General features: G+C 33.6%; 4 protein-coding genes, 3 long non-coding RNA genes and 5 other non-coding genes across 12 annotated transcripts; 2 read left to right on the top strand and 10 right to left on the bottom strand.

Moving 5' to 3' along the window:
* Positions 1 to 127: 127 nt before the first annotated feature.
* LOC110614044 (aquaporin PIP2-1) lies at positions 128 to 1,836 on the bottom strand. The gene is made up of 4 exons (XM_021755494.2): positions 1,446 to 1,836; positions 1,064 to 1,359; positions 585 to 725; positions 128 to 473 (listed from the first exon to the last, which is right to left on the bottom strand). Exons 1-4 carry the CDS (start codon positions 1,753 to 1,755, stop codon positions 360 to 362), a joined length of 861 nt encoding a protein of 286 aa, XP_021611186.1. The 5' UTR covers positions 1,756 to 1,836; the 3' UTR covers positions 128 to 359.
* Positions 1,837 to 8,653: 6,817 nt separating this feature from the next.
* On the bottom strand, positions 8,654 to 10,915 carry LOC110612828 (60S ribosomal protein L12). Its single transcript, XM_021753645.2, has 2 exons — positions 10,338 to 10,915; positions 8,654 to 8,931 (listed from the first exon to the last, which is right to left on the bottom strand). Exon 1 carries the CDS (start codon positions 10,852 to 10,854, stop codon positions 10,354 to 10,356), a length of 501 nt encoding a protein of 166 aa, XP_021609337.1. The 5' UTR covers positions 10,855 to 10,915; the 3' UTR covers positions 8,654 to 8,931; positions 10,338 to 10,353.
* A 6,194-nt stretch (positions 10,916 to 17,109) lies between these two features.
* On the top strand, positions 17,110 to 20,897 carry LOC122723548. The gene is made up of 2 exons (XM_043956052.1): positions 17,110 to 17,973; positions 20,799 to 20,897. Exons 1-2 carry the CDS (start codon positions 17,110 to 17,112, stop codon positions 20,895 to 20,897), a joined length of 963 nt encoding a protein of 320 aa, XP_043811987.1.
* Positions 20,898 to 35,258: 14,361 nt separating this feature from the next.
* LOC110612931 lies at positions 35,259 to 36,255 on the top strand. The gene has a single exon (XM_021753792.2). The coding sequence runs from the start codon at positions 35,414 to 35,416 to the stop codon at positions 35,954 to 35,956; it is 543 nt and encodes a 180-aa protein (XP_021609484.1). The 5' UTR covers positions 35,259 to 35,413; the 3' UTR covers positions 35,957 to 36,255.
* Positions 36,256 to 43,111: 6,856 nt separating this feature from the next.
* LOC122723584 lies at positions 43,112 to 43,214 on the bottom strand. The gene has a single exon (XR_006350571.1). It is a non-coding gene; the product is annotated as a U6 spliceosomal RNA (small nuclear RNA).
* LOC122723539 lies at positions 43,112 to 45,914 on the bottom strand. The gene is made up of 2 exons (XR_006350475.1): positions 44,968 to 45,914; positions 43,112 to 44,128 (listed from the first exon to the last, which is right to left on the bottom strand). It is a non-coding gene; the product is annotated as an uncharacterized LOC122723539 (long non-coding RNA).
* On the bottom strand, positions 45,097 to 45,199 carry LOC122723583. Its single transcript, XR_006350570.1, has one exon. It is a non-coding gene; the product is annotated as a U6 spliceosomal RNA (small nuclear RNA).
* Positions 45,915 to 51,709: 5,795 nt separating the features above from the next.
* Positions 51,710 to 51,812, bottom strand: LOC122723585. The gene has a single exon (XR_006350572.1). It is a non-coding gene; the product is annotated as a U6 spliceosomal RNA (small nuclear RNA).
* Positions 51,813 to 51,881: 69 nt separating this feature from the next.
* Positions 51,882 to 54,535, bottom strand: LOC110614046. The gene is made up of 2 exons (XR_002487700.2): positions 53,709 to 54,535; positions 51,882 to 52,223 (listed from the first exon to the last, which is right to left on the bottom strand). It is a non-coding gene; the product is annotated as an uncharacterized LOC110614046 (long non-coding RNA).
* LOC122723582 lies at positions 53,840 to 53,942 on the bottom strand. The gene has a single exon (XR_006350569.1). It is a non-coding gene; the product is annotated as a U6 spliceosomal RNA (small nuclear RNA).
* A 1,066-nt stretch (positions 54,536 to 55,601) lies between the features above and the next one.
* LOC122723538 lies at positions 55,602 to 59,605 on the bottom strand. Its single transcript, XR_006350474.1, has 2 exons — positions 59,294 to 59,605; positions 55,602 to 58,377 (listed from the first exon to the last, which is right to left on the bottom strand). It is a non-coding gene; the product is annotated as an uncharacterized LOC122723538 (long non-coding RNA).
* LOC122723581 lies at positions 59,428 to 59,530 on the bottom strand. The gene has a single exon (XR_006350568.1). It is a non-coding gene; the product is annotated as a U6 spliceosomal RNA (small nuclear RNA).
* Positions 59,606 to 71,270: the final 11,665 nt, after the last annotated feature.

Here is a 71,270-nt window from a genome sequence, read left to right as displayed (position 1 = left end):
AACTCAAATTACTAATTATGCTTAAACAAGTACACCCAAAAGATAAAAGATTAAAAAAAACCATAAACATAAACATAAGATAAGGATCAAAGGATAGACATCAGTGACATAATTAAAACAACAAGGATTGAAAAGACACCCTTGACCATTAATCCTTATTATTTACAATTCCAAGGGCTTTTCCAAATTTCTTCCTAAAATCCCTTGAAAGGGAATGAGAAAGAAATTACTGAAAGGACCCCTTAAAAAGACACAAACTTCACCACTCATCCTCCTCCATTGTTATTCTTCTTAAGCATCATCACCCTCTTTCTTCAAATTTCATCAAATAAAATTAAATAAAAAAAAAACTTAATTAATTAAGCATTGCTCCTGAAGGATCCTAGAGCTTTAATGGCTGCTGCTCTAAGAATGTATTGGTGGTAGAAAGCAGCAATTGCAGCTCCAATGAAAGGTCCAACCCAGAAGATCCACTGTAAAAAAATATAATAATAAAATAAATCATTATTTTTTCTTAATTATATGATAAGAAGCATAATTTTGATTTAAAAAAAAATAAATGTGAAAATTGGTTGATTTTGTACTTGATCATCCCAGGCCTTGTCTTTATTGTAAATAACAGCAGCTCCAAAACTCCTTGCAGGGTTGATGCCAGTGCCAGTAATTGGAATAGTGGCCAAGTGAACCATGAACACAGCAAATCCAATGGGGAGAGGTGCCAATACCTTAAATATATTGGAAAAAAAAAATATAAAATTAATATGCACTTCATAAATGATGGGTTTTTTTTTTAAAAAAAAGAAAAGAAAATAGTGACTTGTGCTTGCTGTCCAAATCAAAAACCTAACAAAATTCGTATTAGAAAAATGTAATAGCAGTAGTGTGGAGCAAGCAAAGATCCCAGAAATCAAGATTTTGAGATGAGAAAAACCAGCCAAGTCAGCAAGAAAATGACCCATATCCCAACAAAATAAAATTTTAGTAGTGAAATTTTATCACTTCTCTAAAATTTCTGTCACTAAAAGCTTAATTTGATGTAGTGATGAGAGAGTCAGATACTTACAGGAACATGGGAGTCTCTTGCATTTCTTTTAGGATCAGTGGCAGCAAAAACAGTGTAGACAAGAACAAAAGTACCAATAATCTCAGCACCCAATCCAGTTCCCTTACTGTACCCAGATGACAGTTCATTGGCCCCACCTCCATACCTGTTGTAATAAGCCTTTTGAAAAGCCTTCACTAAACCACACCCACAGATTGCACCCAAGCACTGAGCCACCATGTACAAAAGGGCCCTGATCAGCGACACTTTCCGGGCCAAGAACAGCCCAAAGGTCACAGCTGGGTTTATGTGTCCTCCTGTGTATACCAAGAACAAGTGTTCATGGGAAAAAGCTTTCTTGGGAACCAAACAAAGAAAGAAAGAAAAAGAAGAAGAAACGTACCAGAGATACCAGCAGTGCAGTAAACGAGAATAAAGATCATACCACCAAAAGCCCAAGCAATACCAAGAATACCAACACCACCACAGGCATCAGAGTTCTTAGCAGGATCAGTTTGGCTCTTGTAGCCAATCACAGTCAATACTGTGATATAAAGAAAGAGAAGTGTGGCTATGAACTCTGCAATAAGAGCTCTGTAAAAAGACCATTTACCAAGCTCCTCCACATCGATCAGCGGTGCAGGTGGTGGGTCATGGTAGTCCTTGCCTGAGAACTCGCCGGGATTCTCTGCAACTTCAACGTCCTTCGCCATGGGAGAATTACAAAGCTTTTCTTGATTTGCTGCTGAGCTGAGAGAGAGAGAGAGTGGAGAATGTGTGGTGAAGAGATGTACAGAGTGGGGGTATTTATGGGAGAGAGGAAGGAAAGTATTTGGTTTAACAATGATTAACAGAGTATGCATTTCTTTTTGTGACATCATTAACTTAAAATTTTAATTAACCGACCAAATACCTTTTTAATTTTTTGTTTTATCACTTTGCTTGAATGACCCCACAATTAGCTTGCAACGGCTCTTCTAAAATAATTTATTATTTTTTTTTTAATTATACCTACTTTAAAAATATTAAATTCTATTAAATATTAAAAAATATTTTCTAAAACTAAATTTATATATCTATAAAAGGTTACGCTCACATATTTAATCTCACCGTAAATATATCTTAATAAATATGAAAATTCTGTATTCTAATTCTTCAATTCTCGATTTTAATTTTAAAAAAAAAAATTAATTTTTGAAAGAGTGGTTTGCAATAACTTAAGCTTATACTATACAACGGTCATTTTTAAGGACCAAAAGAGATACTACTTACTAGCGAAGCCAAGCAAAGCAAAGCAACGGTCTAAAATTATTATATAGTAAAATAATAAATTAATAATAATTAAATATATATAGAAATAGTTTCCTAAAATTATAATTATTATATATTTAAAAAATTTTAATAACTAAAATGCCTACATAGATCATTATTGGCTTATCAATGGGGTGATCAGTTTTTGGTTCAAATTGAAAAAATCGATTGAATTGAACCGATTTAAAATTTTGGTTTGATTTTTTATATATTTCGGTTTGGTTTGATTTTTAATTTTAAAAATTTTAATTATTTCAATTCGGTTCAGTTTTGATCAGAAAAAAAATCGGTTCGGTTTGGTTTTTATAAACACTAAAATTTTAATTTTCAGTTTATTCGATTCGATTCGATTTTAAACCGAACCCACCGAATGCTCACCCCTACTAAAACATAATTTTACCTTTAGTCGGTAATTAGACTACTATCACGCAATAAAATTTGTGTTTTAATTTAAAAAATTATTTAGTATTTCAAAGAAATCGTGAAAAAATAAAAAAAAATATCAAAGGAGTTTAGTTCATATAATTGAGCCATTTTCTAAAAGAATAAAAAAATACATTAAATTACCAATTATAACATAATGTTATTTTTTAACATATTAAATAATTAATATTTAATTATTATCTAGAATTTGAATTTTATTTAAGTTGATTAAATATCATATTTTGTATTTCGTCAATTTAATAATTTGAGTCAAGATTAAAAACCTTACTTTCAACCTTGAACATCTTCTAAGTTTAAAGTCTTCAACTGTGTGCAGTCATCAATATTATTTTGAAAAAAAAAGTAAATTTCATATTTGAATTATGAATTTTAGGGTTCCATTAATTGCTTATAATTTTTTTTCTCCCTTTCTTTCTATTAAATAATAATTTCTAATTTAATTGCAACCACAAATTATTTTATTTTATTTTATTTTATGTCTTGTATATGTCAATGAGGTAGATCACTTCCTTCCATTCAACCCAACCTTTCTGGCTAAATTTTATTGGAAAGAAATTAAGGCAGATATCAGCTCAGCTGTTTCTTTGCTTTGCAGGATCAAGAACCCTTTTGCTTAAAAAATAAAATAAAAATTTAAATTCTCCAATTTTTCTTTAAAAAAGCAGTACATAAAAATATTATAATAAAAATATTAATTAAAAATTATTAAAAACAAATTTCAAAAATATTTAATATAGAAAAAGGGAAAAAAAGGCATTATTAATTTAAGTTATCCAAGAAAATAATATTATATTTTGATTCCATAAATCATTAACAAGATTATAATATTGGATTACAATGTTGTCATTATGGTGGCTGATGAGTGATGATGGTTTTGCTTGATGAACTTATCTGTACTGTGCAAACCTAAAACCTAATTATTAATATTTAAATAATTTTTCAATATTAAAAAAATACATATAAATGGTAGTTACCCTTATCAAAATCATAATTCAAATCACAGCTAATAAATGTAAGATTTCAACCTTTTCATATACTTTATTTTAAAGTTGTCCTACAAATATTAGCATTTTCCAGGCTTCCAAACAGGATATGCATGTGGGAAAATTGCAAAGTATTGATCTTCTGACCTGTACAAACTAAGCAATCAGCTCTTAGGTTTTCCATTATTCAATCATGGAACTTTTTGATTTATTGGGGAGTGGTTATGAAATTATTGAATAAAAAGGAAAATTCTTGCACATATATTCAAATATATACATCCAATTAATAGAAAATAAATTTATATGATCACTGTCATAATTCTAAATAACGTAATATTTATGATATAATAACAAAACCTAAGGTTTCTGACAAGTTTTCCCTCTAATATTTTTCATATTTTAGAGTATATTCTTATTGGTTAAAATCTAATGAGCGCTGAGTCACTGACACTCGGACCATAGTCGAATCTTTATAGAAAAATTAGACTCAAAATCCATTAGAACTCTCTATGCAAACTGGTCCATTAGCGTATAATTCAGACTATATCGAGCAGGCCAGACTCATCGGGGCTCAATCTCATCAAAAAAGTATTCAGCTCACTTGATGTGATGGGTCAATAGGGAAAGGTCTCAGCTATACCATGACCCTATCAGCATAAGTATCGGAGAAGAATTAATTAGAGTATATTTTTATTGGTTAAAATCTAATGAGCGCTGAGTCACTGACACTCGGACCATAGTCGAATCTTTATAGAAAAATTAGACTCAAAATCCATTAGAACTCTCTATGCAAACTGGTCCATTAGCGTATAATTCAGACTATATCGAGCAAGCCAGACTCATCGGGGCTCAATTTCATCAGAAAAGTATTCAGCTCACTTGATGTGATGGGTCAATAGAGAAAGGTCTCAGCTACACCATGACCCTATCAGCATAAGTATCGGAGGAGAATTAAATAGCTGTCTGATGATAAAGAAAAAAGGAGTACGTATGTACAGTCCTATATAATAGCAATATGTGGCACTATAGGTAGGGGTGGCGGTGAATAAGGATAAAAGAAATAAAAGAAGGATGGTGGTTATACATTACTAGAGAATAAGGAAAAAAAGAGTAAAAGAGAAAGGCGTGAATCATTCAGACTAAATTCACTCACACATATTAAAACTTTACCTTTTTTTAGATCTTAAATTATCAAAATCTAAAAATATATACAACATATTTTGGCAACTTACTTGTCTCTCAACTTATTGTATCTTTCATATTATGAGAAAAAAAAGGTAGTATATATCACAAATCATGATTACAAAACCAAATTAATCAAGAAAAAACAAAAGCTGACAAATTGCCACAACTTAAAAACCATTAATTATGAAAGAATATTGATTTATTACAAAGTTGTACTAGAAAAGATATCACCATGTAGACTTAACTAGAAGCTTATAGAAGGCCTAGCTAGCTATATCATTATTGAGTGATTGAAATTGTTGTTTCGTCTATTTTGCTCGGTTGGTGCTAGAATTGAAATTGACATGTACTTGAAGGATCTCTATCCATAAACAGGAAATATGATCAAATCCACCCACAAATACCAACACCTAGACAAAACCTAAACCTCAGGTGTTTCTATAATTACTCTATGTTGAGGCTATGGCATCAACTAGAAGACCAAAACTTGAATATAATCCGATTGTCGAGGAAAAATCATTTTATATACAACCATATAATATTATAGTGAAATTTATATGAAATTTATATCATAATTAATAGTTATATATAATAATTGTATAGTAAAATTTTTTCTTTTCATATATTAAAGCATTAAATTCTTTTATATAAATTTGACTGCTCGATATTATTAATAGTATAATGATAATTGTGTATATAATAATTATATCGTAAAATTTTTCTATTTATATCGGTATCAATTTCGCTGTTCGACTCATTAATAGCATAATAATAATTATACAATACGTATATCATAAAATTTCTCCTTTCTATGTTTTTTCAAAAGCCTTTTTATATTTTCATAACAATCTTTTTGCAATTCCATAAGAGTATTTCTTTCCTATGAAAAAAAAAATCAGAAAATACTTAGAAATTAACTTAAAAATCTAAACTATATATGATTGATCCAATCCAAATCCAAATGTCTCTAAACTCATCCCACCTTATTTTCATTATCAAAATAATTAACTCTATATTAAAAAAAATTAATAGGTAAAAGTTTAATTTCTGTCTTAAATTAAAAATATAAAAAAAATTCTATTTAATTGTTATAGTATAAAAAAATTAATTAATTTCTATAATTTTAAAAAGCCCATTAAAAATTTTTCTATTAATTTTAACTATTTAAAAAATATTAAAAGTAATTTTAAAATAAATTTTTCTCTAGAATAATGACAACAGCCTTTTGTCATTTTACATTCCCATTATTTTTCATCATCCTTTTATCATTTCCAATTTCCACTTTTTGTTCTTTGCAAGTAAGTCCATTGATTTGCTTTCTTTTATTTCATTCTTTATTTGTGGCTGCAACATGCTCCACGTGTCTGAAAATAATTGAACATTCCATTGAATTTATTTATTTTTTCAATTTTTGAGTAAGCTTTTGTAAGGTTAATACTGACGCTTAATTTGTCGGTTGTAGTATTTCATAGTTTTTTCAAAGGCTAAATTAGGAGAAGATCTTATTACTTAAAAGATTTGCTTTTCTAATAGCGACTCTCATTACCATCGGATTTTGTCCACGTTTTCACGGCGGCCGCCATCCCACAAACTATTCAGAATTTTCTGTTTTTTCAAAGATAAAATTCATTAAAAAGAGTCACAAAGTTCAAGAAGAGGCCCATAAACATAAAGCTGCCCAATACAGAAAAAAAGATAGAAGACACAAACTCTAGATTCATAAGAGACAACCCTGACCTGATAGAAAGACGAAACCGTACCGCCAGACGTTTTGAGCCTCCAATCGTCGTCGTTGGTTGCACATCGGAAAAAATAAGGTACTCTTTCGATCGTGGCCAAAGTCATATACACCAAACTGAAACCCGAAGAAGAGCACCACCATTGTTGCAACACATAAACAGAAAATTGTTCAACAATGAAAACAAGCAACGCGAAACAATGAAGAAGCAACATGGACCACCAGATTAATTGTTAATTAGTTAAACTGATGCACCAAGTGTATTGGATAATTTTTTATTTAAAATTAAAAATGTACGAAAAAAAAATTGAGACGCGCAAGTAACAAACTAAAGCATTATTTGGTTTAAATTGTTTACTTTTTGAAAAATAAATTTTTCAGAAAATAACTTGTAATTTACTTTTCGTCTATTAAGTAATAAATTAAGTAAAAATCTCAATCAAATAGATATAATTTTAAGAGTACTTGAAATTTTTTAATTAAATTATCTCCAACCTAATATCGCGTAAGAATGAAGTAATGTAAGAACTAAACGTTAATAATCAACCAATGATGGAAAACAAAGTGGGAGAAGGATACGGATAAAGCGCAGAGGCAAGGTGGAGAAAGGGATGGGATAGAGGCGACACAAGAGGAAGTATTATGGTTAAAATGGAAAAAAAAAATAATAATAAATAAATCGATTTAGTTAGATTTCCTTTTCATTGATCAGTCCAATTTTGATTATTACTTTTAAATATCTTCAATAATCTTTTTTTAATTTCATTGCGGGAAAAAAAAACAAAACAGAATCAAATTTAAGGGCACTGCATATAGGTGATGTGAAACCTATACCTAGACCGGCCACAATTCAGTTCAGGCCCTAAATTGAATTAAAATCAAACCGGTTAAAATTATATCAACCAATCGATTCTGATTTTTCAATCAGACCGAAATATTATATTAGAGACTGATTATTTGTTTATTTTTCTAAAATTAAAATCAAAATCGACCAATTTAAATTAAGAATTAGATTCAATTTCAATTTTATTTTAAAATTTTTAAAATAAACTATTTAATAAATTGTCACTTACTATTGATGTATAGGTAAATTAATTATCTTTTTTTTTTCTTTTTACTTGTAAGTAAATTAATTATCAAAGGAATATCTTGTAAATAATATTGTTTTTTGAAATTTATCGGAATTGAAAAAAAAAACTATAATCATAACCGCTGTAAAACAGAATTAAAATCAGACTAAAACTGTTAAAAAACCAAACTGTTTCAAACCGTCAAAAATTCAGCTGGTTCTGGTCTAATCTGAACCGGCCTTGGCCAGGCCTACCTATATCTCTTCTCATCTGAATTTGTTTCTCGTCCTCTCTTCCCCTCTTCATCCCTCTCAAATATCAATTGCTTTGCCTCTATTTTTTCTACTTCTCACTCTGTTTTCTTTTATGTTTCCTTCTCCTCTCTCAGTTTTTTACGTCATCCCTTCAGTACATAAAATCCTAAGCCACATTCAACAGAGAATCACTTTTGAATACTCTCACAGTGACATCAATGGCCGGGAGATTAGATCGAAGAGCAGAGATGCTGAAACGACCAAGTGGTTACCTGGCCTCGTCTTGATGCTATTGTGGGATCTGTGCGCACACTAATATCACCATGCAAAAAAATCGCCCGCCACCAATTTTTCGCCCTGAGCTTCTAGTACTCTTTGATTGTTTCTCACTCAGTCCTTCAGTTTCTCACACCCAATCTCATCTATCTCTTCATGTGTTTTGAAATTTTTGTCGTTTTGGATTGATATTTAATAGTATTTGGTATAGCTACATAGTTATTTAGCGTATTGAGATTGTGTAAAATCAAATCTTCAGATGGTGTACATGTCCAATGTCCAAAGCTTTATAATCTTGTTATTAGATGGATTGGAAGCCATATTTAAGAATTTTATCTACCAAAAGAATAAAAAAGAGAGAGTAATCACTTGCACTTCATGTAGGCGAGCTCACCACCATTCTTACAAAAATTCACATCAAACTGCCTCTTAATTCAGAGGCCAACCACTAGCATGAAAGAGAAAGCATCAAAAAGAAGTGTTGTTTAAAGTAAACTGTCTACAAAATAAAACGCCTGGCATTACACATTTTTTAACTTCAACTCCTCGGTAATATTTCAATGAACATGTCAAAAGACCCAGCTTAAATTTGAGGAAAATAGTATAATACCATAACAAAAAGGCCGAGATGCAAGTAACCATAAAAGCAAAAATCAGCAAGCAGAAAACAGCTGGATCAAGGAAAAACAAAAATTTATCCCAGTAAAAAAGAAAACAACAACACAGTCCTTATAGAGGAGCATTATTCCATACAGTATCACCTCAAGAAATAAATAATAAAAAGCATTTCAGAGGCTGCGAAATCTCTTTTCAACAGAACACATACTTGCAACTGCCAACAAAATGAACAAAATCCATTCTGAACCACCCAGGTTCCAATTTCAAATTTATTCCATGGGAGAGCAGAAAGCTAACAGTATATAGCATGTGTCCAGCATTGAATAAATAAAACTTGAATTCCATAAATGACATGGATCACATAACAGTTAAAACAGGTAGAATGCCTGAACGAGTTCAACTAATCGTATTAGCAGAGGATAAAGAGATTCTTAAAGATTGACATACTACCACTCAAAGTGAGGATGAGAGGAAGCTTGGAAATATATATATATATATTTATATATATAAATTTTATGTTTACATCTAACACCTAATTTTTATAAATAAAACAATTAAACCCTTGAAAAGATATAGGGAGAGGGCATATAGCTTTGCAAATGTGGACTCTATTAAACAACTTGTACCCAAATGGCACACCCCAAGCACCAGCAGAAAACAGAGGATGATAAGAATTTGCTAGAAGTGCCCAAAAATAACATAAACAAAATTATACAGAACATCTGGACCTAAAAATGCAGTTCATAAAGCACAGTAGAGCAGAATTTACAAACTACAAAAAACTGGCATCCTAAGGAGAAAGCAGTGCAAATTGAAATCAGTTTCGTAACTGCAGGCAATATCAGATATTTAGTTCAAATGATCATTGCTCATCATCACACAAGGCACAAATCTTAACATATCAAAACAAGCACGAACCAAACAGAACAAATTGAAGAAACTCATATAAACCTTGCTCCATTATATGATAATTTTCATCAGAAAATATTAATAAATCTTTGTTTCTTTATTTTACCATGTTGCAGAAACTCATATAAACCTTGGCCTTGCTGCATTATATAATAATTTTCATCAGAAAATATTAATAAAACTTTGCTTCTTTATTTTACCATGTTGCACCTTGTATAACTTAAAATATATCAATGGCTAAAATTTACTCACAGTACATTATTGCACATAATTCAAGGCAAAAAACCATAAATTCAACTGCAAAAAGTTAACAGCAACGAACTAAAATCCAACAAACAAGCATTAAAGACACAATAGCTACCCCAAAAAATCCTCCAAATCATCTGATTAACTTTAAATAGTAAATAATCCAGAAACGTTCTTCAATGTCGAAAAACACAAATTAAATCGAATACAGTTTCTCTATGTAGGACCAAAAAAGGAAAAGAAAAGGAAATAGTAGCTCACTGTAGCTAGTGATCTCTCAGTCAAGTGGCACCTCAACTTCACCATCAGTAATCTCCTGCTGCAAATCCTTAGGGTCCTTACCATCGACAGTACACCCAACCGAGACGCAAGTTCCCAAAATCTCCTTGACAGTTCCACTTAGATCCTTAGCCATCGATCTTGGCCTCATAACCTTGGCGATCTCAATCACATCATCCAGCGAGATGTTCCCGCTGTGCTTGATATTCTTAGTCTTCTTTCTGTCCCTCTCTGGCTCCTTAAGTGCCTTGATGACCAAAGCCGCCGCAGATGGAACAACTGACACCTTAGCCTGACGATTCTGCACCGTGAGCTTGACGGTGACGCGAAGGCCCTTCCAGTCCTTAGCGGTCTCCTTAGCGATGTCTTCACCGATCTTTTTAGGGGAGAGACCAAGCGGCCCAATTTTCGGGGCGAGTGAACTAGCCGCACCGACTTCTCCACCGGTGACCCGGACGAAGACATCGACGACCTGAGAAGGGTCAAATTTAGGCGGCATTTTTGTGCTCAGAGTGAGACTACACAAAGATTTCGATTCGAGGGAGCACAAAAGGAAGAAATAAAGCTAATATATGACAACCCAGCGTTTAGGGTTTTGCGTGGGGGAGAACTTCAAATGACATATTTAGCCCTGAGCAAATGCCTACTCAATTTAGGGAACCAAGGGTAACAATGTCTTTTAAGGTACTAAACATGGCCCTCTAAAGTCCAAACCAAGACCAACTGGGCCTTAAATTAAGGGCCCACACATGAGTAATGAGAATAACGTAAACGCATTTCGGGCTTAAGAATTATAGCAAGCCCTCGATAAGCCTTTACAAGCCCAAGCTATACATTAACTTAACATTCGGGTCCTCGGCCAGTCGGCTTAGCTTGATCAAATTAGTTTATATGAATAATTTTAAGCTGACGAATTTATTCGGGCCCACACACACTTTCTTTTCCATTTTTTTCTCTAACTTCTAATTACTTTTCAATAAACCAGAAAATTAGAACTGTGAGCCTAGAAAAATAGAGCCTAAGATTTCAAATCAAACCTATTCCAGAATCAACTCCTTTCAAATTAAATCACTCACTCAAATCAACTTAACCTAAGCAATGACAGAGACACCATAGACTTGGCTTCATTTCTATCATCCAATCCAAACCACCACTCTGTAACAAACATGACAGCTGCTAGGGACCCATGTCTATCCTCTAAATGAAGCTCAATGTGGACCCATGGCTTCATTTCTATAAATGAAGTGATTAGCTTTGCGAGGGATAATCAAAAGAGTCAAAGCCCAAAGGAAAAGCCAGAAAGGACAGCTTGAACCCATTTTGGTTGGGCAATACCCACTAACCTTCTCAAATTATAATTTGTAATCAATAATTGAAAGTGACATATCTTTAAGTTGTGGGTTAGATTCTTGTTTGCATTAACTCATGTTCTCCACTATCTAAATAACAACCAATCACTTTATCTCAGGTTTAACTTATATAAATTAAATTTTTAATCAATTACTTTTTATTAAAATTTTTTATAAATTAACTCTTCATACTATAAAAAAATAAATAAAATAAAATAAAATATATAAATAAAATTATAAAAAATTATCGTTAAACATAATCTAAATATATTAGAGTGAATATTAGATTTTTCAGATTCAATCTCCTCGTTTTCTTGTAATTTTGTCAAAAAAGAAGAAAGAATTTATTCAATGATATTAATTAGTGTGAGATTGAGAGTATATAATATGCTCCAAATGGAGGTGCAAGGAGCATCTAAATTTATACTAAAATATAAGCACCACAAACATTACAAACAGAGACAATTTGGACAACGGACTAGATCTAACAATATCAATAATAGCTATGTGAGTCATATTTGAAATTTTAAAAAGAAAAAATAAGTAAAAACAATCCATATAAAAAATGATATTTTAAAATCCAAAAATTAGAGTTTATAATGCATAAGTGAGCTTAACTAGAGCAGATCACATTTCTCCTCCTTTATTCTTTCTCATTTATTGTTTCTCATTTTATTCTCTAGTGACGTATAACCACTATTACATTCAGATTTGTACGTATAGACGTGCCAATGTATTTCTCTCTATCAGACAACCATTTAATTCTCTCGGTGCGCATACTGATAGGACCGTAAAGTGATTGTGTCTGTTCTCTTACCTCTTGTCACTGGACTAGGCTATTCTCAGATGGACCTGCGCGTGTGGTCAATCTGGCCTGCTTTACATCACTGATTGGAACAAACAATGTTGGGCTGATCTACTTGAAAATGACTTTTGGATCTGTGTTTTTCTCCAGAATTTGGTCTCGCCCCAAAGTGTAAGGAACCTAACAGTTATCGAGAACCATTGTGCACGAGAAGGAGACACTACGGAGTCTACGGCTACATTAACTAACTGGAGCGTGATCCTCCGAACATAGTGGGATGGTTTCAAAATACTGGCGTTACAGCAACTAGATGTCTCTCAGCGGCCAAAAGCAAACTGTCATCCCTCAGCAAGTCTGGCAGTACAGCCATTCTCACGAAGAGAATAATTCAGACCTATAAAATTCAAAAACAATGAAAAGAAAAATCAAAATAAATTGGTGCTGCTATCCATTGCAAGGGAAACCACAGATTACGGATTGACCTCCTTGCCTAAGGTAAGGAAACAAAACAAAAAAAAAACGACGAAAGCAAAATAAAAAAGCAAAACTCTTCAATGACTTCTTGCAAAACAAACAAGGGTGCTTTTCTTCGGTTCATCTGTTCTTCCTTCTGTCAAGCTTTTCTTCGGTTCATCTGTTCTTCCTTCTGTCAAAACTTCTGCTCTTTCACTTTCCCTTTAACCAAACTTTAATTAATTTATACGGTACTGAAACTCTTATACAATAATACTAAATAAATATATTAGGTCTTATTATGGATTATCCACTTCAATGCTTATTAAATATTTATATTTATAAATTAATTAAATAAAAATGGTTTTAAAAGTTTCCGTTTATTATTATTATTTTTAAATAAATTTCATGGTTGAAGTTTTAAATTTTTTGTAAAACGACAAAATTACTTTTAATAAAATAAGAATTATTTTATCATCTTTAAATAAAATTTAGGATATGGTCCATTAAATAGAATATTTATGAATAATTTATTGATTATTATAATCTTTTTAAATTAAAGTGTCTTTTTAGTAAATTTAAACAACCATTTTTATTTTTAATGGCTTAAATAGAAATGTGTTAGTAAAAATAAATAAAATATTATTTTAAAATTAAAAAAAAAACCTTTTTTATATACAATTATACTTTGCATTTAAAAACTCCAAATAAAAAGAAATATATAATTCTTTTATTGATTTTGGAGAATCAAGAATATAATGCAAAGATATTATAAAAGGTAAAGGTATCATGAAGTGTCGTTTTTAGATTGGCAATGCAAAACCTTGGCTGCCATCCAATTGCCTTTTGATTCATCGACTTTCTTTATTTGAAATAACTGGAATCATCAACTCACTATTCCATTTTATTTTTCTCTTTCCTTCACCCACGAAATCATTTCTTTGCTAAAAAAAGGTAAATACAATATAAAATATAATTTCAAAATAATTAATTTCCTTCACAAATAAAGCGTGATGATTTTTTTAATATTTAATTTTAATTAAAATTTGTAATTTTAAAATCTCAAACGATATTTTCGGAAGGTATGACGATAAAATGGGGGTAGATTATGGAGTGTCGCGTTTGAGAGGACAGCAGCGTGGCAGGGTCCAGCTGGCGGGAGAGACGCGCTAGATCGGAGTGGAGACCCCACAATTCACGTGCCATTCAGTCCCCCCACTCTACTCCTTATATTTTGATGAAACTACGCCACGTGTGTTGTCATCAAGGTTGATACACGTGTCGAGATCCTCGAACGTCTAAACAGGACCACTTTAACACCTTTGTCCTCTTTTCTAGAAACCAGGTCCCCGCTCTCAAATTCGGGTCGCGACAAATTCGTAACTCGCAGTACAAATATTGTTCTCGTAATAGACAAACTTGATATTCCAAAATTGCCCTTTTTTTGTCCGCTAGTGTGGCTCGTTATACGTTTTTAATCCACGATGGTGAGATGAGACACGTGGCATTACTGTATTTATTTTTTTGTTTATAGTTTATAAAATTTAAGATCGATAAAAAGAATGTAAAAATTAATATGTAATTATAAATTTAATTTGATAATAAGTATATTTAAAAAATTTAAAATTTATATTTATTTAATAAGTTTGTAAATAATATAACCATCATAATTAGTAAAAATTCAACTCAAATTAAATAATAAATTTTATTAAAAATGAGAAGAAAAAATTTCATTAATAATTAAATAAGTCTTCAAAAATTATTTTATGTTTAAATAAATATTTTGATTAAAAAGATAAATAAATAATTTAAATTTAGAAAATATGATAAATAAATTCTTTTACTATTTTATAAATAAATAAAATTTACAAAGACATTATACTATAACTTGCACTAAAAAAATTAAATGTTGCCAAAGAGTAGAGAATGGAAATTTCGTAGTATAAAGGAGCTTATCATAAATATTTATTAAATTTTGTAGATATGTTTAACTTATTATTTCTCTAATACTTTATTAAAATTTTATTATGCCTACTATTACCAATTTAACTATAATAAAATTAGTTACGTTTCAAAAAATTAAAATTATTTAAAAATTATTTATTAAAAAATATAAATAAACCATATTTAATTTAAATAAAAAAAATTGATTCAATTGAATTAATTCAAAATTTTAATTTTAATTTTTTATTATTTTTAATTTTTAATTTTAAAAATTTTAATTATTTTAATTTAATTTTAATAAAAAATAAAAAAATTAAATCAAATCGATTAGTGATAATAATATATTATTTTTAATAATATAGAGATTAAATTATAATTAAAATTAAAATATTTTAATTAAATTTTAAAATATTAAAAATAAAATATAAAAAATAAAAAATTTATTAAAAATATAAACCAATCAATCAAATTAATTTGATTTTGATGACCGCTGGATTTTTCCATCCCATTATGAGGCCGGACCGATAGTAGCAGCCCACAATCAGGAGACTCCTAAGCCCCCGAATAAGTCAGGCCCAACCCGTTCATCCTCCTGATCGGATTCCTATTTAAGTCATTCAATCAGATCGGCTCGGCCCATTTCAGCCTTAAAACCAGCCCTTTCCTAGGTTCCGATCTTTTTCCCTCAAATCCGGTCACAAGAAGAAAAGACTACGGGTCCAGTCATTTCGCAGCCCTGTCCACTCGCGCGCCGAAGGGAATTAAATGCTTGCCTGACACAGGGAGGGTCCTGGGGTTATCCGTACGTACTGACCTGCACCAAGGGTTAGGTGGTCCTATAGCGGAAAGGCCATCTCGCGTGAAGGAGAAGAAAGAGGATAAAAGGGAGGAAACACTCTCCTCTAGGGCTAAATTTTTCAAAATTCACAAGACCCTTGTAAAACTCTATTTTTCTGGATCTCAGATCATCAATTGGCGCCGTCTGTGGGAAACGAATGAGATCTTTTCATCGCCGGAGTTCCACTCTTACAATACCCACTGAGATCCACGATGGCTAACCACACTGAAAACAACACCATTAACGCTCCTAATGACCTGAGCTCCGCTCATGAGGGACAATAGTTCTCTTTTTTCAGTCCCACAACCCCAAACAACCAAACACCAATTCCCTTCAACCCCTCGCCAAGCTTGGCAGGGAATGTGCCTGGAGCTGCTCTATCCAACCAGGACCTTCAGAGCATGGCCCTCCAACTACAAAATACCGCTCACTGGTTGGGGCAGATGATGCAATAAAGGGGCCTTAACACCCCGGTGAATGTGTTGCCAGTGGTAGAAGAACCCAGAATCAATGAACCTCGCCAACCTACCCTCAATCCTCCTCAAACAACCAGCCGAGAAACAGGAGAGAGAAGCAGGAGAGCTGGTGGAGAAGTAGAGCCAGAAGCAAGGGTTCACGGAAGGAGGGTGAGGGAGTTGATTGAGAATGACGAGGCCGACAGTTATTCTGTCGGAACAACCAAGTGGACGAGAAGCGAAGCGGAGGAAGAGGAGTACTGCCGGGAGAAGAAACCCAGGCAGGAGGAGGAGAGTGTAGACCAAAAGCTGCAAAAGATGAGAGAGCAGCTCTTGGCCGAGTTGGGAACGAAGGATCAGAATCAAACTCTCTTGCCCACCTTTTCACCCTTCTCGAAGTGGGTGCAGCAGGAGATCGTCCCCAAAAAGTTTATGATGCCTCCTATGGCAGCATATGACGGGGCTGGCAACCCGAGGGAGCATGTTCTCAACTACAAGACTTTTATGGAGTTGCAGACTCTGTCGGATGCCTTGACGTGCAAGGCCTAGAACTCTGACAGGACCAGCGCGGGCGTGGTTTAACAGCCTGGAGGCAGGGAGCATCAGGAGTTTCGGGGATCTGGCCGACGCCTTCATCAGTCGGTTCATAGCCGGAGTGCCAGCAGAGAGAAAAACCAGTTACTTGGAGACGGTCAAGCAGAGAAAGGATGAATCGCTAAGGGAGTACGTGGCCCGTTTCAACACAGAGGCCCTACAGATCCCCGAGCTGGATGAGAGTCGGGCGGTAGAGGCCATGCAGAAAGGGACGACCTCACCTGAGTTCTTTGGCTCGTTGAGCAGGAAACCCCCGACCTCACTGGCAGAGCTCATGAAGAGGGCGGAGAAATACATAAGGCAGGATGATGCCTTAATGACGAGCAGGTTTGCCAAAGGGGCAGAAGACAGAGGAAAAGCCCTCGAAGAAAAGAGGTCGGAGAGGCAAGAGAAGAAGCAAGGCATAAGGCCTGAAACCTACAGACAGCCCTGGGAGCAAAAAGACCAAAGACCCCACCCTCCAAGGGTTTCAGAACAGAAATCGCTCCCTCCGTGGATTCCAGAGAGTCTGACCCCGCTCAACGCCTCCAGAGCCGAGGTGCTCATGGCAGTACAGGACAAGGAGTTCCTTCAATGGCCCAGACCTATGAAAGCTGAAGCAAACCAGCGAGATCCTGACAAATATTATCAGTATCATCGTACACACGGCCACGACACCAACAACTGCTACCAGCTGATTGCTGAGATCGAGAGGCTGATAAAAAGGGGACACCTCAGAAACTTTGTGAAGAAACCGGAGGGACAAAGGCCGCGGCCCAACCCAGTGGAGCAAACATCCCGGAGAGCAGGAGCAGGACCAGTGAATGATGGGTCTAGTGGGACCATCAACATGATTGTCGGAGGGACAGGAGGTCGGATGAGCCGAAGGGGAAAAAAGAGGAGTCGAGAGGGAGAAAGCAGCAGCGCTGAAGTCATGCAGGTCGTCGAGCATTCTCCAGGGGCCATCACTTTCTCTCCAGAGGATTCTCAGGGTGTTCAAATGCCTCATGACAACGCCCTTGTCATTGAAGCCGTCATTCACAACTACCGGGTGAAGAAGATCTTGGTGGATGATGGAAGCAAGGTGAACCTATTACCCTACAGAGTCTTCCAACAGATGGGAATTTCCGAGGAGCAACTAGTCCGGAACCAGGCCCTAGTGAAAGGGATCAGAGGAATCCCTGTACCAGTGGAGGGGAAGGTAAAGCTAGCTCTCACTTTAGGAGAGGCACTGATAGGCGGTTGTCGAAGCCGTCAAAAATAAACCTATTAAACGATCAACAAATAAATTTGCAGATAGTGGCAATAGGGTCGAACCACAGGGAATTGACACCAAAGACTTTCCTAATGACTAGGTAAATAGCAAGTAAATAAAAGAGGGGGGTTTTGATTTGATGATTAAAATTAAGTAGCAAAAGAAAGCAATAATTTAAATAGATGAGAATTTCAATGAGAAAAAGATTCTAGCTGAAGTGTGAGTCTTAATTCAGTTTGTTCAGAATTGATCCTTGATTTTTAAAGACTCCTATTTGATTTCAATAAATCAGTTTTGGTTGTGGAAGACGCTTCTCACAATCCAAATTCCTCCTTAGTTCTAGTTCGATTAGGAAACGTTCGCTAATCAAACACTAATCAACAAGTTGCCAAGGAACGTCCTTGGGGCATTGTAGCATCGAACAACTGTTGACTGCATTAAGACTTAGAGAAACCCAATTCTATCCTTGCCAACCGCGTGGTCAAGTTTAGATCATACAACCTGATTAAATGTGTATTTGAACAATCTAAGCAATTACGGACCTAAATCATTCAAACAATATTACTAGGCAATTTAAAAGCAATGGGCCCTTATTGATTCTAAAAGCAAAGTAATATTTAAAGAAAAGGTCAGATTGCATAAATATTGAAACAAACAAGAGTTCAACAATGGAGTATTAAACCTCCCAATTCATCACAAATCTGAATATTCTCAACTTCAACTAGAAAATAAGGAAATTAGCCACTCATGGTGGACTAAATACACAAAAGATCGAAAAGAAAAGAAAATAGAAGAGCTGCAGAATTTCTGGCGTGAGGAAGAGGAAGCTCAATAGCTGATCAGATGATAAGATTGCTGGCTTGGAGGCTCTCCTTTTATAGTTGCAGAATTTTTATCCATCTAGGGTTTTGAAATCCCTCTTTGATTTTGTGTTGGACTCCTCTTTTGATGTTGAATTTAATTGCAATTGGATTTCCTTGGATGAGAAGCTCTTTCGTGGCTCTTGGATAAGTGCTGGAAGTGATTGGATTGGATTTGGACTTCTGAAAATTCGGATTTCTGTTTGCTGTCCATTTTCCCGCTCTGCTGTAATTTTCTGCTGTCAAAGTGATTTGCCCGGCGATTTGACCAGTTTCTTGGGCAAATCACTGGGCAAATCGCTTCTCTGTGAGTCAGTCCTCTATGCCTCTGCGAGTGATTTGGCCAGTGATCCTCGATTGTCTTGGTCAAATCGCTTGCCCATGTCACTGCTGTCCGTTGCCTCTGGGTATCTGTTTTAGCTTGATCTGGGCAGTGATTGGAGCAGATTTTTGGGCAAATCACTGGGCAAATCATCCTTTTGCAATTTTTCTGCACTTTTTCTTCCATTTTCCAGATTCTTCCTTTTCTGTAAAAACAAGATAAAAACCATAAATTAAGCTAGAAAATGTGTAAATAAGCAATAATAATTATGATAAAAATGTGGCTAAATTATGCTTGATCAAATACCCCCACACCTAGCTTTTTGCTTGTCCTCAAGCAACAAATAACTTAGCTAATCAAGTCCCTTTTTCCTTAGAACCTAAGCACCACTTAATCAGCCCCCCTAGACTCCTAATCTGAACTATCACAGTATAGAGTACATGCACTAAGGTCATCCTCTCCTTTCCTTGTTTCCTTTCACCTACCATGGTCAAGGGAAAGGTTTTTGATTCAATCATGCTTATTCTTTTATGTTAGGTTTAATGCAACCCCTAGGAGTGACTTGCCCCTTTTCTTCTCTATTTCTTTTTATTTTTGTTTTTATTTTCAGCAGCACTTATTCTTATCCTTGCCTGAAAAAGTCACTAACCTTTTTACGCGATTGTGTACATGGGTGATACACCCCCGGTTACTCAGTTAGTCACTTGCTCAAGTGGCTACTAGCTCTGTTCATAGTCTAGACCATCGAAACTTATTTGCTTGAAAAAGTTACTGACCTTTTTACGCGATTGTGTACATGGGTGATACACCCCCGGTTACTCAGTCAGTTACTTCTCCAAGTGGCTATTAGGCTCAGTTCATAGTCTTAGACCATTGGAACAAGTTTGTGATTTGTGCTTTGTGCTGGTTTTTCATGATAATTTGGGCAAATCAGCTCATAGGGAGTTACACTAGCTTTGTGTTTGCATGTATTTGTATTTTTATTTTCCTTGACCTTAGCACATTTAAGGATTCAATTCAAGTAAAGAACTTTCTAAGTGAAGGTAACATACTGTGAATGATTCAATTTAGGCTTAAAGGGGTGGCAAATCAATGGGGTCATGAGATAAGGGCACTCTTTCAACCTTGTTATCTATGTTGAGTAGAGCAAAAGCTAAGAAAAAATTCTGTGTGTGTGTGCAAAAAGTGTGAAAAAATTCTGGTGTGTGCAAAAAGGGGTTAAAAATGCAAAAAGAAACAAAAAGAAACAAAAAAAAAATAAAAAATAAAAAATAAAAAAAATGGTGTGATCAGTGAATGAATAAATACTCTCCAGTACCCCCACACCTATCCCACATATTGTCCTCAATGTGTGAATAAACATATAGAAAAATGAAGGAGAATAGGGAAAGATATTTCCTGGCCTGGGGGTGATTTGACCAGTGACTTGGGCAAGCACTGGGCAAATCACTGGGCAAATTGCTATCTGTCACGGTGCTGGGGCAGAAAATGGTCCACCAGCAGGTCCAGCAAGTGCTCCATCCTTTGCATTCGATCTTCAATCCTTCTGAGACGAGCCTCTACTGTCTGGTTGGGGGCTTCGTCTTCAGGTGGCTGAGGAGCATCCTGCTGGTGGGCTGCTGGAGGTGGCTCATTTGCTGGTTCCTGCCCTATTGCTTGTGTTGCCTGATCTGCAGTATCTGCTATAGTGGCTGGCTGCTGGGTGGTGGTGCTTATGGTGGCTTTCTTCCTTCTGAAAACACGCTCATGGCGTGGCGTTACTGGACCTGCAGGTGCAATAGAAAAAACATCCCCCACCTTACAAAGCAACCCCATATCATCCAATGTGCGTAGGTCCAAGGGGGTTGTTTTGGGGGTGGGGGAGAGGTCAGTATATGCTGGGTGCAAAAGTTTTAGATTCACTGCAATGGCAGTGATCAAGGGGCCAAAAATCAGTGGCCTGTTATACTGAATGATGCTAGATAACTGGGTGGCAACCCAGTATCCCAGATGTATTTTCCTATGTGTGTGCATGCACCAAAGAATATATAACTCAGTTCTGGTCAGGATGTTGGAAGCATCCTTCCTCCCAGAGAATGTGTATGCCAGGAACCTGTGAAGGTATTTCAGACTGGGGTTGCTGAGGTATAGGTCCTTGGACCTAGTGGGTGAGTATGGTTCTGGTGGATTATCACTCAATTCCAAGTACACAGAGCTTGGATCAAACTCAGCAGGGAAGTCCCAGGTGGACTGTGGGCATTCACAGCCCATGGCTATGCCGAATTCCTGTAGGGATAAGCGAAATCGCTTTCCCAGTAACCTAAATCCAATAGTTCCTGATGTGTGTATGTTGTGCATGGCAGGTTTATCAAAATAAAATGTAGTGAAGAACTCCTGTGTGAGTTCCAGGAAAGAGGGCATGCGCAGGAAAAAGAAGGAGTCCCAGCCAATAGCAGAAATTAGAGAACGTACCTGGGAATGGAGTCTCAGTGCTCCAAGGGTGGCATGGTGGATATGCTTACCTGGGTGATATGGTAGGGATGAGATTTTAAGCAGCCTGGTGCTCTCAGAAATTTTATTGAATGTCAGTGCTTTGACGATGTGATCTGGGTGTGCTGGCCTGGGCAAATCGCTGGGCAAATTGCTGGGCATAGCACTGAGTGTGTCGCTGGGCACATCGCTAGGCTCATCACTTGGTAAGTCCGTGGGCGCATCAGTGGGCGTATCATTGGGCAAAGCGCTGGTGGAATCAGTGGGCAAATCACTGGGCGCATTGCTGGGCGCACCGCCTTCCTCGTGAACTGAGGGATGTGTGGCAATGGCGGTTTGTGGTTCTGGCTCTGATCTCGGCGGTGGAGGTGGCGACTGAGTTCTTGGCCGTTTCTGGCCGTGGCTGGAGGAATTGGTGGATTCAGGCAGTATTTCGTCGGCAGGGTTTTCCGTCGAGGCTGTTGTGGATGGTGGTGGCGGCGTTCTTTGCCGTTTCTTTTGCCGGCGATATATCTGGACGGCCGGTGAATCGGTGCGTCCTGTTCCTGTGCTTGTGGCCGGTGGTGTCTCGGTGTTGATGGTGGCTGGTGGAGGTGCGTCCCACGCTTCATCGTCACTGTCAGAGGGAGTGGGTGGTTTGGGTAGCCCTAATTTCTTCCACATGAATGGTCCGCCGGTGGCCCTCATCTTGATTCTTACCATGGTGGTCTTGAGTTTGCCGGTGGCTGAGTGGTGGTCGGAGAAGAGAAAACTCGAAGAAGAAGAAGAGGAAACAGTAGTTAGCGTAAAATGTAAAAGAATAAAATATAAAAGAAAAGACTACTTAAAGCAATTAGGGTATGTGATCTGCCCTGATCATTTATTGCTGGCCCTCTGGATTCTTGACAGTGTGATTTGACCAGTGATTTGGGTAAGCAGTGGGCAAATCACTTGGCCAAATCGCGTCTCCTTTGTAGTTGCTGGGCTGGTACTGTTCACGCCTTTTTCTGCTGATGCTTGATTTTGCGATTGGACCGGTGATCTTGGTCAAATTATCTGGGCAATTGGGCAAATCACTGCCCCGATCGCTTGTGACTATGGTACATTCAGTCGATTTGCCCGGGGATTTGGGCAAGCAGTGGGCAAATCACTGGGCAAATCACTACATCTGGGCTGCCTCCCAGTAGCGCCCTGTTTTCTGTCTTGGGCTGGACTTCAGTATCTTGCTCAGCAGTCTTGGGAAGGGGGATCCAAGGGAACCTCCTCCACAACATGGACAGTAAAACCTTCATAGAATCTCTTCAAACGATGCCCATTAACTTTGAAAACTTTGCTTGTTTGTGGGCTTCTAATGTCAACAGCTCCATGTGGATAAACATGCTCAACCAAAAATGGTCCAATCCACCTAGACCGAAGCTTTCCAGGGAATAATTTGAACCTGGAATCAAAGAGCAAAACCTTATCACCAACCTGGAAGTGTTTTCTGGAGATGTTCTTGTCATGGAAGGCTTTGGTCCTTGCTTTATAATCCCATGAAGCTTCATATGCATCACGCCTGATCTCTTCAAGCTCTTGAATCTGCAGTTTTCTGTGAACTCCAGCCTCTTTTACATCAAGGTTGCAGCTCTTCACAGCCCAATAAGCTTTGTGTTCAAGTTCCACAGGTAGGTGGCATGCTTTCCCATAAATCAGCCTATATGGAGACATCCCAATTGGAGTTTTATATGCTGTTCTATATGCCCATAAGGCATCATTGAGGCGTGTACTCCAGTCCTTGCGATTTGGGCAGACCGTTTTCTCCAAGATGGACTTTATCTCCCTATTTGATACTTCAGCCAGCCCATTTGTTTGAGGATGATAGGCAGTAGATGTTCTATGGATGACATGGTGCTTCTTGAGGAGAGTTTCTACTACCTTGTTGCAAAAATGGGTGCCTCGGTCACTGATTATGGCTTTGGGCAGTCCAAATCTTGAGAAAATGTGGGATTTTACAAAATCACCCACTGTTTTTGCATCATCAGCTCTTGTTGCTTTTGCCTCAATCCACTTGGACACATAATCCACAGCAAGTAGTATGTAGGTGTTGCCAAAGGAAGGTGGGAATGGTCCCATGAAGTCAATGCCCCATATGTCAAAGATTTCACATACCATGATGGGTGCTTGAGGCATTTCACTTCTTTTGCCAAGGTTTCCTGTTTGTTGGCATCTTGCACATGACCTACAAAATAAATAAGCATCTCTAAATATGTTAGGCCAAAATAACCCACTTTCAAGGACTTTCAAGGCTGTCTTGCGTGGCCCAAAGTGACCCCTACAGCTGTAGGAGTGGCAGAAAGTTAGAACAGAAGTGATTTCATGATTTGGGATGCATCTCCTTATGACTTGGTCTGCACAATGCTTCCATAGGTAAGGCTCATCCCACACATAATATTTTGCCTCTTTCTTGATCTTGTCTCTTATGTGGTTGGGCAAATCAGTAGGCAAATCACCTATGGCAAGGAAATTGACAATATCAGCATACCATGGTTCCTCTTCTTGGACAGCAAAGAGGTGCTCATCAGGGAAGGTCTCATTGATGGGGCATGTCTCCATCTCAGTCAGAATTCTGCTGAGGTGATCAGCTACAAGGTTCTCCTTGCCTTTCTTGTCACGGATTTCCAAATCAAACTCTTGTAACAGCAGTATCCATCTCACCAGCCTAGGTTTGGACTCCTTTTTCTTGATTAAGTACCTTAGTGCAGCATGATCTGAGTATATAATCACCTTTGTCCCAAGTAGATAGGGTCTAAACTTCTCCAATGCAAACACAACAGCCAGCAACTCTTTCTCTGTGGTGGAATAATTGCATTGTGCAGCATCTAGGGTGCGTGAGGCATAGTGAATGACATGAGGAGAGTTACCTATACGCTGTCCCAATACTGCACCTACAGCAAAGTTGCTGGCATCACACATTATCTCAAATGGAAGGTTCCAATCAGGTGGCTGGATGACTGGGGCAGAAATTAGGAGTGATTTGATCAGATCAAAGGCTGATTTGCAGCTGTCATCAAAGTTGAAGGGTACATCCTGCTGTAACAATCTGCAAAGAGGCTGAGTTATTTTAGAAAAATCTTTGATAAACCTCCTGTAAAAACCAGCATGTCCAAGGAATGATCGAATCTCCCTAATGCTGGTTGGGTAGGGCAGATTTTTGATGGTGTCAACTTTGGCTTTGTCCACCTCAATCCCTTTTGCTGAAACAATATGGCCTAGGATTAAGCCATGGCTGACCATGAAGTGGCACTTCTCATAGTTGAGAACCAAGTTTGTCTCCAAACACCTTTGAAGTATCTTCTCCAAGTTGGTTAGGCATTCATGGAATGAGTTGCCATACACCGTAAAGTCATCCATGAAGACTTCAATGATCTTCTCTACATAGTCAGAAAAAATACTCATCATGCACCTTTGGAAAGTGGCTGGTGCATTGCAAAGACCAAAGGGCATCCTCCTGAATGCGAATGTGCCAAATGGGCATGTGAAAGTGGTCTTTTCTTGATCTTCTGGTGCAACTGGGATTTGATAAAATCCAGAATATCCATCAAGGAGGCAGTAGTGGCTTTTTCCAGCAAGTCTCTCAAGCATTTGGTCCATGAAGGGCAAGGGAAAATGGTCCTTCCTTGTGGCTGTGTTGAGCTTCCTGTAGTCCATGCAAACTCTCCACCCATTTTGTACACGAGTGGGTACTAGCTCTCCTTCAGAATTAGGGACAATAGTAATCCCGGTCTTCTTTGGTACCACATGGATGGGACTCACCCATTTACTGTCAGAAATGGGGTAGATTACCCCAATGTCTAGGAGCTTCATAATCTCCTTCTTTACAACCTCCATCATCGGTGGATTCAGCCTTCTTTGTGCCTCACGAACAGGTTTGCACTCATCCTCCATAAGTATCCGATGCATGCACATTGAGGGTGAGATACCCTTTATGTCCTCCAATGTCCACCCAATTGCCTTCTTGTGTTTCCTCAACACATCTAGGAGCTTTTCCTCTTCTTCTTGGCTGAGCTGGTTGGAGATGATTACTGGAAGTGTATTTCCAGCTCCCAAGTAGGCATATTTGAGGTGGTTAGGCAAGGGTTTCAGTTCTGGTGCCTTTTCTGTCTGCTGGTTTTCTGTCTGCCTGCTGTCCGATTTGAGCGGTGATTTGAGCAGATTTTCTGGTGTTCTGGGCAAATCACTGGGCAAATCACCCACATCCAGCAAGTTACAACAGTCTGCTGTTTTGTCTTCTTCAGAGATGTTGCTGTCCACTTTTCCTTTCCTGCAAAGACCTTCATAAAGTAAGTTTTCTTGATCAAAATCAAAAACTTCTTGACTTAAATTATCAATAACATCAAGTCCATAAACATGAGAAACATCATTGGGGAATTTCATGGCATCATAAACATTAAATTTGATAACTTCCCCTTCAAACTCCATAGTTAATGTGCCATCATGCACATCAATTTTTGTTCTTGCTGTACTCAAGAAAGGTCTCCCAAGTAAGATATCAGAGGTGGTGTTGCTCTTGTCTTCCTCCATGTCAATAACATAAAAGTCTGCTGGAAAGACTAATTGGTCCACTTGCACCAACACATCTTCAAGTACTCCCTTGGGGTAGACAATGGATCGGTCAGCTAATTGGATCACAATGCTGGTGCCCTTGAGTGTACCTGCATTCAACAAGTTAAAAATAGACAGAGGCATGACATTTATTGAAGCTCCAAGGTCACACATGGCCTTCTTTATTCCCACATTGCCTATTTTGCATGAAACCGCAAACATTCCCCTATCTTTGCATTTGACTGGTAGTTTTCTTTGGATGACAGCTGAAACACACTCCCCCACACTTACCTTTTCACGTTCAGCAAGTTTCCTTCGGTTTGTGCATAGTTCTTTGAGAAATTTGGCATACCTTGGAATTTGCTTCACAGCATCAAGTAGGGGAATGTTGATTTCCACTTTGCGGAGTGTCTCAAGTATCTCTTTTTCCTCTTTCTCCTTTTGGGACCTTGCAAATCTCTTTGGGAAGGGAGGAGGTACCTTGAATTTCTCCATAGGTTGCTGTTTCTGCCTTTGACTTGATTCTGCCTGGTCTGTTGATTTGGGCAAATCACTTCCTGCCTTCTCTGGAGAATTGGTCAAATCACTGCTGGACAGCTTAGTTTGCCCAGCGATCGGGTCAGTTTCTACTAGTGAACTGGGCAAATCACTGCCCTGATCACTTTCTGGCAGAATTTCTTCCATGCCCTGTTTTTGCAAGTTTTCAGACCTACTGTCTTGCAACTCCCTTCCACTCCTCAATGTGATGGCACTAGCGTTTTGCCTTGGGTTTATCTCAGTTTGAGAGGGTAGCTTCCCTTGAGACTCATATTTGCTCATTGAGGAGGCCATTTGACTCACCTGCTTCTCAAGACTTTGCACAGTATTTGCTAAGTTTTGCACAATCTCTTCAAGAGGTACTTTGGAGTTCTGAGGTGCAGCTTGAGCTTGGTTCCTTTGCTGATAGCTTGGATATTGATTTCCCCTTGCATAGCTAAAATTTGGATGGTCCCTCCAACCTGGATTATAAGTATTTGCATAGGGATCATACCTTCTTTGCCCATTGAAACCTCCAACAGCATTGACTTGCTGGTCCTCCTCTTGAAGGGAAGGACATAGATCAGTTGGGTGGTTGTTGGCACATATTCCACATGGCTTGGGCTGCTGAATCTGCTGGACTTGTTGGGCTTGACTCACAACAAGGCTACGGACAGCATTGGTGAGTTCAGAAAGTTGGGATGATAAAGTGGAATTACTCACCTCATTTACATTCCTTGTTGGCAGCTCTTGATCTCCAAATTGCTGAGAAGCTGCGGCCATGGTGGAAATTAAGTCCTTCATCTCTCGAGGTGATTTTCTCTCAGTTGATCCTCCACAGGCTGCATCAATAAACTTTCTTTCTGAGGGTAGTAGACCTCCATAGAAGTACTCAATGAGAGATTGGTCAGAAATATCATGTTGAGGGCAGCTTGTGCATAACTTCTTGAACCTCTCCCAATACTCATACAAGCCTTCAGAGTGCTTTTGCCTTATGCCACTTATTTCTCGACGGATGCCTATGGCTTTTGAGGTAGGGAAGAATTTTTTTAAGAATGCTCTCACCATATCAGCCCAAGATGTGATGGATCCGGGTGGCAAGTAGAATAGCCATTCTTTGGCATAGTCTTCAAGGGAAAAAGGGAAGGCTCTAAGTTTGACATCCTCTTCTGGAATACCTTGGGGTCTCAAAGTTGAGCACACAACATGGAATGCCTTCAAATGCTTGTGAGGATCTTCATTTTCAAGGCCTCTGAATTTGGGAAGGAGATGGATCAGACCTGTTTTTAGCTCAAAAGGTGCTGTCAATGGGGGATATGCAATGCATAAGGGTGCTAGATCTCCTGCTGGTTCAGCTAACTCTCCGAGAGTTCTTTCCCGTGGCTGGGGTGCTTGGATGGGCATGTTTCTTGCTTGATTTTCAGCTTCTACATGTGCAGCAGGTGGTGCCGCCATTGCTGGATTTTCTGCCATAACCAGAATTTCAGTTTCTGGTGCAAAATCAGCAGGTGCGGTGGTGGAAGTTTCTGCTGGTGCAGAAATTTCTTCAGCAGGGGCAGTAGGTGGTCTGTGAGATGGTGTGGTTGATGAAGATGGTCTTGAGGCTTGGTTCCTCAAATTTGCTTGCTTCCTTAAGCTCTTGGCAGTTTTTTTCAATCTCAGGGTCGTAAAGAAGAGTGTCTTTACGGCCAGACCTGGTCATAAAGGGAAAATACGTTAGTTTTTTATCAACTCCCCGGCAACGGCGCCAATTTTTGATAGGCGGTTGTCGAAGCCGTCAAAAATAAACCTATTAAACGATCAACAAATAAATTTGCAGATAGTGGCAATAGGGTCGAACCACAGGGAATTGACACCAAAGACTTTCCTAATGACTAGGTAAATAGCAAGTAAATAAAAGAGGGGGGTTTTGATTTGATGATTAAAATTAAGTAGCAAAAGAAAGCAATAATTTAAATAGATGAGAATTTCAATGAGAAAAAGATTCTAGCTGAAGTGTGAGTCTTAATTCAGTTTGTTCAGAATTGATCCTTGATTTTTAAAGACTCCTATTTGATTTCAATAAATCAGTTTTGGTTGTGGAAGACGCTTCTCACAATCCAAATTCCTCCTTAGTTCTAGTTCGATTAGGAAACGTTCGCTAATCAAACACTAATCAACAAGTTGCCAAGGAACGTCCTTGGGGCATTGTAGCATCGAACAACTGTTGACTGCATTAAGACTTAGAGAAACCCAATTCTATCCTTGCCAACCGCGTGGTCAAGTTTAGATCATACAACCTGATTAAATGTGTATTTGAACAATCTAAGCAATTACGGACCTAAATCATTCAAACAATATTACTAGGCAATTTAAAAGCAATGGGCCCTTATTGATTCTAAAAGCAAAGTAATATTTAAAGAAAAGGTCAGATTGCATAAATATTGAAACAAACAAGAGTTCAACAATGGAGTATTAAACCTCCCAATTCATCACAAATCTGAATATTCTCAACTTCAACTAGAAAATAAGGAAATTAGCCACTCATGGTGGACTAAATACACAAAAGATCGAAAAGAAAAGAAAATAGAAGAGCTGCAGAATTTCTGGCGTGAGGAAGAGGAAGCTCAATAGCTGATCAGATGATAAGATTGCTGGCTTGGAGGCTCTCCTTTTATAGTTGCAGAATTTTTATCCATCTAGGGTTTTGAAATCCCTCTTTGATTTTGTGTTGGACTCCTCTTTTGATGTTGAATTTAATTGCAATTGGATTTCCTTGGATGAGAAGCTCTTTCGTGGCTCTTGGATAAGTGCTGGAAGTGATTGGATTGGATTTGGACTTCTGAAAATTCGGATTTCTGTTTGCTGTCCATTTTCCCGCTCTGCTGTAATTTTCTGCTGTCAAAGTGATTTGCCCGGCGATTTGACCAGTTTCTTGGGCAAATCACTGGGCAAATCGCTTCTCTGTGAGTCAGTCCTCTATGCCTCTGCGAGTGATTTGGCCAGTGATCCTCGATTGTCTTGGTCAAATCGCTTGCCCATGTCACTGCTGTCCGTTGCCTCTGGGTATCTGTTTTAGCTTGATCTGGGCAGTGATTGGAGCAGATTTTTGGGCAAATCACTGGGCAAATCATCCTTTTGCAATTTTTCTGCACTTTTTCTTCCATTTTCCAGATTCTTCCTTTTCTGTAAAAACAAGATAAAAACCATAAATTAAGCTAGAAAATGTGTAAATAAGCAATAATAATTATGATAAAAATGTGGCTAAATTATGCTTGATCAGGCACCAAGAACTCGCACTCACTATGCGGTGTTCTTAGTGGTCAAACTCCCATTGAACTACAACGCAATCCTGGGGAGACCTGCGCTGTTTGACTTTGAGGCCGTAACCAGCATCAGATATCTGACTATGAAGTTTCCAACAGAGGCAGGAGTGGGTGTAGTCAGAGGAAGTCAGGAGGAGGCGAGAGCAGTGTATCTGGCCACGGTATCAGAGCCGAGCTCGGCAGCAGAAAGGCTTGACTCAAAGTCCTGGAGGTTAGGGATGAGAAAAAAGAGGTCACCAACAGAGCCATCCTCCAGGGGTTGAAAAAACGGCTGGATGGGGCAAAGGCGAATTGGGCAGAAGAACTCAACAGTATCTTGTGGGCACTCCGAACTACCCCTAGGTGGTCCACTAAAGAAACGCCTTTTGCACTTGCATTTGGCACTGAGGCCGTAGTCCCAATTGAGCTACAAGTTCCTACACATCGGGTCCAGTTCAATGATGAGAACGCGAATAGTGATAAGCTGAGAAGTAACCTTGATGCCCTGGAGGAAGTTAGGGAAGAAGCCCAAATTCGAACTGCCGCTTATCAACAAAGAGTTGCCCGTTATTACAATCAAAGGGTCAGGGAAAGAAGTCTGAAGATAGGGGACCTGGCCCTGAGAAACCTAGAAGCTAGAGGAAAAAGAGCGGCAGTAGGCAAGTTGGCACCGACCTGGGAGGGCCCGTTCAGAATAACGAAAATAGTCAAGCCAGGGGTATATCAAATCGAGGATATGCAGGGAAACCCTGAGCCTCACGCCTGGAATATCTAGCACCTAAAGAGGTACTTCCCTTAGAATATTTGTAAAAAGAAATTCTTGTACTATGAAAACATGAATGAATGGAATAACACCACCTTTTGACAAAACGATGATTATCTCTATTACTGTGAGCATTAACTCTCTCAGAAAAAGAAAAGAACATATCCCAAAAGACCTCAATGAGGTAGGTGACCGGGCTCTCAAAGTACCCCCGCCACCACAAAACTGGCAGAGATGACGAAGCGGCAGTAAGGCCACAGAGCCCGAATCTTACAGAAAACCTCAAGGAGGTACAAGACCAGGATCTCCAAGATCTCCTGGCACAAAACGGCCGGTGAGATCCCTGAGATCTCTCGGAGCAAAAACGGCCGGTGAGATCCCCGAGATCTCTCGAAGCAAAAACGGCCAGTGAGATCCCCGAGATCTCCCGGAGCAAAAATGGCCGGCGAGATCTCCAAGATCTCACGGAGCAAAAAATGGCCGGAGAGATTTCCAAGGTCTCACAGAGCAAAAACGGCCGGTGAGATCCCCAAGATCTCCCGGACCAAACAAAAACAGCGGCATGCAGTGACAACACGCAAAAACAACTCATGAAAACACAGTAATGGGCCCAGAATCACCAATGAAAGACCAGATCCTGACCTCCCAAAGGAGCTCGGGACCTAAGAGGAAGAGACTCTGATCTCGCAGCCAAAGGAGGCAAAGTGCCGTGCCGACCTCAAAAAGATACTAAGGCAGAAATAAAAGTCTAAATCCGAACTCGGATTACAAGCTATTAAGATACCCACACCCAAAATTAACAGATGACACTAAACCAGCTCGACTAGCCTAGAGAAAGATCTAAGCGGCAAAGCACCCAGCCGAGGTATACCCGAGAACTGAATCATCAGACGAAAGACAACAAGGGGCCAAAAGTGCCGACCTGAAAACACGAACTCAGAAAACCAAGCAGAAGAAAGCCGAGCTCAAAAAGCTCAAAAATCAAACCGAAGAAAACACACCTCCTATAAGTTAAGAAAAAGACCAATGGCGTGAGAAGATAAGGCCTCAGCCTCAAATCCTGTCGGAACAGGACTAAAACTAAGAAGGCCAGCCCTGTTTATCCCCTTAAAAGGTACATGATCCATTTTACTTTGATTATACAAAGGTTATACGCCTGAGATCATATGCATGAAGTAATGAAAAGAAAATTGAGGACGACTGGTCAACTGTTAAAAACCGAGCTCAGGCTGAAGACCTAATGGGGTCAAAACCCGTAAAGGAGCACAACTCAATCTTATCCTTACGGTAAATCCAACTCGAAAAAAGCCTACAGGTGAGAAGGCCCCTGTGAAATTGAAGAAATTTACAAGCCAGAAGCCAAGTCTTGGGCTAAGTCTTCAGCCCTGATTAGCCTAAAAGCAAGCGATAAGGGACTGTGTGCTCAATTCCTTATGAATTACGGGGAATAGTTTGAGTATTTCATTCTGAAAAAATTTGAACAAATTGTACTTGTAATAGTTTAGATAGCTCGGTAGAGTATTAAAAAAACAGACAAAGGCAAAAACAATTCAAATATAAACACAAGACAGGAAATAACTCAGGTATGAACATGAAGTAAGAGACAGAAATAAATTTTCATTAAAAGAAAGTATATTACAACTTATTCTCATCATCTACGCAGAATAGAAGGAAGACCGTCCTTAAAGGACTTACATGCCTAAGGGCGCCATCATCTACATAATCTGCATTTATACTATCTACATTGCTGATTGTGGGAGATCCAACACTCTCTGGCTCAAACCTCCCAGTACCCTCAAAAGGAGATTCAAGCCGGATAAAAGAGAACCTTCAACGACAACAGATGGGATATGACACTTGGCAAATTCAGTAGCGTTGTCACCCCTTTTGCTTACTTAAAGCAGCACAAGAAAGCCGGTAAAGCATTCTGAAGGTCAATGGGACAAGTAAATGTTGAAAACCTACACGTATACTATGTTGGACTAATTTTAGCAAATTACCCTTGCTTCCTGGTTTAAACATAGCCATCAACGCATTGTCCCTACTTGCATATTTGTAAGCTAAACTTTGAATATCACGGAATACATATCGGAAAGCATCAACGGAAGCTTGACTGAGTGCAGCAGATCTCTGTTTCTCATAGCACAAGTGCTCTACATCAAAATCAATAGCAAACTGATCATCTTCACCATTCCCAGCAAGGAAATCCTGACACGAATCTACCATGATCTGCTTTATATTACATGTGTGAGCCGCATCTTGTATTCCATAATAAATTTCAGAAATCATGTTATTCCCTGAATTTGAGTCAGGAGCAGGCATCAGAGACACCACGGGAGCGTCCTTTTTCTTCTTAAGAGGAGGGAGGACAGGAGCCGGTCTCCTAGAAGCCCGGGACTCCTTTGGAATGGGAGCCGAGGCAGGCACTTCGGTAGGGGCAGGACGCTTGCCCCCGACCTCCTTCGCTACACTCCCGCCATCTGCAGAACCGGATTCCCTCTCCTCTGTAAACTGAACACCCTCGACTGGGGCCCCCTGAACATTCCCCACTGGTGCTATCTTAGTCTCACTTGCAAGGACCTTCACCTCAGCTGTGGAGGTCTCGAGTCCTCTTCCGAGAGCATCACCAGAGGGCAAGGCAGGCTTCGTCCCCGTCAACCGGGAGTCTCGCTCGATCTCGAAGTCCGTGGAGACCTAAGGGTTTGAACAGCTTGAGTGGCCGAGCCCGACTTGCTGCAGCTTGACGACCTTGAAGATTTAGCATCTCGAGGGCCCGACTTCGGAGCTCGGGCAGGAGCAGGGGAAGGAGGCCGGAAAGACGACTTGGACGATCTTACTTCGGCCCCTTGTTGGGAAGTCTCCCCCCTCGATCGCCCCGCTAGGAAGGCGCCCAAGGCAGTATTCATGTCTTACCAGGAGAGCACAAAATTCTTAGAGAGCTTAATCTGACCCATTTTCATTTCAGAAGCTGCAAAAAATCCAAAATCGGTGCAAGTCAGAAGACTTCTCAGTGAAAATCACAAAAGCAAGATTAAAACACGAGGGACAAAGTAATAAGATTTTTGGCTCGTCTTGACCCCCCTGAAGAAGGCGATGAACAGACGCGCCGTGGGTGTGAACTCCCAGCTCAGACAAACAGATTCGAAGGAAGATAAAATCAAGCTCACATCTTTCTGAGAGTTGATTAAACCAGAAGGATGAGGATCGAGGAGAACGATTCTCCCCTTCAGGCAAGGGGCACTAACGTAAAAAAAAGGGATATCTAGGTATTTCCTGGGAATGAAGTTTCAGGTGTTAGACGGGGTGATGCTAAACTCTAGGTTGACGACATCCGAGAGATTAGAGCTATCCCTGGTAAAAGAAGAAACGTACCGTGAAAATAAAGACAGGGGAACGCAGATAGCAGCGTGCACGAATGACCGAGGAAAGCAGGAACTGGGAGAAGACGGAGAAAATTTGGAAATCGATATGACGATAAGGTGAAAGGGTGTTCTGAGGCAAACTGTATTTAGATGGCGCGGTCATAATGATTCTCGGTATTTACCCCCCATCAGTCGGGCAATAACTGATGAGAAGGTAAAGGGGCATTTGATGACCGCTGGATTTCTCCATCCCATTACGAGGCCGGGCCGATAGTAGCAGCCCACAATCAGGAGGCTCCTAAGCCCTCGAATAAGCCAGGCCCAACCCGTTCATCCTCCTGATCGGACTCCTATTTAAGTCATTCAATCAGACCGGCCGGGCCCATTTCATCCTTAAAGCCAGCCCTTTCCTAGGTTCCGATCATTTTCCCTCAAATCCAGTCACAAGAAGAAAAGACTGCGGGTCCAGTCATTTCGCAGCCCTGTCCACTCGCGCGCCGAAGGGAATTAAATGCTTGCCTGACACAGGGAGGGTCCTGAGATTATCCGTACGTACTGACCTGCACTAAGGGGTAGGTGGTCCTATAGCAGAAAGACCATCTCGCGTGAAGGAGAAGAAAGAGGATAAAAGGGAGGAAATACTCTCCTCTAGAGCTAAGTTTTTCAAAATTCACAACACTCTTGTAAAACTCTATTTTTCTGAATCTTAAATCATCAGATTTAATTTAATTTTTAATTAAAATTAATTTAATTTAATTTTTATAAATATTAAAAATTTATTTTTTAATTTATTTAATTTAACTTTAAATTAAATGAAATCCATCGAATCTCTATTCGTTTTAAAGAGTATACGATTTTATTTTAAATAAATTTTAAAGGAATTGTTTAGGTAAAAAATTTTAAAACTTAATTGTTATAATATAAAACTTTAAAGCCTTTTTGCAAAAAAAAAAAATCCGACATAGCATTTCCGGGTAGCTTTAATAAGGGTATAATGGTAATTTCATGAACTGAAGTTACTGAGAAACCCAGCCTTATCCATTATATCACGCTATTTCTAACCTAAAAACCTTTATAAAAGCAGATCAAAATCCTCCCTTTGAACGGAGCCATTGAGAACTACCACCACCCCCGCCCCCCTGTCACCACCGTCATCACCACCACCACCATCTCCGCCGCCGCCGCCGCTACGGCTTCTCTTGAGAACTCCAAAGCACACACGCTGAGCCTGAAAATCTATTTTGTCTTCAATGGCCACCAGCAAGAGCTACTTAGCCAGGCCAAATTACCGATTTCTGTCCAGCGACCAGGCCTTGCACGCGCCACTCACGCACGACTCCGCATACGAACTCGACGAGTCTGACATTTACAACATCTCAGCCACATCTCGTTCCAACTCGACCGAGTTTCTCAAAGCCGTCCCCAGTTCGAGATTCACAAAGAAATCCACACCAACAGCAGTGGCGTTGACCAGACGCAACGACCCCGGAGACAGAACCGTCGGAACTCCTTCGTCACTTCCAGTTAACATACCGGACTGGTCAAAGATATTAAAAGACGAGTACAGAGAGAATCGGAGGAGAGATATGGACGACGATGATGATGACGGCGAAGGAGAGGATTATTTCGACGGAGGATCGAGGGTTCCACCGCACGAGTTTTTGGCGAGGCAGATGGCGAGGACGAGGATCGCATCGTTCTCGGTGCATGAAGGAGTAGGGAGGACTTTGAAAGGGAGGGATCTGAGCAGAGTTAGAAATGCAATTTGGGAGAAAACTGGGTTTCAAGATTAAAAAACAAAAAGAAAAACCCAGAAATGAGAAGGGGTTTTTTTTCTCCCTTTTTTTAAAGAAATATCGGATATTATCATCAAGGATATATAGAGAAATTCATCACTAAAAATTTTCTCGAGAAAGTGACAGATGGGTTTTTTATATTTTTGTTTGGGGTTGAGATATATAAATTTTATTTGAAATTTTGATGACTCTGCAGGTATTAAGCTAACTTCTTCGAGATTGTATCAGAATTTGCATAGAAAGTCTCGGGCTGTTTTTATTTTTATTTTCAATAAAATTGCTGAGATTTCACCTAAGAGATTCCATTTTTCATTAGCTCATCGGTATGGTTTGTGTTTGGAAGGAAAGTTCAGTGATGGAGGAAGAAGTTTTGAGTTTGAAGGTGGAGTTGGTAGTAATTTAACAAAAGAAATCTTTTTTTATTGTAGAAGAAAATAAGAAAAGCCGAGTTTCCTCTTCCCTTCCTCGTAGTCCTAATAATTTCATAGAAAACAATACCTCCGTGATAGCTACCCCTTTGAAAATGCGGTACTTTCTAGGGTGATTTTTAAGTTTTAGATTAACGAAATAGTTTCTAAGTATTTTTCAAATTAAACATTTAAATTCTTTTATAACAAGTTTTTTTCATTAATTTTTACTTTTAACTATTTATTAATTTTTTAATAAATAAATTATACGTTAATTTTATAATTTAATATAATTAATAAATTAATTTTTATATTTTTAAAATTAAATACTTTAATTTTTATATAATTAATTAATTTTAATTTTAATCTTTTAATCAATTTCTTACCGTTAAAATTATAAAAATATCTTCAATTCTTTTTTATATAAAAAATTAAAATTTCATCCATTTATTTTTTCTCATTTAATAAAATTTAAATATTTTTATTATTTTTTATTTAAAATTATACTTTAAGTCTCCATTAATATTTACTCAAATTGTCATATTCAATTAAAATTTTAATATTTTTTAATTTTTATTTATAATTTTAAATTTTTAAACAATATTTATAATTTTAATTATTTTAAATGATATTAAGTAATATTTAAAAATTATTTTAAAAAATAAATTATATTTAAAAAATTTAACTATCTATTAATTTTAAATTAATATGAATAGAAACACTATAATTTGAATGGTTGGAATACTGATAATTTTTAAAGATACAAATTTAAAATTATAAGGATAAATATATTAATTATAATATTAAAATATAATTTATAATATAAAATATTTTATTTATATTAACAAGAATTTAAGTATTTATAAAAATATTTTAAATATTTATTTTCATTTTAATTTAATTAATAGAATTAAAGATTTTTTTATTTAAATGAATTGATTATAAAAAATTGTTAATTTTTAATTTTAAAAAAATATAGATCGATGTTTAATTTTAAAAATATGATATATTAATTCCGATAAACTCAACAACTTTAATTTACCTTACTTTCTCTTCAGTCTCGCGCACTATTAAAAAATATATTATGGGGTCAACTTTTTAAAAAATTATTTTTTATTTTATTTCAAACTTACTTATATTTTATTATATTACTTTAAAATATCCGTCCAACTCCGTTCTTTTTACCAAAATGAGATGGCCCATATCATTAAGATTAGGATACTTTATTATTTAATTTATATAGTATAATAAAAAAAATTTAATTAATTTTTTATTTATATCGATAAATATCACTATTCAAATACATAATAAAGTATTTATTTTATGACTTTATAAATAGATTTCACAGGATCAATATAATATTTTTACCATTATTAACAAATTTCAATAAAATAGATCAATATAATTAGAGTGCAGTGTCTTTTTTAGCTATATAAAGAGTTATATTGCAGATTTGGGTTTAGGATATAATAAAAATAATAGTGTCAATCATAACTCAGATGAATCCAATGTCAAATATACCAATGGACAGTCTGTTAGTATTTTATTTTAATTTAATACACATTTATTTTATCGCTATTATTATAATTAATATTATGTTATTAATTCAAAATAATATACCGTATAGTTAGAATAATGCTAGAACAATTATCAAAATTACAATATATATATTAGTGTAATTTCAGTATCAATTAGACGGATAAAAGCCGAAGAGTCTAACCCTTTAAATTCATATCAATTCAAAATAATAAAGTTTAACCTTTTAAATTATTTTATCTACACAGTTTATGTAAGAGTCATATTATGAAAATTTGGCAGATGTTATGTCAGATTATTGTCTGCAAAGAAAGTAAATATAGCGATCGGTTGTGCCACTTATTTATTTTCATATTATAATAGCATCACTTACTGCGTTAGGGTTAACTCAATTCATTCTATCCCCGTAACGTCAAACAGATAATATGCATGAAACTATCCAATAATTTGAAAATTCAGACATCAACGGATAATGAACAGTATTCTTCTTACTCAATCTTTATATTTCCATTCATAGTACATGGAATGATATAAACGAATTGTATATTGAACGTCTCAAAAGGTACATCAATCGGAATAGTGGTAACTTTATTTTACTTTATTCATTACAAAATAGTTGCATTATTTAGATTTTTTTTATTATTACCTTAATAAATACAGTTATGGTCTGAGGAGTAGCCGTTGTCTTCATTGTGGCAACAATCATCCATCTTCATCGTGGCAGCAACGATCATATTCATCGTGGGAGCAAGAAATCATTAAGAAGAGTTGAAGCTGAGTGGAGAGATATAAAGAATTTTTTTAAAGAAATAAGAAACATTAGAATAAGTTGAGGAAGAAGAAGAACAGGGATTCTTTGATTCTGAATGATTTTACAAAGTGAGAGAGTTGAGGTTAAAGAGGAGAGAGAGGGTCGGGGAACAGAGAGGAGAGAAATGTGCGCGATAGTAAAGGAAGATAAAAGTTAAGGTTTTTATAAGTTAGGGTTTTTATTGTGTTATGAGCGGTTCGATTTATTTTTTTCATGATTTTTAATTAATTAACCAATTGAAAATAAAAATTTTTTAAAATTACTAACTGAATTAAACTAAATAAATCAAATAATCAAATCAATTAAAAATTTAGATTTGATTTAATTCAATTTTTCAGTTTAAATTGAAAAATGCTCTCCTCTGCATCCAGCCCATACTTGTACAGCAAAAAATTTGAAGATGAACTAGAAAACCGGGACGACGCAGCACTATTGACAACCTGATTGCAACATCACCACGACATCCCGTAAGCAGCTGCCGGAACTTCAATAGAAATCACAAAGGTCTTCAGCAGGGAAATTCATCGACCCTTGTTTGAAATAAAAAATTTCATATAAATTTAATTTAATTCAAATTTTTTTATTAAGTTGTTTATTTGAAATAAAAGAATTAATTTATTTATTAACTTATATATTTTTATTTTTAAAGAAAATAAATTTATATATAAATTTATTTTAATTATTTTCTTACAAAATGAGCCATACCAAAGACAGAAAGAAAATTCATCCCAACTAAAAGAAAATTTATCCTAAGCACCTTCAAGGCAGTAAGAATGAGAAAAATTGTTGGAACAAGCCACACTAAAGGGGCTTAGCTAGTGTCAGCAGGGCTGCTATCTAAAAGTGTAATTAAACTAAGTCCAGTTGAAATTTAGAAAGTTCAATTTCAATTCATAAATTTTAGAATTAAATTGAGATCTAGTCTAGCACTTTTATTATCAACTGTTTTTTTTAATTAATTTAGTGATGGTATTTGTTTGAATGAGTTTTTGTTATTAAATTAGCAATTCACTGTGTTAATAAATTCATCATTTAGTTATTTATTATATGGGTATTAGGGTTTGAAAAAAACAATTCAAATTCATTCAAGCATTTCATCAAACATAACGTGCATACATCTAAACATACAATAACCAAAAACATTTGTCAATTTAAGCCACAAGCTACAATTGCCATCATTGTCCAATTGGTGTAGGAAGCACAACGATAAGAAAATTCATGAATTTTAGGAGAAAATCTCAAAAAGAGAAATTTAATGGCATAATTTAGATGGATTTTATATTTCTAAACACTTTGCTTTATTGGGTTATATAATTAAAAGAGAGATTAGCTTTAAACTTAAAAAAAAGAAAAAAAAAGAAAGAAAGAAGAAGCAATAGGACCCAAAAACCAAATAGAGATGCTGGTGAAAGGGGAAGCAAAGCATAGGGGAAGTGAGTGAGGAATATTTGGTAGATGCTAATCTTGGCAATGGGATAAGGCTATCCCATTTATTTATATCCCAAATTAAATAATATGAAATTTAAATAATATAAATCTGACAAAGTGGATCACAATGGACTCATTGGATCTTGAAATTTGTTGATTTTTTAAGAGGATAATTTTAGATTTCAGAATAATTATCCTATTAAAATAATCTTATTACTAGTTTATCAAAATATGCTTAAACTCACGAGTCACGGGATAAGAATAAATCGTTTGTTGCTTTCGAAGGGTAAAGAGAGAAACTGTGACAAAGATAACCGTACGTTGCTTTTGAAGGCGAAACGTTGAAAGGTTTATAGACCGTTGGATTGTTTTTTTTTTCCAAGTCCAAGATAATGAGGGGTTATTGACCGTTGCATTGCGAAGCGAGAAATTGTCGTTTTTATGAGCGTTGTGATATCGTTTTTAATATATCGTCCGTCTTTTTATGGGGACATGATGGGAATAGGGAACTGTTGTGTGCTGGCATGTGGACACGATGTCGTCACCCTCTGTCTCATGCACTTTAGGCGTCCAAGGTTAATAAAAACTTACCTGGATTTTGGAACTGCCAATTTCCCATTTTTGTCTTTTTTTTTTTTTTTTTGAAAAAAAAAAAACAATATACATCAGTTTTGCCTTTAATTTGAAAATTCACTTTCTTAATTAATTCTTCACATTCAAATTATTAATCTATAATTATTTAATCTCAATAATTTAATAAAATTAATTATTTAATCTTAATAATTTAATAAAATTAATTATTTAATTTCTTTATTTTCAATAATATATTAAATAATTCAAATTTTTTCAAATGATTAACTATTTAATTCTTTTATTTATTTACACTACTATCATATAAAAATATAAAAATAAGAGTGAAAAAAAGTTAAAATTTTGTTTTACTTCATATCAAACAACAATATAAAAGAAAATAAATAGAAGCTATTTAACATTAAATATCAATTAAAAAAATTATTATTTTAATTCTTATGGTTTTATTTTATTATCTTTCTAATTAATACGTGAAAAAATTTGATTAACTTTAAAATAAAGTTGAAAGAACAAATAGAGATTTAACATTTATTTTATTTTTATTAAATCGTCTAAATTCGTTAGGATATACATACAATGTAGCATCCAGGTTGGCCTCCACAGTCCGACCATCACCACCCACATCATCCAAGAAAGGGTCCCTGAAAAAGACACATGGATGAAATTATGAATGAGATACTAAGTTAAGAAAAATTATAGAGTAATTTGTTGTACAACGTAAGACGCTTTCTAGAGATATTTTATGAAAATAATTATTTTTTATAAAAAAAAATTCACTAATTAAAAGGAAAATATTTTTAATATTTTCCAAATATATAGATGAGCATACTCTTGTAATTTCATTTTTATTATTTTTTAAAAAATTTATTTGATAATTGAGAGATGCAACAAAAGGTTTGTTCTTATCCAACTTTAGATGGAACATGGTTTTGTTTCTGAAGGGTGGCTCCTAGTTATCCAAAAGGCCATTTAATCATTTCAAGGCTCGTTTCCAAAGCCGAATAGGTATTAGGACAACTTAACTTCTTACTCCCAATTAACAATAATTATATTATTCAATTTCCCTAATTAAGGATGAGATAATGATTAAAAAAATTAATTTTATTTTAATTTTATAAGTATAAAAATATTTTAATGAAATAATATTTAAAATAAAAAATAAAAAATTAATTTTATTAAATTTAAATCAAACCTAACTCACTCTAATTCAAAAAAACAAAAAAAACAAAAGTCCAAAACCCTTATCTTAAAGCAGTTTAAAATTAAACAAAAGTCCAAACTCATCACTCCTCTATGTTGAATGATGATTCATATGGGGTTTGTGTTGTTTTAATTTGATACCCAAAAGGATGATTCATATATTTTAGTTCAGATATTTATAATTTTAATTATAAAGTTTTATTTTATAATAAAATAGTCTCTTTAGTTATAATTTATTCCTATACTCTTACAAATTGGTTTCTAGATATTATAATTTTAGAAATAAATACTTATTTTCTTATTTTATTTTTATTTTATTATTTTCCACACGTAAAATATTAAAATTTAATAAATAAAGAGATTAATTTATTAGTTTAGATATCAGCTCATAATACTATAAACTTGAATATTTTCTTTATATGCATTAAACTATATAGGAATCATGTTACTTGTAAGAAGCAATTGGACTTGTGCATCTGACTTCCCTTGTACCCATCTTATGTAAAATTCAGCATTCAATAAAAATCTTCACAAACTCCAGGTTCTTGACTTCCTGGATAATTAACTCTCACAACTACAGAGTAGTCATCTATAATTATCTTGCAAGCAAAATGACAGTAAAATAAAAATTAAAAAAATCAAAGAAAAAGCATTGATAAATTTGTAGACTGGGAAAGAGATTCACTCCTGGATTCATATTAGAGCTGCTAAACCATTTTGGGGCACAAAATTGTTGCAGTATGAAATACTGCAAAAATTTAATAAAGGAAAAAGAAAAACCAATAGAACTTTTGAATGCAATCTCCAGTGCTGAGCGTAGTAGAAATTTTGCTAGGCAAAAAGGTGAAACCAGAGAGAGAAACCATTGTTACAAAGCTACAGAAAGGTTGTAAAAAAAAAATCAAAGACACTCAAAGCATTAATAAATTTGCATATAGAGAGCTTCAATCATAGGTTCATATTAGAGCTCCTAAACCATTTTGGAGCACAAAATCCTAATTGCACTGTGAAATATAACAAGAATTTAATAAAGGAAAGGAAATAACAACTGAATTTCTGGATTTGATGTCCAGTATTGATCTTAATGCCAATAAATTTTGCAGGGAAAAATGTAAAATCAGGAGAGAAACCATTTGAAAATCAGCAAAGGCTAGGGTACAAAAATCTGGAGGATTAAAAAAAAATTTGGACCATTTCTCGATTTGTGCGTGTCATCCTTGCGCAGGGGCCATGCTAATCTTCTCTGTATCGTTCCAATTTTATCGGATGTCCCCGAAGGGACAACCATTTGTTTCTGTTGAATTTTTATAAAGGCTTTCAACTTTGCATAACTAAACGATGTGGGACTAAGTTCAATTCCAACTAGATGACTTCACAACATGGATGGATTACATCATCTCATCAGGCCCACAAGTGGATTCTGACTTGTCAGGCCTAGATTGGTCAAGACCCAATAATAACACATTATCAAATTTGCAATGGGTTGGCTAGGCTCCTAGTACTTACAACTGTGCTTAAACATGAAGTTAAAGCTGCTCTATTAGCTTACATCTCAATTCATAACAGTCTAAACTAGGATACCTTCTGTATTTGTATTAAATTATATAGGAAGCATGTTACTTCTAAGAAGAAATTGGCCTTGTGCATCTAAGTCCCCTTACACCCAATAAAAAAACTCCAGGTGCTTGATTTTCTGGATAATTAATTATCAACAAAAACCACACAGGAGTTATCTGAAAAAATATCTTGCAAGCAAAGCGACAGTGAAATAAAAATAAATGAATAAATAAATAAATCACAGACAAAGAGTTCATAAATTTGCAGAATGGCAAAGAGCTTCAGTCCTGAATAGTAGATTCATCCTAGAGCTGCTAAACCATTCTGGAGCACAAACTCCTGCAGTGTGCCATACTGCAATCATTTAATAAAGGAAAAAAAAGAAACCAATAGCTAAGAAATTTTGAATGCAATCTCCAGTGCTGATCCTAGTAGCTAAGAAATCATCCAAGGCAAAATGTGAAATCAGAGAGAGAAACTATTGTTAAAAAGAGACTAAGTTCAATTCCAACCTGATAGATTCCATCATCTGATTAGGCTCACAAGTGGATTCTGACTTGTGATCAGGCCTAGATTGGTCAAGGCCTAAAGCTAAGATGCTATCAAACATGCCATGGCCTCAGCTACTAAGACTTACAACTGTGCTTATGGATGGGAATAGAAACATGAAACTTTCACTTCTCACACTTAAAAATACATGAAGAAACCAATCAACAAATTACTTCATGGAAGAAATTCCCATAGTTTGCTTTTGCTTTTCTTTTTCTTGTATCATTATTGATTTTTGATGATTGAGTTGCTAAAATTGCCTTTAAGAACCACAATCTCACAAACTAACTAACAGAAAAGTTGGTTAAGCTACACTTTTAGCTTAGATCTGAATTCATAAAAGCCTAGTGTTTGGATACTTGCTAGCATAAATTACATAGGAATCATCTTACTTACAAGAATTAATTGCCTTATGCATCTGAGTTCCCCTACATCCAAATTATACTAAAATTCTGAGTTCACTTAAAATCTTCGCAAACTAAATACAATTTTTCAAAACAAAATCTGGCGTATCCACTCACTAAGTTTAGAATTTCATTTATTTTTCTTTAACCAATGAAGGAAGACAAGGTGGGTAAGAATTGGATTTCTTTACTTATAGATTGACATGAAAGCAAAGTACCACATTCATGTGGATGAACATAGAAACCATCCAAACAATGTTTAGCAAGCACAAGGATCCTAATGCAATTTGATAAATTTCCAAGCCAGGACAAACCTCTATTCCCGCATTCATGTGGAAGAACATAAATCCCAAGAAAAAAAATCACATTAAAGAAGAAGAATAAGAATTATTGGCAACATCTATTAACAGCCAATTGAAATATCACTTACTACGAACTGTTTTAACCAATTTTAGAACAATCAAACAAAAAAATCCAACACGAAAATGACAAGAATTCAATAAAAGGAAGGAAAAAAAAACAGACCTCTCGAATGGAACTCTACTCCCTTGCTGTTGGCAATAGCTAAGAAATGTTGCAGCACAGGTGTTTGAACAAAAACCAGAGAGACACGAAAAAAGCAGAGCTGCCAATCGAGAAGGTTTTGGATCAAAAAAAAATTTGGACCATTTCTCGATTTGTGCGTGTCATCCTTGCGCAGGGGCCATGCTAATCTTCTCTGTATCGTTCCAATTTTATCGGATGTCCCCGAAGGGACAAGCGTTGCACATTTCGCTTCGCATTATAAAGAATATTATAATGAACTCAATGAACGATGTGGGTTTAGATTTTAGTTTGATTTCAACCAGACCACCTGACTATCTGGCCATCTTAAGCCACCTTGATAACACCATACGCGTGGGCCCTCCACTGATGATGTGTCTCAACCAAGGGTCAGTGACCTGTAGATCATGCTTGGAAGTGCGACACCTGTCTGTGGTAATATAAGGTGGCCCCACTCGATAGGTGAATATGGGCGGGCAATTGATCAATTGTTCAAGATGATTGCGTGTGTCCTTGAGTAGGAAGAGTCTGGTTATTGGTACAGTGACAATAAGTTTTAACCGTTGACAAAAGAGATCCCATGATCATCAGATGAATCCAACGCATCAAGATTCATCACAAGGAATAGAGAATACGGTGTGTACTGCGTGTAATGTGTATGATCTGTTTGAGGATGGAGTGAAATCGAAACGCAAACCCTGAGCAGGCAAACTTGTGATTTTACCTAATGTATTTGATGGACATTTAATGGGCTTTCATGCCCAAAATCAAATACATTTTCGGCCCAACATCGGTCTAGATTATTTTTCGGTCCATCAAATTGCTTGCTTCTTTTTCCAACGTGTATAATATAAATGAAAATTCTTTTAATTATAAATCTCTATTTATTTGCAGAAAATAATTTATATTTAAAAAATATTTTTTATAAAAAGTATTGAGATATTTTTTTTATTATTTAATATTAATTTAAATGTAAAAATTTAAAATTAAAATTTATTAAAAATTTGTATAAATAGAATTTGATATTTTTATCAAATGTTCGGAAATAACTTTTATTTTAAGTTATTTTCTTTAAAATATTTAATTTTTTTATTTAATCAGAACAATAATTTTTATTAACTAAATTTTTTGAATGCTTCAAACACCAAAAAATATAAAAAATATTTTTTATGAAACAAATAAAATTTAAATATTAAAATATAATAATAAAAATAAAAATCATCCAAATAGAAATTTTTAAGTATTGATACATAATTTAAAATACCATGATCATAATAGTATTATGTTTTGGAAATCTTTAAAATACAAGTTATTTTTATAAATAAATAGAGTTTAAGTGAATATTTAAAATATTTTATTAATATATTTAAAATAGATATAATTAGAAAGTGAATAAAATTTTTTTTTTTTAATATATGTAAAAGGGATAAAAAAATTATAAGATTGAAAGTAAAAAATTAATTCAGAGTATAACATTTAATAAAAAATTTAAAATTTGTAAATTTTATAAAATAACAGATGGCTCTTCAGCATTTCAAATAATTCAACTGAAAAACAATAACGTTTAATCCATTTAGCGAATGATTTAAATAACCAAAGTTGTGTATTTTATTTTTCATAGTATACATAATACGCACACACCAAGATCATAAATTTACTCTTTTTTTTTCTACTGCTTTTAAAATTTTTCTTTCTTTTTCGTCTTTCTCAAAGGCAAACAAAGTTTTCATTCCAGATATTAAGATAATGTCTATTAGAAAGTCTCCATCACTAAAGATTATATAAAATTAAAAGGGTCAAAAGAAAAATTAATTTATTCAAATTCGTAGCTCTCTTTTATTGAATTAAGAAGGATCAATTAATTTTACATCAAATATATTTTTCTATATTTGTGAAATGTAATTTATTCAAGATTTATTATTAGGGTGTTAGATGAATTTTATGTTTATGATTCATATAATATTCATGCTTATGATGAATTAAGAATAATTCTACATGTGTGGCTGCAGAAATTTTATAAATTGATATCTTTTTCCTCTTATTACTATAGCTATTATTACTATATCACTAATAGCTGTATCAAAATTTTTAAGACATACATAAAAATTATAAGTATTTTCTTTTAAAAAATTCTAAATTAAATTTAAAGGGCATATTACTTTTTATTAGAATAATTATTTTGTTAGTTGATGATATTATAAAATATTAAATAAACAAAAATAATGATAGATCTTGAAAGCAAATTTTTTAAACAAATTATCCTCATCGCCATGAAAGAGAGCCATCCCAGAGGCTGTTTGGGCAAACACCGCAATGTTCTGTGCTATTTCTTCGGTTGCTGATTCGGTTCTGTTTTAACAGTGTATGTTGCTGGTTCTGTTTGAACAGCAACTTCAGGTTTTGTTATGGTAGATTCGGGCTTTTTGTAAAATAAAGTTAAAAAAAAAAAATATTTCTTAAACCCTGATCCGTGAGAAAATATTTCTCAGAACAGGGTGAATCAGTCCTTTACCGCATTTTATAAGTGCGGTAAGCTTTACCGCACTTATAAAATGCGGTAGAGAGCAGTTAAATCAAAATTATAATTTTTTTAAATAAAAAAATTCTAACGCACTGATAAAGTGCGGTAGATTTTTTAAATATTAAAAAAATATATTAAAAATTCTACCGCACTAAAAGTGCGGTAGAATATTAAATTTTATAATAATTAAAAATTTTTATAATTTTTAATAATTAAATTAATAATTTAATTTATGTATTACCGCACTTTAAAAGTGCGGTAATACGTAAAATGAAGAATTCATCATATTATCTATTTTATATTAAATATATTATATTAATTATAATTATTTATTTATATATAAAATTTAAAAAAAAAAAGAAGGAGCGAAACTTGGAAAAAAAGGAAATATGGAGCAGGGAGGGGAGGTGGAGCAGGGAAGAAGGGGCAGGGAAGAAGATGGGGAGCGGGAAGAAGATGGAGAGCAGGGAAGATGGGGAGCTGGGGAGCGGGAAGAAGATGGGAGCTGGGGAGCAGGGAAGATGGGGAGCTGGGGAAGATGGGGAGCTGGGGAGCAGGGAAGATGGGGAGCTGGGGAAGATGGGGAGCTGGGGAGCAGGGTGGGGAGCAGGGAAGGTGGGGAGCTGGGGAGCAGGGTGGGGAGCGAGAAGAAGATGGAAGAAGATGTGGGAGCAGGGATGTATTTATTGAAAAAATATATATATATATTTCAATTAATAAAATAAAAAATATTAAACAATCAATTTAAAATATAAATATTTCTATTCATTTAAAAAAAAATAAATTAAATAATTAAAAATCATGCATAATTTTTATTTTTTTAAAATTAAAAAAAATTAAAATAATTAAATTTTTTTATATTCTCTTCCCTTTACCGCACTTTAAAAGTGCGGTATTATAATAATGAAAAATATAATAATTAATAATTATTTATTAAAATATATATATATATATATTTCAACTAATAAAATAAAAAATATATTTTGATCAATTTAAAATATAAATATTTTTATTTATTTTATGAGAAAATAAATTAAATAATTAAAAAATTATACATAATTTTTATTTTTTTAAAATTAAAATAAATTAAAATAATTTAACTTTTTTATATTCTCTCTCTTCTACCGCACTTTAAAAGTGCGGTAGTGTTCTTTTTCTGAACAACAATCAACTTAAAATATAAAATATAAATGTTTCTATTTATTTTATAAAAAAATAAATTAAATAATTAAAAATTATGTATAATTTTTATTTTTTTTAAAATTAAAATAAATTAAAATAATTTAACTTTTTGATATTCTCGTGCGGTAGAGGACTTTTTCTCTGCCCTCCCTCTCTGCCAATATATTTTTAATTATTAAAAAATAATATATTAAAAATTCTACCGCACTTTAAAAGTGCGGTAGAATTTTTTTTATTTAAAAAAATTATAATTTTGTTTCAATGACTCTCTACCGCATTTTATAAATGCGGTAAAGCTTACCGCACTTATAAAATACCGCACTTATAAAATGCGGTAGAAGACCGATTCACCTTGGTTTAAGAAATATTTTTTCGCGCACCAGGATTTAAGAAATATTTTTTTTTTTTAACTTTATTTTGCAAAAAGCCCGGCAGATTCAGTATGTGCTGTGTCCCTTGGACAGCAGCTTCAGCAGGTTGCTAGCCTCTATTTCCATAAAAACAATTTTAAATGACAGCCGAATGTACCAATTTTGAATCTATTTCCATAAAAACATTCTTAGCTCCCATCTCTAAAGCAAGTTTCATAGCCTCTAGGACCCCTAAAGCTTCTACCACAACAGGAGACTCGGCAACAACCACTTACCAATTCTACCATATAAACTTCTACCATAACAGTTCCGAACCACAATAGCAATAGAAGCAAGCATAGAATAAGATTTCCAAGCAGCATCAGAATTGAACTTTAACATTCCCAAAGGTGGAGCTTGCCAAACAGAAACACCAGAATTATGAACAACACTACTGAACGGCTTATGTCTCTTACAAACTCTAGCTCTTGAAAACTAGAAAGGGTCTTGCAAGCCACAAAGATAGGATCTGGAGGCATGTGGTTAAAGATTGCCTTGTTCCTTTCTTTCCAAATAAACCAATACACAGTCGCAATTAAAACTTGTCTGCTCAGGGATATAATTAGAAAGTTAATAACGTATTTAAAATCACAAGTTTACCCTGAGCCTGCTCTAGAATGAGAAGCTTGCCAAAGATCTGTACTTGGAAAATAAAGACCTTTGATGAGTCAAGCCCAAACCGCTGTCGGATTCTGAATAAGTCTCCAATACTATTTCCCAAGACAAGCGAGATTAAAAAGATTGAAATCCTTGAAACCCATGCCGCCTTTAGCTTTAGGAGTGGAAGCTTTTTTCTAACTAATCTAATGCATTTTCTCGAGTCTTCACCACTTCCCCACCAGAAGCTTGAGAGCATGCTATTTAGCTTTTCACAAAAACTCCTGGGATGCTTAAGAATTGACATAGTGTAAGTGGAAATGGCTGAAAGGACAGACTTTATGAGAACTGTGTAGACTCTAAAAACGAACTCCCGAGGGTGTGAGCCAAACAGTGTACTTTGAGTTTCTGCAGTATTTTTGTATTAGGTTTTTTGCTCAGATTTTTCAAACTTAACCGATAATCTTGATCGGCCTTTTGTTCTTATTTATACTTGAATCAATGTAACAACCATTACAAACTGAAAAATGAAACTTAATCCGAGCTTGAAGCCACATTGCGCAAGACTCGAGTTGAAGGAAACAAACACTGAACAATTCAAAATATTCAGAGTATGTGGGTACGTGCTTATTAACAAACTATCGACGTAACAGGTAGGGCACGAACGAGCTTATGATACGGGGGCAAACAACCATATGACAGGTAACAAGCTAGCCTTAACCAATCTCGATGAATCAATGAAAGGGAATGTCAGGTTCGGTGATGGTTCAGTCGTCAAGGTAGAAGGCCGAGGCACTTCAGTGTTTCGGTGCAAGAACGGAGATCATTTCAAACTAACAAACGTGTACTACATTTCTTGATTAAGATCCAATATTATAAGCCTCGGTCAACTCGACGAATCAGGAACAAAATTGGTGGTGAAAGGAGGAATTCTGAGAGAATATGACGCAAAGGACAGGTTGATAGCCAAGGTGTATAGAGCGGAAAATCGCCTTTACACGATGAGAATGACACAAGCAAAATTGGAGTGCCACCTGACAAGGTTGTCTGAAAAGCCTTGCTTATGGCACGCACGCTATAGGCACCTCAACTATCTAGCTTTACGCAAGCTCGCACAAGAAAGCATGGTGAAAGGTTTACCGGAGATAGAAACAGTGAAGCACGTCTGTGAACAATGTGTGATCAATAAGCAGCATCGCACGAGTTTCCTGAAAGTAGGAGAGTATCAAGCAACCAAATCTCTGGAACTCGTTTTTGGTGACTTGGGCGGGCCGTCATCACCTACCATATGCGGCAGAAACAAGTATTTTCTCTTGCTCGTGGATGATTACAGTCATTATATATGGATTGAAATGCTCAAAAGAAAAGATGAGGTTTTTAGTGCTTTCAAGAAAGTGAAAGCTCATATTGAAGTCCAGTCCGAATGTAAGCTCAAAACGTTTAGAACAGACCACGGAGGCAAGTATACATTTCTGCGAGTTGCACGGCATCAAGCGCCAACTCACTGCTCCTTACTCCCCTGGATTCATATTAGAGCTGCTAAACCATTTTTGGGCACAAAATTTTAATTGCAGCATGAAATACTGCAAAAATTTAATAAAGGAAAAAGAGAAACCAATAGAACTTTTGAGTGCAATCTCCCGTGCTGAGCGTAGTAGAAATTTTGCAAGGCAAAAAGGTGAAACCAGAGAGAGAAACCATTGTTACAAAGCTACAGAAAGGTTGTAAAAAAAAAATCAAAGACACTCAAAGCATTAATAAATTTGCATATAGAGAGCTTCAATCATAGATTCATATTAGAGCTCCTAAACCATTTTGGAGAACAAAATCCTAATTGCACTGTGAAATATAACAAGAATTTAATAAAGGAAAGGAAATAACAACAGAATTTTTGGATTTGATGTCCAGTATTGATCTTAATGCCAATAAATTTTGCAGGGAAAAATGTAAAATCAGAAGAGAAACCATTTGAAAATCAGCAAAGGCTAGGGTACAAAAATCTGGAGGATTAAAAAAAAATTTGGACCATTTTGCGATTTGTGCGTGTCATCCTTGCGCAGGGGCCATGCTAATCTTCTTTGTATCATTCAAATTTTATCGGATGTCCCCGAAGGGACAACCATTTATTTCTGTTTTATTTTTATAAAGGCTTTCAACTTTACATAACTAAACGATGTGGGACTAAGTTCAATTCCAACTAGATGACTTTACAACATGGATGGATTACATCATCTCATCAGGCCCACAAGTGGATTCTGACTTGTCAAGCCTAGATTGGTCAAGATCCAATAATAAGACATTATCAAACTTGCAATGGGTTGGCTAGGCTCCTAGTACTTACAACTGTGCTTAAACATGAAGTTAAAGCTGCTCTATTAGCTTAGATCTCAATTCATAACAGTCTAAACTAGGATACTTTCTGTATTTGTATTAAATTATATAGGAAGCATGTTACTTGTAAGAAGAAATTGGCCTTGTGCATCTAGGTCCCCTTACACCCAATAAAAAAACTCCAGGTGCTTGATTTTCTGGATAATTAATTATCAACAAAAACCACTCAGGAGTTATCTGAAAAATATCTTGCAAGCAAAGCGAGAGTAAAATAAAAATAAATGAATAAATAAATAAATCACAGACAAAGCCTTCATAAATTTGCAGAATGGCAAAGAGCTTCAGTCCTGAATAGTAGATTCATACTAGAGCTGCTAAACCATTTTGGAGCACAAAATCCTACTGCAGTATGTCATACTGCAATCATTTAATAAAGGAAAAAAAAAAAAGAAACCAATAGCTAAGAAATTTTGAATGCAATCTCCAGTGCTGATCCTAGCAGCTAAGAAATCATCCAAGGCAAAATGTGCAATCAGAGAGAGAAACCATTGTTACAAAGCTTCAGAAAGGTTTAAAAACAAAATTTGGACCATTTCTGGATTTGTGCCAGTCATCCTTACGCAGGGGCCATACTGGACAACCTCTTGTTTCTGTTTTATACAAGGCTTTACAATTATGCATAACTAAACAATATGGGACTAAGTTCAATTCCAATCTGATAGATTACATCATCTCATTAGGCTCACAAGTGGATTCTGACTTGTGATCAGGCCTAGATTGGTCAAGCCCCAAAGCTAAGATGCTATCAAACATGCCATGGCCTAAGCTGCTAAGACTTACAACTGTGCTTATGGATGGGAATAGAAACATGAAACTTTCACTTCTCACACTCTTAAAAATACATGAAGAAACCAATCAACAAATTACTTCATGGAAGAAATTCCCATAGTTTGCTTTTGCTTTTCTTTTTCTTGTATCACTATTGATTTTTGATGATTGAGTTGCTAAAATTGCTTTTTAAAGAACCACAAACTCACAAACTAACTAACAGAAAAGTTGATTAATCTACACTTCTAGCTTAGATCTGAATTCATAAAAGCCTAGTGTTTGGGTACTTGCTTTCTTTGCATAAATTACATAGGAATCTTTTTAAGAAGTAATTGCCTTATGCATCTGAGTTCCCCTACATCCAAATTATACTAAAATTCTGAGTTCCCTTAAAATCTTCGCAAACTAAACGCAAGTTTTTCAAAACCACTCTGGCGTATCCACTCACTAAGTTTAGAATTTCATTTATTTTTCTTTAACCAATGAAGGAAGACAAGGTGGGTAAGAATTGGATTTCTTTACTTATAGATTGACATGAAAGCAAAGTACCACATTCATGTGGATGAACATAGAAACCATCCAAACAATGTTTAGCAAGCAAAAGATCCTAATACAATTTGATAAATTTCCAAGCCAGGACAAACCTCTATTCCCGCATTCATGTGGAAGAACATAAATCCCAAGAAACAAAAATCACATTAAAGAAGAAGAATAAGAATTATTGGCAACATCTATTAACAGCCAATTGAAATATCACTTACTACGAACTGTTTTAACCAATTTTAGAACAATCAAACAAAAAAATCCAACACGAAAATGACAAGAATTCAATAAAAGGAAGGAAAAAAACAGACCTCTCGAATGGAACTCTACTCCCTTGCTGTTGGCAATAGCTAAGAAATGTTGCAGCACAGGCGTTTGAACAAAAACAAGACAGACACCAACAAAGCAGAGCTCCAATCGAGAAGTAAGGTTTTGGATTAAAAAAAATTTGGACCATTTCTCGATTTGTGCGTGTCATCCTTGCGCAGGGGCCATGCTAATCTTCTCTGTATCGTTCCAATTTTATCGGATGTCCCCGAAGGGACAAGCATTGTATATTTCGCTTCGCATTATAAAGAATATTAAAATGAAGTCAATGAACGATGTGGGTTTAGATTTTAGTTTGATTTCAACCAGACCACCTGACTAGCTGCCCATCTTAAGCCACCTTGATAACACCATACGCGTGGGCCCTCCACTGATGATGTGTCTCAACGAATGGTCAGTGACCTGTAGATCATGCTTGGAAGTGCGACACCTGTCTGTGGTAATATAAGGTGGCTCCACTCGATAGGTGAATATGGGTGGGCAATTGATCAATTGTTCACGATGATTGCGTGTGTCCTTGAGTAGGAAGAGTCTGGTTAATGGTACAGTGACAATAAGTTTTAACCGTTGATAAAAGAGATCCCATGATCATCAGATGAATCTTACCCATCGCATCAAGATTCATCACAAGGAACAGAGAATACGGTGTGTACTGAGTGTAACGTGTATGGTCTGTTTGAGGATGGAGTGAAATCGAAACGCAAACCCTGGGCAGGCAAACTTGTGATTTTACGATGGACATTCAATGGGCTTTCATGCCCAAAATCAAATACATTTTCGGCCCGTCAAATTGCTTGCTTCTTTTTCCAACGTGTATGGAATTTCTTTAATTATAAGCCTCCGTTTACAGAAAATAATTTATATTTAAAAATAATTTTTACAAAAAATATTTTTCCTTAAATAAATTATATTAAAAATAAATAAATTATATTTAAAAAATATTTTTCAATGGAATAATTTATTTTTTTATTATTTAATTTTAATTTAAAAAATAAAATTTATTAACAAATTTATATATAGAGATTTTAATAAGAATATCAAAAGAAAAAGTTATTTCTTTTAAAATGATTTATTTATTTTTTATGGAAAAATATTTATTATTAAGTAAATTTTTTGAATATGCTAAAGAATAGAAAATATAAAATATATTTTTTTGAAAAAACTGGAACCATGAAAAAAATTTAATGAGAAATTATTTTAAAAAAGAAAGTAAATTTTCAAGATTCTTATTAAAATTTTTATATATAAATTTATTAATAAATTTTATTTTTAAAATTAAAATTGAATAATAAAAAATAATTTATCTCTATTTTTCACAAAAGTTATTTTTTATAAAAAATATTTTTAAAAAAAATATTTTCTAAATACAAATTATTTTATATAAAACAGAGACTAAGTGAATATTTAAAATATTTCTATTTCAAATATTTTGTTAATATATTTAAAATAAATATAAGTAGAAAATTAATACAAAATTATTTTTTTTAATAAAAAAATAAAATAAATAAAAATTATAAGATTAGAAGTAAAAAATTAATTCGAGTATAACATTCAATAAAAAACAATAACGTTTAATCCATTTAGCGTATGATTTAAATAACCTAAGCTGCTCATGTTATTAAACGTAAATGTGTATTTTATTTTTCATAATACGCACACATTAAGATCATAAATTTAGTCTTTTTTTTTTCTCTTTCTGCTTTTAAAATTCTTCTTATCCCAGTGATCTCTTTTGTTTTGTGGACAGAGGAGAGCCTTTCCTTTTCTATTTTTATCTAGTTTAGGTTTTATCGCCATCTATTTTTTCATAGCCTCTATTTCCATAAAAACAATTTTGAATGACAGCAGAATGTACCAATTTTGAATCTATTTCCATAAAAACATTCTTAGCTCCCATCTCTAAAGCAAGTTTCATAGCCTCTAGGACCCCTAAAGCTTCTACCACAACAGGAGACTCGGCAACAGCCTTACAAATTCTACCATATAAACTTCTACCATAAGAGTTCCGAACCACAATAGCAATAGAAGCAAACATAGAATGAGATTTCTAAGCAGCATCAGAATTGAACTTTAACATCTCAAAAGGTGGAGCTTGCCAAACAGAAACACCAGAATTATGAACAATACTATTGACCGGCTTATGTCTCTTACAAACTCTAGCTCTTGAAAGCTAGAAAGGGTCTTGCGAGCCACAAAGATAGGATATGGAGGCATGTGGTTAAAGATTGCCTTGTTCCTTTCTTTCCAAATAAACCAACACACAGTTGCAATTAAAACTTGCCGGCTCAGGAATATAATTAGAAAGTTAATAACGTATTTAAAATCACAAGTTTACCCTGAGCCTTCTCTAGAATGAGAAGCTTGCCAAAGATCTGTACTTGGAAAATAAACACTTTTGATGAGTCAAGCCCAAACCGCTGTCGGATTCTGAATAAGTCTCCAACATTATTTCCCAAGACAAGCGAGATTAAAAATATTGAAATCCTTGAAACCCATGCCGCCTTTAGCTTTAGGAATGAAAGCTTTTTTCTAACTAATCCAATGCATTTTCTCGAGTCTTCACCGCTTCCCCACCAGAAGTTTGAGAGAATGCTATTTAGCTTTTTACAAAAAATCCTGGGATGCTTAAGAATTGACATAGTGTAAGTGGAAATGGCTGAAAGGACAGACTTTATGAGAACCGCGTAGACTCTAAAAACAAACTCTCGAGGGTGTGAGCCAGACAGTGCACTTTGAGTTTCTGCAATGTTTTTATGTTAGGGTTTTTGCTCAGATTTTTCAAACTTAATCGATAATCTTGATTGGCCTTTTGTTCTTATTTATACTTGAATCAATATAACAACCATTACAAACTGAAAAATGAAACTTAATTCGAGCTTGAAGCCACATTGCGCAAGACTCGGGTTGAAGGAAACAAACACTGAACAATTCAAAATATTCAGAGCACGTGGGTACGTGCTTATTAACAAACTATCAATGTAACAGCTAGGGCACAGACGAGCTTATGATACGGGGGCAAGCAACCATAAGACAGGTAACAAGCTAGCCTTAACCAATCTCGATGAATCAATGAAAGGGAATGTCGGGTTCGGTGATGGTTCAGTCGTCAAGGTAGAAGGCCGAGGCACTTCAGTGTTTCAGTGCAAGAACCGAGATCATTTCGAACTAACGAATGTGTACTATCTTCCTCGATTAAGATCCAATATTATAAGTCTTGGTCAACTCGACGAATCAGGAGCAAAAGTGGTGGTGAAAGGAGAAATTCTTAGAGAATATGACGCAAATGACAAGTTGATAGCCAAGGTGCATAGAGCGGAAAATCGCCTTTACACGATTAGAATGACACAAGCAAAATCGAAGTGCCACCTGACAAGGTTGTCTGAAAAGCCTTGCTTATGGCACGCACTCTACGGGCACCTCAACTATCAAGCTTTACGCAAGCTCGCACAAGAAAACATGGTGAAAGGTTTACCGGAGATAGAAACAGTGAAGCACATCTGTGAACAATGTGTGATCAGTAAACAGCATCGCACGAGTTTCCTGAAAGCAGGAGAGTATCAAGCAACCAAATCTCTAGAACTCGTGCATGGTGACTTGTGCGGGCCGTCATCACCTACCACATGCGGCAAAAACAAGTATTTTCTCTTGCTCGTGGATGATTACAGTCGTTATATATGGATTGAAATGCTCAAAAGAAAAGATGAGGTTTTTAGTGCTTTCAAGAAAATGAAAGCTCATATTAAAGTCAAGTCCGAATGTAAGCTCAAAACGTTTAGAACAGACAAAGGAGGCGAGTTTACATCGAATGAGTTCAGCAAGTTCTGCGAGTTACACGGCATCAAACGCCAACTCACTGCTCCTTACTCCCCTGGATTCATATTAAAGCTGCTAAACCATTTTCGGGCACAAAATCGTAATTGCAGCATGAAATACTGCAAAAATTTAATAAAGGAAAAAATGAAACCAATAGAACTTTTGAGTGCAATATCCGGTGCTGAGCGTAGTAGAAATTTTGCAAGGCAAAAAGGTGAAACCAGAGAGAGAAACCATTGTTACAAAGCTACAGAAAGGTTATAAAAAAAAAAATCAAAGACACTCAAAGCATTAATAAATTTGCATATAGAGAACTTCAATCATCTCATCAGGCCCACAAGAGGATTCTGACTTGTCAGGCCTAGATTGGTCAAGACCCAATAATAAGACATTATCAAACTTGCAATGGGTTGGCTAGGCTCCTAGTACTTACAACTGTGCTTAAACATGAAGTTAAAGCTGCTCTATTAGCTTAGATCTCAATTCATAACAGTCTAAACTAGGATACTTTCTGTATTTGTATTAAATTATATACGAAGCATGTTACTTCTAAGAAGAAATTGGCCTTGTGCATCTAAGTCCCCTTACACCCAATAAAAAAACTCCAGGTGCTTGATTTTCTGGATAATTAATTATCAACAAAAACCACACAGGAGTTATCTGAAAAATATCTTGCAAGCAAAGCCACGGTGAAATAAAAATAAATGAATAAATAAATAAATCACAGACAAAGCCTTCATAAATTTGCAGAATGGCAAAGAGCTTCAGTCCTGAATAGTGGATTCATACTAGAGCTGCTAAACCATTTTGGAGCACAAAATCCTACTGCAGTGTGTCATACTGCAATCTCCAGTGCTGATCCTAGCAGCTAAGAAATCATCCAAGGCAAAATGTGAAATCAGAGAGAGAAATCATTGTTACAAAGCGACTAAGTTCAATTCCAACCTGATAGATTACCTCATCTCATGAGGCTCACAAGTGGATTCTGACTTGTGATCAGGCCTAGATTGGTCAAGGCCAAAAGCTAAGATGCTATCAAACATGCCATGGCCTAAGCTGCTAAGATTTACAACTGTGCTTATGGATGGGAATGGAAACATGAAACTTTCACTTCTCACACTCTTAAAAATACATGAAGAAACCAATCAACAAATTACTTCATGGAAGAAATTCCCATAGTTTGCTTTTGCTTTTCTTTTTCTTGTATCATTATTGATTTTTGATGATTGAGTTGCTAAAATTGCTTTTTTAAGAACCACAATCTCACAAACTAACTAACAGAAAAGTTGGTTAATCTACACTTTTAGCTTAGATCTGAATTCATAAAAGCCTAGTGTTTGGATACTTGCTTTCTTTGCATAAATTACATAGGAATCATCTTACTTATAAGAAGTAATTGCCTTATGCATCTGAGTTCCCCTACATCCAAATTATACTAAAATTCTGAGTTCACTTAAAATCTTCGCAAACTAAATACAAGTTTTTCAAAACCAATCTGACGTATCCACTCACTAAGTTTAGAATTTCATTTATTTTTCTTTTACCAGTGAAGGAAGACAAGGTGGGCAAGAATTGGATTTCTTTATAAACAAAAATCACATTAAAGAAGAAGAATAAGAATTACTGGCCACATCTATTAACAGCCAATTGAAATATCACTTACTACGAACTGTTTTAACCAATTTTAGAACAATCAAACAAAAAAATCCAACACGAAAATGGCAAGAATTCAATAAAAGGAATGAAAAAAACAGACCTCTCGAATGGAACTCTACTCTCTTGCTGTTGGCAATAGCTGAGACATGTTGCAGCACAGGTGTTTGAAGAAAAACAAGACAGACACGAACAAAGCAGAGCTGCCAATCGAGAAGTAAGGTTTTGGATTAAAAAAAAAATTTGGACCATTTCTCGATTTATGCGTGTCATCCTTGCGCAGGGGCCATGCTAATCTTCTCTGTATCGTTCCAATTTTATCGGATGTCCCCGAAGGGACAAGCATCCTATTTCTTGCTTTGCAATATAAAGAATATTAAAATGAATCGGTGAACGATGTGGGTTTAGATTTTAGTTTGATTTCAACGAGACCACCTGACTAGCTGGCCAACTTAAGCCACCTTGATAACACCATACGCGTGGGCCCTCCACTGATGATGTGTCTCAACGAAGGGTCAGTGACCTGTAGATCATGCTTGTAAGTGCGACACCTGTCTATGGTTATATAAGGTGGCCCCACTCGATAGGTGAATATGGGTGGGCAATTGATGAATTGTTCAAGATGATCGCGTGTGTCCTTGAGTAGGAAGAGTCTGGTTATTGGTACAGTGACAATAAGTTTTAACCGTTGATAAAAGAGATCCCATGATAATCAGAAGAATCCAACGCATGAAGATTCATCGCAAGGAATAGAGAATACGGTGTGTACTGAGTGTAATGTAAGGATGGAGTGAAATCGAAACGCAAACCCTGAGCAGGCAAACTTGTGACTTTACCTAACGTATTTGATGGACATTTAATGGGCTTTCATGCCCAAAATTAGATTATTTTTCGGCCCGTCAAATTGCTTGCTTCTTTTTCCAACGTGTATAAAATAAATGAGAATTGCTTTAATTATAAGTCTCTATTTGTTTATTGAAAATAATTCATATTTAAAAAATATTTTTTATAAAGAATATTAAGATAATTTATTTTTTATTTTTTAATTTTAATTTTAAATGTAAAAATTAAAATTTATTAAAAATTTCATATAAATAGACTTTAATAAAAATATCAATGTTTGGAATTCCTTTAAGTCATTTTCTTTAAAATATTTTATTTTTTTATTTGATTAGAATAATATTATTTATTAACTAAATTTTCTATGTGTTATATAAAAAATATTTTTCGTGAAACAAATAGAAATTAGATATCAAAATATAATAATAATGATAATAATAAAAATCATTCAAATAGAAACTTTAAGTATTGATACATAAATTTAAAATACCATTATCATAATAATATTATGTTTTGGAAATTTTTTAGAAAAAAAATATTAAAGAAAAAAATATATAAATGAATAGAAATTTTATTTATTTGGATGTTGAGAAGGAAAATACGAGAATGATTATATTTAAATTTTCTATAATTACAGTGAAAAATAATAATTAGCTTCCATTTATTTGAAAAAAAAATAAGTTGTATTGAAAAAATATTTTTCAACTAAATAATTTATTTTTTATTATTTAATTTTAATTTAAAAAATAAAATTTATTAACAAACTTATATATAGAAATTTAATAAGAATATTAAAAGAGGAAGTATTTATATATATAGAGAGAGAGAGAGAGATTTTAATAATGATATCAAAAGAGAGAGTATTTTTTTTAATATAGTTTATTTTTTTTAAGAAAATATTATTTATTAATTAAATTTTTTAGTATTCTAAATAATAAAAAATATGAAAAATATTTTTCAACTAAATAATTTATTTTTTATTATTTAATTTTAATTTAAAAAATAAAATTTATTAACAAACTTATATATAAAAATTTTAATAAGAATATTAAAAGAGCAAGTATTTTTTATATATATATAGAGATTTTAATAATAATATCAAAAGAGAGAGTATTTTTTTAAAATGGTTTATTTTTTTTAGGAAAATATTATTTATTAATTAAATTTTTTAGTGTTCCTAACGATAAAAAAATATGAAAAATATTTTTTTAAAAACAAATGAAACTATAAAAAAAATATTTAATGACAAATGAATTTAAAAAAAAGTAATTTTTTAAAATTCTTATTAAAATCTCTCGTATATAAATTTATAATAAATTTTGTTTTTTAAATTAAAATTAAATAATAAAAAATAATTTATCTTAATAAAAATATTTTCTATAAAAAATATTTTTTAAATACAAATTATTTTTTACAAACAAACAGAGTTTAATTCTAAATTCTGTCTTTTGTCCCACGTTTCGTGCAAGAGAACTTGAGGAAAGGAGATTCCAGATCCAGTATTGTTCTGTAATACTTTATTTCCTTTTCCTCTTCGAAATCTCATAACATGCATATTCACACACTTCTTCCTCCAACGGTATTCTCATGGAGTTGTATAGATGACGACTACCTTGCAAAACAAGCGCTATTAAAAGCATGAACATAATGGCGTTAGTTTCCCCAACCCCCTGAGCTTTAGCAGACGAGTAAAGCAAGACCCTGAGTTTATGCTTTATAATTTTTGTTGCATGCTCGGTGCAGTGCAGGCGAAGCCCTAATAGGATCGAGGAGAGAGGTGATGGATTGATGGTGTGTGAATTGTGGTTATGGTGGGAATGGTGTTGGATACCTGACCTGCTTCAACGGCTTTAATCGTTTCCTGCAATAATTAATAAGGTCCCAGCTGCTGCAACGCTGTCCACGTAACTTCTCTTCTCTCTCCCTCTCTTAAATGAGCACATGCCATTTATTGCCTTCCCATTACGTGTCCAAACGCATGCTGCTTGTGTGAATTTTGCCTTCCATTTTGTCTTCTTTTTTACATCGGATGAAAAAGATAGACTTCTTCCTTTTTATCTAAATTTTTATTTATTCGTTATATTTATTTTAATTAATTCTATATACATTTCAATATTAATTTTAATTTAATAGATTTAAAACCATCACCAAAATAAGTCTTATGTAAAGTTAATGCAAAAAAATTTCATTAAACTATTGAAAAATAAAATAATCTGAACTTTTTTCCATTTTATAATTACAGTATAAAACTATTTTTATAATTATTAAATTAAATATATTAAATAATGAAAATAAGTTGCAATTAAAGTATTTTCCAAGTTTAAATAAGTTATGTTGATTTTTTAATTAAATACATTCAAAATTTTGTATTTTTCCCACATAATAAATCATTATTTTAGTATAATTTTTACATTTTAAATGTTAAAAAATTATTTACTGTCTCTCCATTCTATAAAAATAAATTTTGTCTTTTTTTACATAATTGAGGAAATCCACTTACTATAACTAAAATATCAAATTTTTGTTTAATATTTTTAAAATATATATAAAAAAATTATGATTTATAATTTAATTTATATCAAATTAATATTTTATTTTATTATATTATTAATAAATAGTAATAATTTTCAAATGTCATAAAAAAAATTCACGTCTTAAATAAATAATGTAATTTTTTTATATATTTTTTTAAAAAATATTAAAAAATATTAATTAATAATTATATTTTAATTGTTAAGTTCATATTTTTTTTTATGATATCAAAAACGTAAAATATTATTTTGACAAAAATTAAAATTTAAACCTCATAATGAAATAATGAAAACATATGATATTTTTTTTATATTTTCTTTTATTATTTTTTATTATACTTATCACATCCATATTATTTTTAAAAAATTTAAATATTTTGTGTTATTAAATTTAATCAAATAAATCATTTTTTTTGCTTTTATAAATTCATATTCAAAAAAGCTTTGTCGAAATAAATAATTATTTCAAAAAGCATACTAAAAATGCATATTTCAACGTGCTAAGGCTTTGGTTAAGCAAAATCGCAACTGCAACTCCTTATAATGTACCAACCCAATGTGAGCATCATATAGCCTCACTTAGGCAGCATCTTCAAATATAAATAGGCATCTAAGTAAATAAATTTAGTACAGTTTAGTAAATTATTTTATATTCTCTCATTCTTATAAAAATAAAAATATTCTTTTAGATGGTAATTTATTTATTAAATTTTTAGTATTATCTTTTATGATCGCTGGATTTCACTATCTCAGCACGAGATCAAATCCGCGAGAGCAGTATCGGTCCGATACCCATAAAACCTCTCTGATGGACCGGACTGGTTTCTCCAGCTCTGACCCAGTCTTTCCAAGTAGATTGGATCACCCACAAACTTCAATCTGCTCCCCACGAGCTCGGTCCTGAAAAGTGACAGGAGAAAAGACAGCAGGCGCAGTCACCTCGCAGCCCTGTCCATACGCGCGTCGGGAGAATTAAATGGTCACCGGACAGACGTCTGACGCTTTCGTACATACGAGCCTGTATGATACAGACAGATAACACTGTAACTGTGGGGCCGTTAGATATCACTAACAGACAAAGGAAAAAGAATAAAAGGAGGAAGTCACATTTCTCGTATTCAAAGTTTTTAGACATATATTAAAAATTTTATTTTTTAGATTTTAGAACATTAATTTTTATTTACTATATATTAAAAAGGTAAAATTCATTATCATTAAGAATAGTATGAATAAAATATATTAAAAAAATTAGTATTCACATATTTAATCTGATGATAAATATATTTCAATAAATTTGAGATATTTTAAATTATACTTTCTCAATTTTTAATTCTCATGTGAAAAGAAAAAAAATTATACTAATCATGTCTTTTTAATCCATAAGATAACTTTAAGATTATCTTCTTTAGATAAAGAGTATTATATATTGTAAACTTTTAATTTAATATTGATTTGTGGATTTGAGTGACGTGCTTCCAAATTGTCAAAAATATCAACTCATTGATTTTGTGGCACTTTCGTAATTTAATAGTCAAACTTCATCATATTATAAGATCAAAGAAGTAGGTTCCCCTACTTATTTTTACACCACCTCAATGACCGTAATACCCTTGTAACATCATCCTAAATTTCACAATCTTCACACTTCTTTTGAGAGTATGTTGGTCGTGTTAAATATTGTTCTTTAACGATTTATTTTATAATTTTTTAAGATTAAACAGGTTTTTTTGAAATTTAATTTTCAGGATCAGAATAATAAAAATTTATCTATAATTTATAACCCAGCAGATAATATAAATAAAAAAAATAATAAAGTAAAAAAATGAGAGTACCTATCTTTGTAAAGACGAAATCTATTTATCATAGAAAAACTGATCACTATATATAATTATAAAAATTTTAAAATAAAATTATAATAGTTATATTTAATATGATATTTAAATCTCATAAATAAAATATTTAATAATCATAAAATTTTTAATTATCATAAAATTTCAACGATTATAAAATTTTTAATGGTCATAAAATCTTTTTAAAGTCTAAATTAATTTTATAAACAGTTTTGCACGTCTTGAAAAATAAATTGAAAATCCCATGGTCACCTCTCTTACAATAACATTATTATCAGACCATCTATTACTAATATCAAACCATCTCTTACAATAACATTGGAAAGTTTCAATTGGTATTTGTTACAGGTTTTCTCCCATTGGAATGTGAAGAAATTGATTTTGCAGTTTCGTTTGATACTCTGCAGCAATTTTTGAGTATAATTAGAGTATCAATATCATCTATTTTAACGATTAATTTACATTTATAACGTATTTTTTATAAATGTATATTACGATATGTTAATTTTTGGAGTGATATAATGATAAAACTTTATTTTAAAAAATTGTTACCATATTTTTAGATTTCATTTAATTTGTCTGTTCTTCAATATTTGTTAAAGTTTAAACTTATGGTGCAGAGGGCACCACTTGCACATACTCATACTAGAATCAAATAATAATTATTTTTTTCCCCTTATAATACATGAGGCACGTGAGCTTGGTTCTTCTTGTCACGTGTTTTGGTTATATTTTGAGTTGACTATTGTTTGTCCAATGTCCATCCTATTATTTAGGTCAGTATGAATAAATCTTGTGTGGGGTTTGTAGTGGTCTCTCTTTTGAGCTTATTTGCTAATGAAAATATATTTATTTATTCAATGAAATACAGTAATTATTTGAGAAAAAAAATAAACTTTAGTAATTATTAATAATTAATAGGGTTAGTGAATAAAAAATTTAAACATGTGCATTTTTTTTACGATTATAATCTTACTTTTCATTTTTAAATAATAAAATTTATTTTTTTAAATTTTTTTCATAATTATAATTAATCTCTAAAATTTTTTCATAATTATAATTAATCTCTAAAATTCGAAAAGGACGAGGAAGAGAGAAAGGAAAATTGAGTGCATTTGAAAAGAAAAAGCTGTAGCAGCGAATTTGTAAGGTTTTGCTCCTCTATCATCGTTTTTATGCTCGTCTGGAAAATTTTATTTGCAGATTCTTTCTTTGTGTTCAGTATATCTTCTTCTATTTTTTGGCAGAGGAAAGATTTATTTGGTTTTATTTTCTTTTAAGAAGCTTTTGGCCATGGTTCTCTTTTATTGTCGGACCAGCTTCTTTTAGTTTTTCTTTTGTCTTTTGTTATTTTCCTTAGTTCTTCCTTTTTCCTTCAGATTCGGACTTATATGTTGAGGGATTCTGGATTCTGGATTCTGGATTCTGATCATTTGTCGAGAAGAATGCTGTATTGCATTGATGTGGCATATGGAGATCGCATCACTACATCCGGTGAGTACTACTCCCGTATGCCATGATTGGCTAAGCTCTATCACGTCCTTTTCTCTTGTAGCTAGTGGGGTGGCCATTTTTTCGATGGCCTCTTCAATTTGGTTCTATTTGCTTGTGCTTCTTTTCAGCTCTAAATCCAAAGTCATTTGCAGTGGTGGATTGGTGGCGACAAGGGAGGAAGTGAGGTTTGATTGGTGGCTTCATTAGTGCGGTAGCGGTATCCTCGATTTCTAATGAAGTCTATGAAGCGATGGCTTCGGAATCTACAATGTTTGTTGTTTTAATTTTTGATTGGTTCAGTTGAGTGTAGTTCAGTTGAGTGTTTGGTTTGATTTGTTCTAATTTTTCTTTTTCTGTTCTTTATTTCAATTAGGATCTCTGTTAAACCTTTATTTATATATATATATATATATAAAATTTTCCCCTGTGGTCCCTTTGTAACTCGATACTCTCGTATTTTTATCTTTTTTAAACATAACTTTTTCTTTTCCCTTCTCCATAGAAGACGATCTGCGTCAATTGACTATTGACAAAAAAGAAGACGTTATTGTTCCTATTAAGAGTTTCAGAGATATTTCGATCATCACTTATGATTTCTGTATGGTGGGGATGTTTCTCACATACAATCCAATCAATTTTCAGAATATGCAGACCTCTTTGGCAGATTTATGGCGGCAATCCTTAGACAGTTATTGCATTGAAGGATTTGGTTTCTAGTTACAAGCCGGACATTTTATTTATTATGGAAATAAAAACTCTTAGTTCTCGTATGGAATTTTTTCGTAATTTTTTACATTTTGATGGTTGCTTCCCAGTTAATAGACAAGAATTGTGAGAAAGTCTTTCGTTAATGTAAAAGAATCATGAGTCTGTTTCTGTGGTTGACTTTTCTTCAAATTTTATTAATTCGGTTGTTTTGGAAGATAATATTAAATGGAGGTTTACTAGTTATTATGAGTTTTCGGAATTACAACGACGACGTCAGTCTTGAAACTTTATTCGAATTTTATATCGTAGAAACTCTATTCCGTGACTTTGTTCAGGAGACTTTAATGATTTATACTCGGGAGATGAAAAAGAAAAAGAAATATCTTTGTAAAATTATTTTATGCAGTGGTTTGATTTTGAATGACAGTAAATCTTTATTAGACTCTAGAATTGATATTTCTATTAGATGGATTCACCGTAATGCTAGTCTAACTGTTCATATTTTAGTTAGAGAATTTATCAGATATAATTGTCTCTCTGTTTTGAGTAATATCACTTTTTATGTAATGAAATTTTATTAATACAATAAGTAGTTTTATTTTATATATATATATATATATATATATATATATATATATATATATATATATATATATATTCTATTAAATCTTTATTCGAAATGTAATATATATTATGTATTGTTAAAAGAAATAAAATTTATTTTTAAAATTTTTTTATAATTATAGTCAAATTTTAAAGTTAATTTAAACTAAAATCACGGTATTATATCTATGTAAATTTTTCATTTTATGTCATTAGCTTTATATAACCAAAATTAAATGGTTAACTAAATATTATAACTCACCTAAAACCCCCTAATTTAACATTCAATTAGCAAACCCCTAAAATTAAATAAACAAATCCCTAAATCTATCTTCCTTCCATAAACCCCTAAACTCATATTATCCTTCAATAAATCCCTAAACTTATACCATCCTCACCTACAGCGTAACCTCAATTCAACAAATAAAAAAAAAAGCCAAATAAATTGGTGCTCGTGAGTCGTGAATTAAGAAAATCAATGATGAGTTGTGTGTTGTGTTATTACTAGGTCAAGGGTCATGCGCATGCGTCATCTCATGGCTGGCAGTTACATGGCTCGTTCTCTATTGTGTTAAGAAAATCAATGGCTGGCAGTTACATGGCTCGTTCTCTATCGTGCTCATGAGTCGTGAATTAAGAAAATCAATGGCTGGCAGTTACATGGCTTGTGGGACTCATGGACGAGCTTTGATGGGCCTGAATTGTTTTTTTGAGTTGGCTGTCAAATTTAACGATTGAATTTGCAAATTTAAAAATTTTTGAAAAAATTCTATAATTTTAGGAATTTAACTTTAGGAATTTGAGATTTTATTAAATATTAAAAAATATTTTATAATATTAAATAGAATTATAATAATTAATTTGTATATTATTATAGTCTATAAAAGGAGAGGGGAGAATAATTTCAGGATAATAAAAAAATTAATAAAAATTATGGGGTGGGGAGAATATTAAATTATTTTATTTTTAAATTTTAAATATATATATATATATATTTATTTGGGGAAGGTTGGGAATGGTTATCCAGCATTGAAGTTCCATTTAATAGCATAGTAATTAATGTTGTAGAGTCCACATACACTAGGCTACATATTTTTATTACTCTGCAAATAATTTAAGTATTTTCTGTGATACTGATTTTCAATTTAGTAAAATTTTAAATATTTAATTAAAAAAATACAGTTATTTTTTAAAAATATTTCCTTATTTGTCAAAAAAATTAAAAATGTGTATATTTTAATATTTTTACATTAATTAAAAAATATTATTATTTAAAATTTTGTCTTTATTTTGATTTGGTAACAAGATGAAGAAAATAATTTTACTCCCTTCATTACTATTTTTTTTTATTTTATTGTAATAATATTTAAAATTAAAATTTTGTAATTTAAAAAATAATTTATTATTTTTAAAATAAAACTTAATTTATATCTAAGAAAAACATTGTTTTAGCTTATACATAATAACAAGCTTAGACTTTTGGTATTAGATAAGTTGTTAGGCAACTTCATTTTTCAATTCATTTCCATAGTGGTTGGTGATGAGGACTACTTATAAAATTATTCTCAGGCTGTTGTCAAACTTCAATTTATATATATGATTATTGTGGGCTACTATATAATTTTGTACGAAAAAATTTAATAATAGTGATGAGCTGTATTCGATTTAAATTAAAAAATTAATTAAATAAAATTAATTTAAAATTTTAATTTATTTTTAATAAAATTAAAGTGAACTGATTAGTAAATAATAATATATTATTTTTTATAATATAGAGATTAAACTTTAATTAAATTTTAAAACACTTAAAATAATTTATAAAAAATAAAAAAAATCTATTAAAAAGTTTAATGGAATAAATTAAACCGAATCAAATTGAATTAAATCAAATCGATTTGATTTAAATAAATTTTTATTGAAGATTTTTAAAAATATTAAATTTTTAATTTTTAATTTATTCAATTCGGTTTTAAAATACCAAATAAATATTTATTCTTACGGTATTGATTTTAAAAAATACACTTAAATATTTATAAAATTTTAAAAATTTACTAATTAGACATTTTATTATTTTTAATGGTTAAATTTTTTACTATTTAATTTTTATAATATAATAAAACTTATTCATTGATTTTTTAATTTTATAAAAAATATCTACTAATCAATTTTTTATATTGATATCATTTTAAATTTTTCTAAAATATTTAATGGTTAAAATTATTAAAGGGTATTTTTTAATTTTTTTTTTAAATATTTAATGGATAAAATTATTAAAAAGATTAATTAATAAATTTTAAAAATATTATAATTTTTTTTAAATTGAAAAATTAATTAATAAATTTTTTTATAGTAGAAGAATTATATCGTAATTTTTTACTTAATTTATTATTTATATTAATCTAATTAGTTATTTATTTGCATTATTTAAAAAAAATAGTTAGATAAATAGATAAACTAATTGAATGACATGCATGAATGATGTATGAATATTGACAAGCAGAATTATTTCATCATTTAATTTGTTAATATAAATTTAAAATTTTATAATTTTAAAATACCCTAATACATTTAAATAAAAAATTGTGGAATTTTATCATTTAATTCATATTAAAATTTATATTTTTTGGTCAATAATTCAGTCATCGAGTCTGTCTCACAGTGCAGGGATCAGAATTCAAGTCAAGTTTCATTATATATATATTTCATTTACAATTTTAATGTTTAATTATTTTAAAAAATTAATTAATAGTAGAATCTCGATTCGATTTAAAATTAAATCAAATCGAATTAGTCTTATTTAATTTAATTCAATTTGATTTAATTAATTAGATTTTTTAATAAATTTTTATTTTTACATATTATTTTTAATATTTTAAAATTTAATTAAAATATTTCAATATTGATTATAGTTTAAATTCTATATTATCAAATATAATACAGCTAATTTATAAAAATTAAATTGAAATAATTAAAATTTTTAAAATTAAAAATTGAATTAAACTGAAATAAATAAAATTAAAATTTTAAATTAATTAACTTCAGTCAATTTTTTTAATTTTAATCGAATATTGTTTACCTCTAATTAATAAATTTTTTAATTTTTAATAAATAATAATTTTATTTATTTTTTAATAATAATTATAAAATAAATTTAAATGAAAAGAATTAAATTTAATATTTTTAAATACTTATAAATTTAGTCTCATAATAAATGTATTTGAATAAAATTTGAGATTTAATTTTTAATTTTTATTTAAAAAGAATATTTTTAATTTTATTATATAAATTACAGGTAAATTTGATATTTTAATGAATTGTCTTTTTAAATTCAAGATAATTGTGATAACAGCAATACTTAGGATGAAATCATAAGTCTCTCTAAAATTTAATTTTTATGCAATTAATATTGAAAATAGATAAGATAAGAATAAAAAAGTGAGAAAAAATAATAAAAAAAAGGGTGGTGGGGATTGAATTTGGAGGTAGATGTGATGAAAAAATTGAATAGGGAATGGCACTTTGGGTCCCCAAACGCGTTTCCTAATTAATAAAGTTTTAAAAGCTTTGTAAGGCCTTACCATCGGTGCTTGCCACCTTTCTCTCCTCTTTCCTTTTGATTTGACACCATTCTTCATTAATCATAAAAACTTAATTATTAATTAATGCCCACATTCTTATTATTAAAAACCTTCTAAATTACCATATACTCCTATTTTTGTTATTTTAAATCATTATTTTTATTGAAGTGAATTTATATATTAATTATGATATAAAAAATAAAAATTTCAATATTTTGAGATAGTTAAAATAAAAATATAATTATGGAACAAATTTTATAAAATAAAATAATTTTATATTTATAAATGAAAGTAATATAATAATAATGTAAAAAGTATTTTTTTTTGTTGTATTTAAATATCTCATTTAAGAAATTTATAGACCTCTTTAGACCAAAATTTATTTAATTAATTACGCAGATTTTTGATATTTATTTAAAAATCGATTTTTCTTTTTAATTTTTAAATAAATATATAAACGGATCAAGTTGAGTCGA

This window comes from Manihot esculenta, chromosome 4, assembly GCF_001659605.2.
Source record: "Manihot esculenta cultivar AM560-2 chromosome 4, M.esculenta_v8, whole genome shotgun sequence".
NCBI lineage: Eukaryota > Viridiplantae > Streptophyta > Magnoliopsida > Malpighiales > Euphorbiaceae > Manihot > Manihot esculenta.
The sequence above is the reverse complement of the archived record's forward strand: the minus strand, read 5'-3'. Positions and strand labels throughout refer to the sequence as shown.

Excerpts from the sequence above, each read along its gene's own strand:
- LOC122723548 (XM_043956052.1), top strand. The coding sequence starts at position 17,110 with ATGACGAGCAGGTTTGCCAAAGGGGCAGAAGACAGAGGAAAAGCCCTC. Across the intron at positions 17,974-20,798 it reads CTGTACCAGTGGAGGGGAAG|GTGGCTGAGGAGCATCCTGC; the intron begins GTAAAGCTAGCT and ends CTTCGTCTTCAG.
- LOC110614044 (XM_021755494.2), bottom strand. The coding sequence starts at position 1,755 with ATGGCGAAGGACGTTGAAGTTGCAGAGAATCCCGGCGAGTTCTCAGGC. Across the intron at positions 1,360-1,445 it reads CTGCACTGCTGGTATCTCTG|GAGGACACATAAACCCAGCT; the intron begins GTACGTTTCTTC and ends TGGTATACACAG. Across the intron at positions 474-584 it reads ACAAGGCCTGGGATGATCAA|TGGATCTTCTGGGTTGGACC; the intron begins GTACAAAATCAA and ends ATTTTTTTACAG.
- LOC110612828 (XM_021753645.2), bottom strand. The coding sequence starts at position 10,854 with ATGCCGCCTAAATTTGACCCTTCTCAGGTCGTCGATGTCTTCGTCCGG.
- LOC110612931 (XM_021753792.2), top strand. The coding sequence starts at position 35,414 with ATGGCCACCAGCAAGAGCTACTTAGCCAGGCCAAATTACCGATTTCTG.